The following is a 72089-nucleotide window of genomic DNA, read 5'->3' as shown; positions in this document are numbered from 1 at the left end:
TTAGATCTACTCACAAGTATGTTGTTTAACACCCTAAATATGAACTTTCTAAAACGATAAAATAAACACATATAAAGTTAAGAAAACCTTACATTGATGCAGCGGAATTAATGTCTCCTTCCACTCAGATCTCTAACCCTTGTATCCTTTCTATCGCAGAGTATAATCAAGATCTGAGCCCGAATGTCCTTCTTCTTTGAGTTTGATCCTTCACAGTCTTCCAATCTATGACTGAGTGACTGCTTGCTGTGTGTGGGCACTTACTCTTTCACTAAGGTCGAAATTTTAGGAAGAGAAAAGAGAAGAGGGGTTTCGGCCAATAGAAGAAAATAGGGAAGGCTCAGTTTTTCTGAAGAGAGAAATTTCTGTCAGATACCTAATGAATGTTATGAAAACTTCTGATTTGACTGAGCCATCACTTTTTATTTATAGGAAACTACTAGGTTTAGGTTAGGAATTATTTGGCATTAAAATAATGAAAATATCAATTTGAATTTCCACAATTAGTGGCCGGCCATGGTGTGATAATGGGCCCCACTTGATTTTGCAGTTTTAACAAATTTTATTTCTATTTTCTCAAAAACGCCAATTTTCCAATTCTAACCATTTAAATGCCAAAACTAATTATTTAATAACTAAAATAGACTATTAAATAATATTGTCATTTAATATAATTATTAACTAGACATATAAAGTCCATTAATAAATAAATAAACCTAGAATCTCTTTTTTTTACAATTTCACCCCTACTTAGTGAAAATTCACAAATTAGACATAGTCTAACTTTAGAATTATAATTGACCAATCACGAATCAATTATTGAGTCTTACAAGCAGAATGTTCTCAACTAGAATGGGGACCATGGATCTATATGCTGAGCTTCCAATAAGTGAACCAAATTTACCAAGTAAATTTCTACTTATTAATTCTTCGTTGAATTCACTCTTAGAACTTAGAATTGCACTCTCAAACTTATATAGAGCATATTATATGTTCCACGATATCAATATGCTATCTCATTTAACCATTGTTATAATCTTATTGTGATTTAAAGATCCTCTATATAGATGATCTACATCGAGATGGGATAATTTACCGTTCTCACCCCTCAATGTATTTTGCCCCTTAAAACACTTAGCTACCTGTAAATGGTGTTTAGTGATCTAATAATTAGTCAGTTAAACAAGAGCTCATCCATTTACTTCTATTTGCTAAGCTCGAGGGGAATCATCACTTGACTTCTATACACCAGTAGAAGCTATAGATTCCATATTTTTGTTCAGCACTCCCACTCAATCATACTATCATGTTCCCAAAATATACATATCACCCTGACCCAAAAGTAGGCTTAACTAATAAATCAAAGAACATGAATAGCACTCCTGAGTTGAGCCTAAGCATATCAGGATTTAGATTCTTTTAATCTTAAGATCAACTACTGATATTGACTTGGAAAGATATATATAACGGTAAGTTTATAATATCTTAGCTTAGTTGCAATATCGGTCCAGTCCAATGTATACTCCATACATTCGAAACTAGTATACTTTACTAATGTCCTGGAAAGAACATAACACTTACTCCAAGTGTAAGTACACATCATCGTTGATTATCACATTAGTGTAAATCCAAAACACTGATGAAACAGGGACTTATTCTTTTGATTCATATGATCACAATCACATTCCACTGTGTTGACGATACTGTAATTGTGAATAAACATATGATCTGGATTTAACTGATTTTGTGTGTGTGAATGTAATAAACATATTAAACCATTTAGCATGTAAAATTCATGCAAACATAAATAACTTCAAATTTCTTATATTGATAACTAATCAGACTGTAAAGAGTTTTATTTAGGGCATAAAACCCAACAGTGTGTGCTTTTATTAATTAATTTATAATAATAAACTAACGGTTTAAGAAAATATGGTTTAATTAAAACTTTTAATAAAATAACTTAATTCATAACTAAAACTTTTTTTACAAAATACCACTAATTTCGAGGATTCCCTTCATTACAAACTTTTACAAAGTTCTACAAATTTAGTTTGTTATAAAATGTTGTTATATGTTTAAAACATCACAAAAGAAGATTCTACCCACTAAAAACCAAAGCATGGCGGGTTGGTATGTATATTGTAAGGAGACTTCTACTAGATTACTATTGTATCGAGTTCGAGGTTTTACTGTTACATATACACAAAGGTGTATATAGTAGTTATTCAGTTGATATTTAACGGTAATATTTAACTGAAGTATCAAATTTGTAAAGAAAAATAAACTGAAGAGAATTTTGCCACAAAAAAAAATAATAAAGTTAAATATATAAAAATTAAAACATAAAAAAATTTCGCCTGCAAATTATATCATATCATTATCATTAAAGAAAAATAAATTTAAGAGAATTTTGCAACAAAAAAATAATAAAATTAAATATATAAAAATTGAAACATAAAAAAATTTCGACAGCAAATTATATCATATCATTATCATTTTAGGAGATGTACTAAGAATTAACCTTTCTCATATAGATAATAAATCCAAGAGAGAGAATCAGAGTATACTTTGTTTTTTTAACTTTCTGGATAGTTCTCGTCCTCTCTGAAAAAATCTTCTCTAGGGCTTCAATGTTGCGTCGATTGCAGTCGTCGTCGCCGATCCTCAGCGTTTATGTCCGTCCATGGTCAACTTACCCTTGTGGCAGTGGGAAGGAGTCTGGCTCTTCAACATTAATGGTGGATTTGGCTCTTCACGATCTGGCGGAGCATCCACTGCAGCCATCTTCCCTAATACAGGTAACCTTCACTTCAGCCTTAACTCTTTACTTTTTGTCCCATCCGATTTCTCTTCTCTTGCATTATCATCTCTCTTGCATTTCTCTTACCTCATTAATCACCCCCATTTACTTCTCCCTTTAGCCTTAGATAATACCAAATTAGGAAATTTGATACCCTCTGCACCTCCTTGGACAATCATTTGTCCTACCAAATTAGGCGTCCCCTACTTCATAGTCAGAACCCCTAGATTTGATTTAGGAGCCACTGCCATTTCTATTTGCATCATTGCCTATCCTGACATGAAGCATTTAATTCTTCATTTCGATTTTCGCTGGGAGAATTTGATCCCTGTTCGTGCTTTCTATAAAAGGCCTATTGTACATATACACAAGGTACAGGTCAAACAGTTATCTTTCCCTTTTTTTTCCTTCCTTTGTCCCAATTTGCAACCTGCATATTCCCCTGACTTCTGAACATTCCCCTAACCCTACATCCGATCAACCCCTTTTAACAATGGAAGAACTCACCAACAACTTATCTGCCAATCTGAACTTGACTGAGATTGAGACAAAAATACACTCTTTTGCTGACCATCTGAACTGCCTGAAGATGAAAACAGGGAAGAGCCTTCTGCCTTCCTTGCTGTCAAACTGCTAACTACACGCCATTTCAACCCTGAGGCTTTCAAAAAGCAACTAAAAGAAATGTGGCCAGAGCGCTTCTCAATCAATGTGCTGGAAAAAGAGCCCAATTTCTTTACTGTGGAATTTGGATGTTTTGGGGATCACAGAAGGGTACTCATTGGACAGCCATGGCATTTTGATTTTAAACTTATCGTGATGTCTCCTCTTGAAGTTGGATCGGTTGTCACAGCGAAGATGCTCACTTCAACTCTGTTTTGGATCCAAGTTTCGGGTATTCCCTTCCTCAAACGTTCTTGGGCTCTTGCTATAAAACTGGGGGAAGTTCTAGGCCGGTTCATAAAGGTTGACACTGCCTCTCTCAAAGAAACCTGGGGTCCCTATCTTCGGGTCAGAATTGAGATCGATGTTGCTCAACCGCTGCCCCGTGGTACAGGCTTCCATTTTCAAGGTATGGCATCCCCGGTCTGGTTAGAATTTCGCTTCGAAAATCTACTTGACTTTTGCCATTTCTGTGGTCGCCTTAACCATATCGTAAATCACTGTCCTGAGTTTCTAGCAAAGTGTGACTCCTCTTCTGCCCCACCACCACTTCAGTATGATCACACCTTAGGAGCAAAAATCCGCATAACTTCCAATCCTTTTTACATCGCTAGCACTAGGACCCGTCTTTGCCCTCATGTCACTCACCCTGTTTCTCTAGCCCCTCCAAGCCCGCGGCCTCCCACTAACCATATTATCTCTGAACCATCCTTTAATGACCCATCTTCTGAGTATGGGGTTCAATATCTTCATCAACCCCGAACTACTCCAGTGGGCTGCTACATGACTCAAGTTCCCCAACAAAATACATTCATTCGTGATATTAACGGTTCAAATGTTGCTCCTTCCTTCTCGGCTTGGCCAACCTCTAGCAATGTTGTGGACCTTGATAGCCCTTCCCAATCACGTAGATCCGTTCCCCCCTCGGCCTACCCCATTCTCCATGACCAAAACATAAACATCAACAATAGTATGTCTGTACCTGAACAAGTTGCACCATCTAATCCGATTGTGGCTGCCCCTGCTATCACTAATGCCAACATTTCTGATGCTACTGGTTATACTGTACCGGTCTCACAAGCCTTTGCCACAATAATGGCGGATCTCAATGCTAACCAGCCACTTCACTTTGCCGTGGGGTCTTCATCCTCTCCAGCCACAGCTTCCACTTCTGGCCGCCGCTATAAGCCAAAGCGTCCCCCTAGCATTAACGAGATTGAATTTCGTAAAATGCTCAAGCGTACTCGTGATCTAGCTCGTTCTCTGGATGAAGGATACATTGACGAGGCGGGTGCTGCTCAGCGCACCCGCCAAGAGCCATGATCGTCATCAGTTGGAATGCTCGCGGATTAGGGAGTAAACGAGCATTCCGTTCCCTCTCCCTATTAACTAAGAAATATAAGCCCACACTTTTGTATGTAATGGAGTCTAAACTCCCTGCTGGTGCTTTAAGTAGGTTTAAATCTCAACTTAATTTTCCTAATGGTTTAGAAGTCCCTAGGATTGGTCTTAGTAGTGGCCTTTTGTTGTTATGGACTCATGAAGTTGATGTAACTCTTTTGTCTTATAATATAAGTCATTTTCATTGCTACCTTAAGCCTCACCAATTTTCTGCTTTTACTTCACTGGCTTTTATGGGGCACCGAATTGTCAAAATAAAATCCATTCCTGGAAAGTTCTCCACAGACTTGGATCCACTATCCATAACTCTCCTTGGTTGATAATGGGAGACTTCAATGATTATTTAAATTCGAATGACAAAATTGGGGGGGACACTTCTCGTGCTCCTTCTACCCAATTTCGAAACTTCATTGATTCGTTCACTCTTCACGATCTCCAATTTCATGGTTACCCCTTTACCTGGACAAATAAGCAAGGCCAACAATCCCATACCCAAGAGCACATTGATTGCGCGATATCTAATGCTGAATGGGATTCTCTGTTTCCAAAACATTTTCTTCTTCACGAAGACTATTTTGGATCTGACCATCGTCCTTTAATCTTGAATCTCCATCAATTACAATCAACCCAAAGACACAGCAATCGGTTTTTCTTTGATAAATTATGGCTGGCCGAACCGAACTTTGAAGATTGTCTTACACATGCTTGGAGCTCCAATCATCAAAGCAATACAAATAACACCATAGTCAACTTAGCTGAGAAACTTAAGCACTGTTCAAAGCACTTTACTGAATGGAAAAAGTCTCTTGGACCTTCCATTTCCTCCAAAATTAAAGAAATTCAACACACTCTTAAGCAGGTGCACAATTGTGCTACTCCTACGGATTCTCAGCTTCAACGTGGACGTCAGCTGGAACTCGAGCTTGATAATCTCTTATATAAGGAGGAGGAATATTGGAAGCAACGATCTCGTATACAGTGGCTCAAACTGGGAGATAAAAACACGAGATATTTTCACCACTTTGCTTCCTCAAGACGAGCAAAAAACAAAATCACATCTCTTACATGTCCTGACGGATCTATAGTCACTGACTCTGAAGCCCTCGTGCGGGTGATTGAGCACCATTTTGAACAACTCTTCACCAGCCAAAACCCTGAGCAAGAAATCATTAATAGTGTCCTTTCTGGCCTCACCAATTGCCTCTCTAAAGCCGAATTTAATTCTCTCAGTCTTCCTTATACTGATTCTGAAATTAAGAGAGCAGCTTTCCAACTTGCCAGTGACAAAGCCCCTGGGTCTGATGGCTACAATGGCTCTTTCTTTCAAAAAAACTGGCATATTGTGGGAACTGATGTCCTTGAAGCTGCCAAAGGGTTTTTAAATGGTGATGCTAACATTGAGGCCATTAACCACACGGTCATAGTGCTCATTCCCAAACTCTCCCACCCTCAATTGGTGACTGATTATCGACCCATCAGCCTCTGTTCGACTCTCTACAAAATTATCTCTAGAGTCCTTGTCAACCGTCTTAAACCTATCCTTAGCCGCATTATTTCCCCCGCCCAAAGTGCTTTCCTCCCTCACCGCTTAATCTCAGATAACATTATCATCGGGCAGGAAATCTTCCATGCTTTATCTCATCGGACATCTGGGCGACATGGTTGGATGGCCATCAAGTTGGATATGGTTAAAGCCTTCGATCGCGTTGAATGGAATTTCATCAAGCAGATCATGACCAAGTTAAACTTTCCTCATCGCTTCATCAATTTGGTAATGGCTTGCATTTCAACAGTTTCTTTCTCATTTTCTATTAATCAGCAGGTCCTAGGCAGAGTAACTCCTTCTAGAGGCATCCGTCAAGGCGACCCTCTTTCACCCTATCTCTTCCTTCTCTGGTCAGAAGGTCTTTCGTCTCTCATCTCCCAGAAGACTTTAGCCACTAACTCTCGTAACAATGGTCTAGGTCTCAAGATTGCTCGCAATGCACCAATTATTTCCCACCTTTTCTTCGCAGACGACAGTCTCCTCTTCAGTCCAGCCTCATCCAGATCCGCTAACACTATCAAGGAAGTTTTGCATACTTATTGTTTGGCATCGGGGCAAATGGTTAATTACAATAAATCATCTCTCTTCTTCTCTCCCAACACTGATGAGGACACTAAATGTCACATCACCTCAGCCTTGGCCATTCCTGTTCGAAACTCCTTTGAGAAATACCTGAGGCTTCCCCAAACTTTTGGGAGAACTAAGAAAGAGATATTCAACTACCTTTCAGATCGTGCCTGGTCTCACCTGAACAAATGGAATTCTAAGCATTTTTCTAAAGGTGGAAAAGAAATTCTCTTGAAATCAGTTGTGCAGGCAATCCCATCTTATGCCATGGCCTGTTTCAAACTGCCTGCTTCCTTCCATTCAAAGATCGAATCCATGATGGCGCGGTTTTGGTGGGGAGGATCTGAAAGCAGCAGGAAGATTCACTGGAAAAAATGGTCCTCTCTCAGTCGATCCAAATTCCATGGGAGGCTTGGCTTTCGATCAATGAAGGCCTTCAATCAAGCGATATTGGCAAAGCAAGCTTGGCGTATTCTTCAGGCACCCAACTCTCTTGTTGCCACTTTACTCAAAGCCCGTTATTTTCCAAGAAACACCTTTCTTGAGGCTGCAAAAGGACGCCGACCTTCTTTTGTTTGGACTAGCATCTCCTGGGGAAAAGAACTTCTAGTTTCAGGGCTTAGAAACTCTATAGGCAATGGTGCAAATACTTCAATATACAATGATGCTTGGATCCCTGGTTTCAGCAAAGTCAATTACCTCAAACATCTCTCTGATGGTTGCTCAAAAGTATCTGATTTAATCACCCTTGATAACCAATGGGATACCAATCGCATTAAAGCCATTTTCCCTGCTGATATTAGTAAAGCCATTGAAACTATCCCATTATTACCCCCCCTAGTACCCTGATACCTACTATTGGCCTTATACAACACATGGAAACTACACAGTCAACTCAGGTTACCATAGAGCCCATGCCTTATTGTGTAAGAATGATCCCTCCCCTTCGGATACCTTGGTGCAACAAACTTGGTGGAAAAAGATGTGGACTCAGGCCATACCGCCAAAAGTTAAACACTTTATTTGGAGAGCCTACCATGATATTCTTCCTACTAGTCACAATATGCACACAAGGAAAATCATTCCAACACCTAGTTGCTGTCGTCGTCATCACCACATTGAGACCCTAGAGCATGCTATTTTCAGGTGCCCAACTATCCAGAAGGTATGGAAATTAACTCAATTCTCCTCTTTCATTTTCAAATATATGGAACTAACTTGCAGGGAAATTTTACATGTTGCGGCTTCCTCATTTCCGGATACAGATTTTCAATTTTTCCTTTGTTTGGTTTGGAAGAGTTGGCATTGCAGGAACGAATTTCTCCACCATCAGAAAAGAATCATCCCTGCTCTTATGATACAAACTACTTCGGACTACTTGAATCTATACCAGCAAAACAACATGAATTCAGCTACACCGGGGGCTCATCATTCTTTATTAGCGGCTGCTCCTCATGGAAAGTTGCAAAATTTCAACTTAAAATTGACTGTTGATGCAGCCCAGGATATAAATTCCAATATGACAGGATTTGGCTTGGCTCTTTTCAACAGCGAAGGTAATATGTTGCTGACAGTTTCTAAACCATGGACAGGCACTCACTCGGCTCTTCTAATGGAAGCTCATGCTCTTGTTGGGTTTTATGCCCTAAATAAAACTCATTTCAATATAATCAGATTTACTTATTAATATAGATCAGAAATAACATTTAATGTTGCATGGTTCACATGATTTATTTCATGATTATATGTACATAATGTATAAATTCATCTGAAACCCTTTTCACATACTTGATCCTGTTTATTGTGTCGTCAACACATTGGAAAGTAAACATGACTATGTGAATAAAGTTTCCTAGATTTATCAGACACAGGGTTTTACTGATATGATAATCTACAACAAGAGTTTACTTGTATTTGGAGAAATACTATGTTCTTTCCAGAGCATTGGTTAAAGTAAAGCTCAGGTTGGATGCATGGAGTATGCATCGGAAGGGACCGATATTGAACTTTGACTTAGATTTATTAAACTTACCGTAATATCTATTCAAGTCAATATCGCCTAGTTGATCCTAGATCAAATGATCTTAATCCTGATATGATTAGGCTCAATCTCGAGAGGCTATTCGTGTTCTTTGATTTGTTAGTTAAGCCTACTTTTAGGTCAGGGTGATACGTACATTTTGGGAACACGGTAGTGCAATTGAGTGGGAGCGCTATCATAAACATGGAATCTATAGCTTCTATCTGGCGAATAGTAAGCAAAGGATGATCTCCTTCGAGCTTGACCAAACGAACATAAATGGTGGAGTACTCATTTCACATAAGCTGAAATATCATTTATACGGGGTCAAGTGTTTTAAGGAATAAATACATTGTAGGGTGTAACGGTAATTTAATCCCTTTACAGTGTAGATCATTCATATAGAGGATCATTGATCACATTAGGATTATAACAATGGATAACTAATGATGTGTCTATATGGTGGAACATATAGAGCATTCTATATACTGAGAGTGCAATTCTAAGTTCTATGCGTGGATTCAACGAAGAATTAATAAGTTAGTGAATTTTAGTGCTAAATTCTTGATCTACTTATTGGAAGCTCGGTTATATAGATCCATGGTCCCCCCACTAGTTGAGATAATATTGCTTGTAAGACTCATGAAATTGGTTTTGATTAATCAATTATAATTCACGAATTAGACTATGTCTATTTGTGAAATTTTCACTAAGTAAGGGCGAAATTGTAAAGAAAGAGTTTATAGGGGCATATTTGTTAATTATGATACTTTGTATGGTTCAATTAATAAATATGATAAATGACAATATTATTTAATAATTATTTATAGTTATTAAATAGTTAGAATTGGCATTTAAATGGTTGAATTAGGAAATTGGCATTTTTGAGAAAATCAGATACAAAAGGTGTTAAAATTGCAAAATTGCAAAACCCAAGGCCCAATCCACTAATGCTTGGCCGGCCACCTATTGTAGCTTTTTTAAGTTGATTTTTTCATTATTTTAATGCCATATAATTCAAATCTAACCCTAGTGGAATGCTATAAATAGATAGTGAAGGCTTCAGGAAAATAAGACTTTTCTTCTAACTTCTTCTGATTCAGAAAACTGAGCCTTCTCTCTCCCTATCTTTAGCTGCCACTTCTTCTTTCTTCTTCCTTTGAATTTCAAAATCCTTAGTGATTAGAGTAGTGCCCACACACATCAAGTGATACCTCAATCATAGTGAGGAAGATCGTGAAGAAAGATCATCAGCAAAGGAGATTCAGCATCAAGGATTCAGAGAAAGAGATCCAGGTTCAGATATTGATAATGCTCTGCTACAGAAAGGAATCAAGGGTTAGATATCTGAACGGAAGGAGTCATATTATTCCGCTGCACCCAGTGTAAGGTTTCTTAAACTTTATATGTGTTTAATTTATCGTTTTAGAAAGTTCATATTTAGGATGTTAATAAACATACTTGTGAGTAGATCTAAGATCCTGGTAAAATAATTTCCAACAGCTCTCACCTATGCTATGTCATGGTGCCACCAGCGATGCATACAACCGGACCTTATCGTATCAGATTGCAAAGTGCTTGTGGATTACATCTGTAGTGAAGCATCGCACCACCTACTGCTAAACAGATTCGCCAAAGAAATTACAAACTTCCTTTCTTGTATTCCTAATGCTAAACTTATGCACATATCCAGGGAGCAAAATGAAATGGCTCACACTCTTGCCAAGTTTGCATTAGGCCTAGTTCAGGAAGTTTATTGGAAAGATCATACATTTATTTGTAACTTGTGATTTGTAACCTGTGATTTGTACCTCCAATTTCCTATTTTGAATGAAGTCCAGGTTTCTTCAAAAAAAAAAATAAATAAATCCAAGAGAGAGAGATAAAATTTGACCGTACCAAAGTAGAATTGAATTATGTAACCCAAATCTAGGGAAGCTCACCTCACCCTCCTCAACTCAAACTCGAGGGTTCCCTTTTCTTCCTATATTTGTTTGTTTTGACATGATCTCCTCTACTAACTTTACCTCAATTCTTTTCTTTTTATTTATTAAACAAATGCAAGATCTTCTCCTCAGATTTGGGTCCCACTTCACACTCCAACTCATCCTCTTATTTTTTTCCCACCACTAGTTATCCACTAATTATTATAATTCTTTAAATCTCTATATAAATCATGAAAATATATCCTTACTTTATATATATATAATATAATAACAAATTTATAAATTTATGTACTTTATATTAAATATAGGGTAAATACCATTTTGGACCCTGTGTTTTACAAAAGTTACAGATTGGACCCTGTGTTTTGTTAAATGACAAAATGGACCCTGTATTTTCTAAAATAGTAAAAATAGGACCCTGAGCTTAATTTTTAACAATTTTTTTTTTAATACAACCAACTTGAAGACAATGCTTGATACGAACAGATACAAAAAATGTAAACAGTTTTGTCATAATACTTTTAGATTGGATTATAATTAAACTTTATTTTGACAAAAAAATCAATTCAGGGTCCTATTTGTACTATTTTAGAAAAGACAGAGTCTATTTTGTCATTTAACAAAACACAGGGTCCAATTGGTAACTTTTGTAAAACAAAGGGTCTAAAATGGTATTTACCCTTAAATATATTCTTAATTTTATATATAAATTATATATTAAAAAATAAATAATCAACATATATACATCAAACATATATATAAATAATAAATATTTATGTTTTATTTATAAAATTATATAATAAATTTTAATAAACACATTATATCAATAATTTTATCACCAAAAAAAATTATAATAATTATATTAAATTAATGATTAATAAACATTATCAATAATAATATAAACATAATGTCTATACACAATGTCATATTTAATTATAGTTTTATTTATTTTTTTAAACACAATTTTAAATAACTATTAAACATGAGTGTTTATTTAAAAAAAAAAAATAAGTATTTTATTTTTAAAATTTTTTATGAACTTCTAATAAAATGTTGAATATATTGGACTATTATCATAATAAACATTCAATAGCATTATAAATATTAATCAAATATTTAATAAATTTATATATATAAAAATTATTTATAAAATATAAACAAAATTTATAAATATAATTTTATATATTTTAAATTTCATATTAAATTTTAGTAAACATATTATTTTAGTAATATATTAATATATAAATATTTACTTATGTATTTATATATTTAACTTTATGCATTTATTTTTTTTCAAAAAAAAGTAAATAAATTAAAATTGTATAGAACTATGTCATTATATTTTTTTTCACATTTTTTGTAATATAGTAAATTTACTTGTATTATAATATTTGGTAAATATAAATATGTATTCTAATTTTTTAAATATGAAAATTGTATATGATTCCTATTTTTCATATTGGTAGATTTTCTATTGGTGGGACGACAGAAAATGTAAAGGTACGAGTTTTTTTTTTTCTGATATTAAAATTTTATTATTTAATTTTTTTGAAATTTTTGCATGCCTTTAAGTTAGAAAATAAACTTTTCTGAATAGATAAAATCCTTCCCCTATAATATAATTACTTATGTTATCTTAATTTTTATTACTTACCCTCACAAATATTCGAAATATTTTTTAATGGGAAAAAAACAAAAAAATACAAAAAAGGAAAAAAAATTACAAAAATATTTTGGGCCGGCCCATTAAACATTTATACAGTCCACATACAAATATTTACAAAAATACCACATGCACTAAGCCTTCAGCTGTACAGAGCGAACCATGAAGATGAAAATACGCGCTCGTTTCAAAACCGCAAAACAACCAAAATGAAACCAAAACGAGAAAAATACAACTATTAATTCTGGCAAAATCAACTGGAAAAGAATACTTGCAATGATCTAAACTGAAAATGACGAAAAAAAATCAGAAAAACTGTGAAGAAACTGAAATTACACATTTGTTTTCTATTTTATTCGATCAAAATAACTCCCCCTAATATCGAAATCTATATTCATGAAATGTAGATCTGTAACAAACAGATCTGGAGCTCCCACTAAATCCAAAACAATGTATGATGTGAAAAATTTAAAAAAAAAAAACCTCATGAATAATACATCTACGTTATATACAGTTGCATTTTGATTTATTTTTTGTTTTGGTTGTCTTATAGTTGCATTATCGTTTTATGATAGTTTATATATTATGCAAGAATTTAATTTGATGGGGACTAAGAAATAGTAGTTATACATAGTAAGTTTTGTGCAAATAGTTGCATATTAATTTTATAGTGAAATAACATATGCAAGTAGCAAAACTATAATAAAACTACAAAACAACTGTATGCAAGTGCAAATAGTTGCATTATCGTTTTATGATAGTTTATATATTATGCAAGAATTTAATTTGATGGGGACTAAGAAATAGTAGTTATACATAGTAAGTTTTGTGCAAATAGTTGCATATTAATTTTATAGTGAAATAACATATGCAAGTAGCAAAACTATAATAAAACTACAAAACAACTGTATACAAACTAAAATACAGGAAAAACTCTTTGAACATCAACATCCATGATAAATCTCATTGTTACCCATTGATGATATAAAAATGGGACTGACCAGGTTAATCTAATCTATTAGCTTTGCCACCTTTACTCATAAATCTTAATCATGTTTGTCCTAATACTTTTCTAATATTAATTTTATAACTCTACTCACGTCAATACTACTATAAGCATGAATTAGATCGTTTTCTTTTCAAGTATAGAATATCATCGATAATTGTTTCTTATTATTTTATTTTGTTATCTAATTATTTCGACGTGGCTTTGAGCTAGTCCAGCGAGAATGAAAATGACATTAAAATTGTACGAATTTATTTGTACATGCTTATATCAGTTGAATGGCCTAGTCAAAGTCTTCTCTTTTGTCATGAAAGTATTTCAGAAGTTGTAAAGTTAAACTAATAAGTTAAAAAGATTTAATTAAAAACTGAAATAAAATTAAAAATAAAAAGAAAAGAAGAAAAAAAGAGAGTGAAATGATGGATTGATTGATAGAAGTCAATCCTAGACCTAAGCAACAATATATAAGAAACTAGCTTTACAATTAAAAATTAAAAATAAAAAGAAAAGAAGAATTGTTATGGAAAAAAAATTAAAAATTAAAAACTGAAAAATAAAAATAAAAATAAAAAATTAAAAACTGAAATAAAATTAAAAATAAAAAGAAAAGAAGAAAAAAAGAGAGTGAAATGATGGATTGATTGATAGAAAATGAAAAAAGAGAGGGAAGAGAGTAGGATTTGATAGATGATGGATGGAATGATGACTAAGTGGTATTTGTGTAATAAAACCAACTTTGTAAGTAAAAATGTAGACATAGGCGTGTAGAGGTATTTAGGTAATAAATTGTGCAAAATGGATTTTTCATGTAAAAATTTCTTTTTTAATAGGTAATACCAATTAATAGTTACTAAAATAAGATAATATCAATTTTAAAAATATTAAACAATTAGATTTTTATTCAATGGTCAATAATAAAAGGAAAATTTGAATTTAATTTAGCTACTTAATTAAAAAAATCTCTATTTACAATATATCAAAAATATGTTTATATAAAAAATATCTAACTCAAACTCAGCTTTTTTTATTATTATTTCTCTCAAACGATGGAACAGTCTCTGCCCATATAATGTAAAAATGAGAGATTTTTTTAATTAGATTGTAAAATTAAATATAGAAACTTAAATTTTTCTAATAATACGCGTTCATTGTTAATATCCATTAATATATATAAATTTTAATTCTAATCTATATATATGATAGAGATATAAGACGATGATATAACACTCTATAATCACTCATAATAACCCTATTTATTCTCTTTTTAATTATCTTATTTCTTTTTAATTTTTTAATAAATTCATAAATAGTTATTTACTTTCTCATATTTTTTTTCTAATTTTTTAAAATTTATTAATAGATAATAATTTTTTTAAAAAAAAATCTACATAAAAGTGGCTCACATATCATGTTTATGTGGCTATTTTTTCAAAAAAAAAAAAAGAATCATTATTGTTGATTGAGATTTTTGGCAACTATTAATTAAAGTTGCGTGAAGTAATTAATGAATGCTAGGAGAGAAGAATTTTACGTAGTTGGAGCATTAATGAGCATTAGTTCACGAGTCACGAGTCACTGTATTAATGAGAGTGTTTATTACAGAGAATTTTTTTGATCCCCATTGCCCCAACCAGTTGACTAGTTCAGTATGGACTTGTAGGAACCGAAATTTTGGTTCATCCCCTGTCAACCCACAGAACCAGTTTTCCGGTTGGGCATTTTAGAGCACCTAGATTTTCTCGTTTTTACGATATTTAGGGTATTATCATGTTATCTATCGATAGGGAAACTTTTAGCTTTGATTTTAAGTTCCCGAAAAGTAATTTAGCGTGTCACTCACTAGTTTTATGAATATTGTGACTTAGGGGCGTGTAAATCGTCGAGCATCAGTTTCACTCAGGTTGACCGGCACACCTAAATTCAAAAATGAGGTAAGACTAGCATATAACATGTTATATATGTGAATATGTGCATTATATGCATGTTATTACTCGATTCATAAGCTACCAACACTAGTATGATAATGGTACTGAGTACATGTAGTACAGTCTGAGAGTACAATCCAGTATTACCAATACTCGTACAGTTAGGTACGAAGTGCATGTAGTACAATACTTAGCGGTACTCGGGGTACGATTCATACCCTACCAACACTAGGCGGTACTGAGTGTATGTGGTACAGTGACCGTACCTTAGTAAAGAACGTTCTTACTTATATGATAAGCCTTGTGGATAGGTGTATGGGCACCTAGATGCAAATCGGTAATATATTTTATGTTATGTGCTTTTCTTACGGAGTCTGTCGACTCACAGTTAATGCTTGCATGTGTAGGTTGTTGGGATTTTATGCCCTAAATAAAACCCATTACAATCTAATCTGATTTGTTATCAATAAAAGATTAGAAGTCATTTAAGTTTACATGTTGTTTTCATGTTTATGGTTTAATATATATATATACAAAATATGTTAAGTCCTGAACATATAGTCATTCACAATTACAGTGATGTCAACACAGTGGAATGTGATTGTGATTATATGCTTTGAAAGAAATAGTCCATGTTTCATCAGTGCATTAGATTTACATTGATGTGATAATCAACGAAGAAGTGTACTTACACTTTGCATAAGTGTTATGTTCTTTCAAGAACATTGTCAAAGTATACTAGTTTCGAATGTATGGAGTATACATTGGACTGGACCGATATTGATCTTGGTTAAGATATTATAATACTTACCGTTGTATCTTTCCAAGTCAATATCACTAGTTGATCTTAGATCAAAAGATCTTAATCCTGATATGCTTAGGTTCAATCTCAGGAGTGATATTCATGTTCTTTAATTTGTTAGTTAAGCCTACATTCTGGTCAGGGTGATACGTACATTTTGGGAACATGGTAGTATGATTGAGTGGGAGCGCTAAACATAGATATGGAATCTATAGCTTCTATAGGTATTTAGAAGTGAAACGATGATTTCCTTCGAGCTTGGCTTAATAGATGTAAATGGAAGAGCTCTTATTTTAGTGATTATATTTCACTGAAATATCATTTACAGGAAGTTAAGTATTGTAAGGATAAAATACATTGAGGAGTGAAACGGTAAATTTATTCCTACTCGGTGTAAATCATTTATAGAGGATCTTTGATTATTGAGATTATAACGATGGTTAAATGTGATAGTGTATCTATATAGTGGAACATATAGAGCGTTCTATATGACTGAGAGTGCAATTCCAAGTTCTATGAGTGGATGCAACAAGGAATTAATAAGTTAGGGAATTTACTCGGTAAATTCTAGTTCAGCTTATTGGAAGCTCAGTTATATAGGCCCATGGTCCCCATTCTAGTTGAGACTATACTGCTTGTAAGACACAAATAATTGATTTTAATTAATCAATTATAATTCTAGAATTAGACTATGTCTAGTTTATGAATTTTCACTAAGCAAGGGCTAAATTGTGAAGAAAAAAGATTCTAGGTTTTATTTATTAATTGGAAGACTTTATTATGTCTAATTAATAAATATATTAAATGAGAATATTATTTAATAATTTATTTTAGTTATTAAATAATTAGTTTTGGCATTTAAATGGTTAAAATTGGAAAATTAGCGTTTTCGAGAAAATAGAAATGAAAATTATCAAAATTGCAAAATACCCAAGTGGGGCCCATTAACCCATGGCCGGCCACTTAATGAGGTTTCTCCAATTAATAATTTCATTATTTTAATGCCTAGTAATTCCTAACCTAAACCTAGTGGTTACCTATAAATAAATAGTGATGGCTCAGACTTAATAGAGAGATGAATTTTTGCCTTCAGAAAAATTGAGCCATCTTCTATATCCTTCTATAGCCGAACCTCTCTCTCCCTCTTTTCTTCTTCAATTTTTCAAAACCTTGAGTGATAGAGTGAGTGCCCACACACATGAAGTGGTATCTCAATCATGGTCTGGAAGATTGTGAAGAATCCAAACTGAAGAGAAGGACATTCGGGCTTAGATCTTGGTGATACTCTGCGACAGACAGGATACAAGGGTTAGGGATCTGAGTGGAAGGAGACATATTATTCCGCTGCACCCAATGTAAGGTTTTCTGAAACTTTATATGTGTTTAATTTCATTGTTTTAGAAATTCATATTAGGATGTTAATGAAACATACTTGTTAGTAAATCTAGATCCTTGTAAAACAAAATCCAACATAGGTAAGGGCAAAGCTAAGGCTGAACAGTAGTGAGCTCGAGCGGATAAAGATTGTACATGTCGAGATAGTTTAGCCTGGAGCATACGATCTTTGGGACAGCAGGCTGTATTTTGAATGGTCGCTAGGCGACAACTTTTGTATAAAATATTTTGTACTATGATTATATATTTTTTAAATACGAGATCCCGGTTATGTAAAAGATATTTATTTTCAATTAAAGAGTAATTAAATAAAAAATTTAATAAATCACGATTTTTAATAAACTCGTTAATTAGCAACGGATTGTATAATTAACATAAAATCACAATAACACGCCTAAGCTAATAGAGTGTTACATCAGGGTCCCAATCGATCGATGGGGAGGCTATTTTGTAGGAAAACCAGGCCATTATGAAGGAAAATCAGCCTCTTAAGCAAAATCAAGTCAATCAAGACCTAATGATGCAGGCATTGGTGTAAAAATTGAGTGCGAGTATTTTAGGATTTCAGTTAGACCTCCCGCCACTACAATTTGATGATGTTGGATCTAGTCGGGCAGAGGTGGGAGATAATGATGGCCAAGGCAATGATGATATTGATGATGATGCAACCGATATGTAGTAGTAGTATTTAGTTTATTTTAGTGACAAAATTATGCTTATGTTACTATTTTAAAGATATGTTTGTTTATTAACTTTTAGACAATTATAACTATAAATATATATAATCAGAACAATTTAAAATTATATTTTATTTTTGTTGATTTATTTTCATAAATAATTGATAAAAATTTTAAATTAAATAATATTAATTAAAAAGTAATTTAAATTACAAAGTTTTACACGCACATTAATGTGTTGGTAAAAGTAAGATTTTTTTCAGCGCATATTTTTATTGGCGAAAGTTAGACTTTTTCCACCGCGTTCATGCACTGGTAAAAGTAAGACTTTTCCCAGTGCACATTTTTGCTAGTAAAAGTGAGACTTTTCCCAGCGCGTTAATGCGCTGGAAAAAGTCTTACTTTTACCAGCGCATTTACACGTTGGGAAAAGTTATTTTTGCCAGTGCTTTTCGTTTTGCACTGACACAAATTGCAATACCAACATGAATTTGCCAACCTCTTTTGTCAGCGCAAAAATATGCTGACGAAAGTAAATTTTATTTTGCCAACACAATACCTAACTTTTGCCAGCATAAAAATGCACTGGCAAAAGTCTCATTTCTTGTAGTGAGAATAAATAAAGAAATAGGAGAAAAGAAAAAACAAAGAGAAGAACAGAATGAGAGAGTGAATGCGATTTTTGTCATTAGTTTATTTTAATGAGGTGAAATCCTATTTATATAAAAATATGACTAAAAGAATGAGAAACTAAATCAATGTAATAAAAAAAAATAGAATCAAACATTAATGTTGATAATTAATTTAATAATTTGAACATCCATATATAATTTTTTTATAAATTTGATTTTCAAGAAGGAACATACTATAGTAGTAATTTTATTTTAAAGTGTAGAACCATCTATTTGAATGATAATTAGATAGATTTCCAATTATCCTAATCAATGCCCCTTATTTGTAATCTCAAGAACTGAAAGGTAATGCAATTATTTCTCGCATAAACTCATTTAGTCTCAATTAGTCAATACGTTATCTTTATTCACGGTTAATCGATCAATAAATTATGGGTGAGTATTCAATAGTTACAATAAAAATTTATAACCTGTTATAACAGGTCATTGATAGGTAAATTTTTATTTTTACACTTAAATAAATTATTTTTTAATTAAAGTATTTAATAAAACCTTTTTAGAAATTAATATTTATAATTTTTTTTTATTTTAAAGAAATAAATTAAATTAGGTTAGTATCAAGTTGCAGGTAATTTATTAATTATTTTTAGTATTTTTTTAAATTAATTATAACCGTCTAATAATAATCCAACGACTAAAAATAAATATAACCATCATGGTTACATATATCATGGTTACATATTTAATGTAACCATTGAAACCTTCTCCATAAATTATTAATCATTTTAAAAATTAATTAAAAGATCACTCAAAGGATTTAAGAAATCTCTCGATCTCACAAACCATCTTATATCATGTATTTCAAAGTCTACTATAAAGTTATCATTCTTAACCATAAACTTTAGATTTCAATTCATATCATGGTGATCAAACACTAATATGATAAAAGTAATAATAGGAATACTTGAACAAATGAGAAGAATATCATCGGAATGATTAATTAAATTTTAGGGTGTCTACATATTTGGTATCCTGTGTTTTATCTAAATACAAGTTTGGTACCATGTATTTTTGATAATGCTTATTTGGTACCCTGTATTTTAAAATTATACTTATTTGGTACCCTAAATTCAAATTTTTTTGATAAAATTTAATCAATACTATCAATAGTCCCAAATTTTATGAATTCTAAATTCTAATTTATTTATTTGATTACATATAACTGAGAATTGTTTGGTTAAATTAATAAAATTGTATTGATTAAATTTTATTTAAGGTACTAAATATGTACAATTTAAAAAATTTGAGGTACCAATTAAGTATTATTGAACATAGGGTACCAAATATGTTTTTCATAAAAACACAAGGTACTAGATGAATTGTATTATATGCAATATTTTTATGTAAAACTATACGTGGTATTAATTTTTATAGACACCTAAATACAGGGCCGGCTCGGAAATTTAGTGGGCCATAGGAAAAAAAAATATTTTTAGGCCCTCATTTAAAAAAATGTAGTATTTTTTAAAATTGATAAAAAAAAAATATGTAATTTTAAAAGGGGATAAATTTTTTTTGGGCCCCTGAGCTAGGTGGGCCCTAGGCACAGGCCTAGCCCGCCTATGCTCAGAGCCGGCCTGCCTAAATATATAATATTTTATTATAAATTAAACTTTTACATAGTATTATATAAAAATATGATAGATAATCCAATTCAATATAATACAATACAATACGACCTTCCGAACGAGCCCATGAGGATTTAATAAACCATTACAAACATAACTATAACACTTATATTGTTCATAATTAAAAAAATAAAATAAAATAAAAGAGGAGAGAATAAAACTAGATTAAGAAATGGCATTCGTTCTCCTCCAAGAAGTCTCTATTCTGATCTCTACCCTTCCTAATCGTGATTTAGAAGTTTGAGTAGGGTTTTCTCTAATTCCATCGTGAAAAGACCTATTTTGCTCTTGTAAAAATTATCATTTAAGCTTAGAGGAGTGCTAATTACATTTTTTTAAGTTAATTTTCATGTTTGAAATCACATGTCGAATTTTTTTTTATAGCGTTATTCGTTATAGTTACTGTAAAGCCCGCTTAGTTAATTTGGAAATTATCGGTTAATTATGATTAATTATGAAATTATTTATAGCTATTTAAATAATTTATTGCTGTTATTTATGGAATTCAGAAATGCATGGTTATGTTATTCAGTAGTTTTCATATTTTGCATTTCCGGTGCCCGGTATTTTGGAACTCGGCGTTTGGCTCAGTAGAAATCACAATTTAGTATGTTAGTAGTTTGGGGACGGGTTTTAGACATTGGGAATGTCGGGATTGGCCGGGAATTTAGAATTTCCCAAAAATACCCCTTTAGTATGATTTATGTGATTTTATGGTGGAGGGGCAAAATGGTCTTTTTGCCCCATTAGTGTTTTGTCTTTTAGTGGTTTTTTATTTAAAAATTAAATGTTTATTTTTAATGTTTACTTGGCTGAAATGGAATATGATAAGTGGCATTATGTGTTTTTCTTTCATTTTTACAAAACACTTAGAAAAAATTTAGAAAAACTCTCTCAAAGCTCTCTCTCTTTTCGGCTGAAGCATTGGGGTGCATGAAGCTGATTTTCTCTTTGATTTTCAAGCAAACTCTCATCCATTCTAAGCATCCTTCAAGCTAGGTTAGCTTCTGTTGTTTTCTTCTTTAAAATTATGAAAAAAATGGTGAAATATTGGGTAAATGCATGCTTTTTGTGGTTGTTATTATTGCTGTGTTTTGTTGTTGATTTCTGAGGTGTAAAGCATGTTTAATTGAAGTTATTTGAGCTGTTTTGAAGCATGTTAGGTAGGTTGTGTAAAGCTTTGAGTTTTCTATGCAAAAAGTTATGATTTTTGAAGAAATGTTGTGTAATCTGTTACTATGTTGTTGCTGTTGTTCTTGTTTGTTTTCAGAAGCTTATTCATGCATATTTAGGTAGAATTAACCAGGTTTGATTGCATGTTTGTGAGATTTGCTCAAGTTTGAGTTTAGAACTCAAAGCTTGAGCTTTAATGGCAATTTGTGTATCTGTGATTTCTGGGTTAGTTTGATGCCTTGGATTTGTTCTTTGGGGTATTTAGAGCAGGTCTGGAAGGTTTGGAATAAATTGGGTTTGATTTGGTTGAGTTAGGAATTTTTGAAAAATTCCTGCGAGGAACCTAATTCGGTTGTGCAACCGGAATTCGGATGAGGGTCCAAGCATTCCCTAACCGGAATTCCGGTTGGGCAACCGGTCTGCCGGTTGGGGAATTTTCAGAACCCGTGTTTTTCCTCGTTTTTATGTTTTAAGGGGTATAGCCATGTTTTTTATCGATAGGGAAACTTTTAGTTCCTAGTTTAAGTCCCCGGGAAGTGATTTAGCGTGTCACTTATAGCGTTGTGATTTTTATGGTTTAGGAGCCAGTAATCCGCCACTCAGCTAAAGTTCCAGTCAGGTTGACCGGCACACCTGAATTCGGAATCCAGGTAAGAGTAGTATAACAGTATGCATATGTAGATTACATGTTTAGCGTGCATGTAGGAAGCCTATTAGATTACATTAGTTGTATGTTGGCTTCGAACCATTCAACCCTGTCACGCTCTGTGACAGTGCCGGAGTATGATCAAAATGAGTATGACCGGCTTGACCGATCGACCGACATTTGGTTGGTGGTTCCGTGCTATGGACCTATCCCGTCGGTACAGCCGGAGTATGACCAAGAATGAGTATGACCGGTTCGACCGATCAGGAGGATACTTGTCAATAGTACCGTCCCTGTGAACGTTCAAAACTCAGTACCATGTTGGACATGGCAGTAGTGGCTCAGTACCATGTTGGACATGGCAGTAGCGGGACTCAGTATCGTGTTGGACACGGCCGTTAGAATTATGTATGAGTATTATTATGCTTTTCTTACTGAGTCTGTCGACTCACAGTTTACGTTTATGTGTAGGTAAAGGCAAGGCTAAAGCTGATGGGCCGTGAGCGAGCTTGTGAAGATTGTACATGTCGGGGCGGTTAGGCCTGGAGCGTACGATCCTCGGGACAGCAAGGCTGATTTTTGTAACTGGTTGTTAGACGACCTTTATTTTATGTAACAGTTAAACAGTTAAAACCTTTTTGTAAATAATTTTATAATCGGGATCCCGAGTCTTTTGTAATATTGTTTTATAAGTTTAATTAAAAAGCAAAATTTTAATTAATCACGTTTTTCCATAAACCTCGTTGATTAGCAACGAGCTGCACAGTACGTTTAAAAAAATCACGTAATACGCCTATGGTAGTTAGGGTGTTACAATTTGGTATTAGAGCCGCCAGGTTGTCTTCCGAAGATCGTCACGACATGTACAATCATCATCAGCAGTTAGCTCGGTTCACGGTTCAGTAAGCCTTTATTGCTTTAGTAGTTTATTTTATTCAGTTATGAAAAAGAAAAGCCTGTTAGGAAGCATGTTAGTAGCCTGATAGTAGAATAGGCGCATGTTTCGTTTTTAATTTCCAAATTAAGCGGCATTAGTAAGCTCTCCTTGAATACGACCTGATATGTCAACTCTTGGTTTCGCAGGCGGTTCTAATCAGATGGACGCCAGGCGGACTACCAGGAGTCAGGGCAACTCCATAGGGTCGAACCAAGGACAGGGAGCTCAGTTTCCCCCACCTGCTAGGGGCCGAGGTAGAGGTCCCCGAGGCAGGGCTCGTGGTCGGGGTGATGAGAACCCGCCACAGGCTGCCCAGGCTCCCCCAGCCGATCGGGGAGCCCGGGCCGAGAGTTGCGGTTTACGGAAATGCAAGCCGGATCGAAGAACAAGACCTCGAGATTCGCAGGTTGAGACGCCAGGGTGCTCCCGCAGCCCAAAGTGCTCGTAGTTCCGGTGGCACCGCCCCCTCGCCGCTCAGGCCGAGATAGTGGTGGCGGCCCATAGATTGGAACCTCTGTATGAGCGGTTCCGGAAGCAAGCACCTCCGGTTTTCCTGGGAGGTCCGGACGTAATGAAAGTCGAGCAATGGCTGACGGTGATCACCAAGATTCTGAATTTCATGGGTGTCACCGGTAACGACAGAGTGGTGTGCGCCACATTCCAGTTCCAGGAGGACGCTTTGGTCTGGTGGGACATGGTGTCTCAGATCCATGACGTCACCACCATGACCTGGGAAAGGTTCCAGGAACTCTTCAACGCAAAGTATTACAATGAGGCGGTCAGAAGCGCCAAGAGGAAAGAGTTCGCTCACCTGACCCAGCGTGAGAACATGAGCGTCACTGAGTATACTACTCAGTTTGATCGGTTGGCGAGGTTAGCCTCGGGAATTGTGCCGACCGACTTCAGCAAGAAGGAGAAGTATCTGGACGGGTTGAATGCCAGGATTAGGCATGATTTGATGATCACCACAGACGACAGCACCACCTATGCTCAGATGGTGGAGAAGGCACTGCGAGCTGAGGGCGCAGTGGGGTGTATGTCAGAATCAGCCAGTACTCCGGTTAGTGGCGGGGCTCCTACCCCTCCTGCATCAGGCTATAGCAGGGGGAGTAGTGGTTCGGCCATTGATCGTAGGAAGAGAGCACCCACCGCTTCGGTGGCTCGAGTCAGAACAAGAGGTTCCGGGGGAACCAGAACAGAGGGAGTCGTCCTGGTGGTACTGAGACCCGATTCTCCTATCCCGAGTGCCCTAGCTGCAAGAGGCACCATCGGGGTGAGTGTAAAGGTCAGGGATGCTTTCATTGTGGCATGCCCGGACACTTCAAGATGGACTGTCCCCAGCTCCGACCAGAGGCACCGCGAGCTCCAGCGATACCCACTCCAGCCAGGGTGTTCGCTATCACGCAGCCGATGCGGATGCCGGCCCATCGGTTGTCACAGGTCGATTTTTATTAACAACTCGCTATATTCGCGTCGTTTGATTACGGGGCTACACATTCTTATGTGGCGGCCGCAGTCTTTAGTAAATTGGGTAGACAAGATGATAGATATGAATCGGGGTTTGGAACCCCGTTACTCCGCGGAGAATTGGTTATCTCCAATAGGTGGATTAGGTCTATGCCGATCAGGATAGATGGTAGAGAGTTAAGTGCTGATCTGATAGAGATGAGTTTAGTCGAATTCGATATTATTTTAGGAATGGATTTCCTATCTAAATATTCGGCGAGCATTGATTGTAAAAGGAAGATGGTGATCTTCCAACCGGAAAGTGAAGAACCGTTTGTATTTGTTGGTTCAGTTCAGGGATCTCGGATCCCGGTGATCTCGGCTATGTCAGCTAGAGAACTGTTGCACGGCGGTTGCTTAGGGTTTCTGGCCGTGGTGGTGGACACCACTCGGCCAGATACCATTCGGCCAGAAGACATCAGAGTGGTTCGGGAATTTTTGGATGTTTTTCCCGAAGAACTTCCAGGGTTACCACCTCAGCGGGAGATTGATTTCGTGATTGACTTGGCACCAGGGGTGGAACCGGTTTCCAAAGCCCCGTATAGAATGGCTCCAGCTGAACTTAAGGAATTAAAGATTCAGCTCCAAGGGTTGCTTGACGTAGGGTTCATTCGGCCCAGTGTGTCACCCTGGGGAGCCCCGGTTTTATTCGTCAAGAAGAAGGATGGATCTATGAGGATGTGCATCGACTACAAGGAGTTGAACAAGCTGACGGTGAAGAATAAATATCCATTACCTAGGATCGATGACTTGTTCGATCAGCTTCAGGGGAAGACGGTCTTTTCTAAGATTGATCTCCGTTCGGGCTATCATCAGTTGAGAATCCGAGAGGAGGACATTCCAAAGACGGCTTTCCGCACTAGGTATGGACATTACGAGTTTCTGGTTATGTCATTCGGACTAACCAATGCTCCTGCAGCATTCATGGACCTGATGAATAGAGTATTCAAGGATTTCCTCGATATCTGTGTGATTGTGTTTATCGACGACATCCTCGTGTACTCTCAATCAGAAGAGGAGCATGAGTTACATCTTCAGATGGTACTGCAACGGCTTCGAGAACATAAGCTTTATGCCAAGTTCAAGAAATGTGAGTTTTGGCTATCTCAGGTGTCCTTCCTAGGGCACATTGTGAGCAAGGACGGGATCAAGGTGGATCCCGGGAAGATCGAATCCGTCAGGGATTGGCCAAGACCGAAGACAGTGACAGAGATCAGAAGCTTCTTGGGTTTAGCTGGGTACTACCGTAGGTTCGTGGAAGGGTTCTCCAAAATTTCAATGCCCCTAACCGAGCTTACAAAGAAGAATCAGCGGTTTATCTGGTCAAAAAATGCGAAGCTAGTTTTCAGGAGCTGAAACAGAGGTTGATTACCGCTCCAGTGCTAGCTTTGCCTTCGGACAAGGAAAAGTTCGTAGTATATTGCGACGCATCCAAACAGGGTTTGGGGTGTGTGTTGATGCAAGCCGATCGGGTTATCGCTTATGCCTCCCGTCAGTTAAAGGATTATGAACAGCGATACCTGACTCATGATCTAGAAATGGCCGCAGTGGTTTTTGCACTGAAGATTTGGTGGCATTACCTTTACGGGGAGAAATGTGAGATCTATACCGACCATAAAAGTCTCAAGTATTTCTTTACTCAGAAGGATTTGAATATGAGACAAAGGCGTTGGTTGGAATTAGTGAAGGATTACGATTGTGAGATCCTCTATCATCCCGGAAAAGCCAATGTAGTGGTCGATGCCCTGAGCAGAAAGGGTCCCGGGCAAGTAGCTAGTATGGTTCAGATCTCACCTCAGCTAGCAGAGGATATGGTTAGATCCAGCATTGAGTTTGTGGTAGGTCAGCTTCACAACTTAACGCTGCAATCTGATCTGTTGGAAAGAATAAAAGTCGCTCAGATGACAGATCCGGAGTTAGTGAAAATCCGAGATGAGGTGTTGACTGGTCAAGCCAAGGACTTTTCAGTGTCAGATAGTGGGATGCTTTTAAATAAAGCCAGGGTTTGTGTTCCGAACAGTGTGGAACTTAGAAATGAGATCTTTGAGGAGGCTCATTCTACCCCGTATTCTCTGCATCCCGGCACCACCAAGATGTACCAAGATTTGAAACCGTACTTCTGGTGGAACGGTATGAAGAAGAATTTGGTAGAATTCGTATCGAGATGCCTCACTTGTCAGCAGATTAAGGCTGAACATCAGAGACCAGCAGGGTTGTTGCAGCCTCTAACCCTACCAGAATGGAAATGGGAGGATATTACGATGGATTTTGTGGTCGGATTACCTAGGACCACGGGTTTATTTGATTCCATCTGGGTAGTGGTGGATCGATTTACGAAATCTGCTCATTTTCTGCCGATTAGAACAACATTTTCAGTGGATCAGTTGGCAGAACTGTATGTCAGAGAGAAAGTGAGACTTCACGGAGTACCGAAGTCTATAGTTTCGGACAGGGATCCGAAGTTTACCTCCAAATTTTGGCAAAGTTTGCAACGGGCAATAGGTACAAAGCTAAAATTCAGTACAGCATTCCATCCTCAGACAGATGGTCAGTCCGAAAGGACAATTCAGATATTGGAGGACATGTTGAGAGCCTGTGTTATGGACTTTGAAGGCTCATGGAATAAGTATCTACCGTTGATAGAATTTTCTTACAACAACAGTTATCAGAGTACGATAGGGATGGCTCCCTATGAACTGTTGTACGGTAGGAAATGTAGATCCCCTATCCACTGGGATGAGACAGGGGAGAGGAAATACCTAGGTCCTGAGTCAGTACAGCGGACCAATGAGGCGATAGAGAAGATAAAAGCTAGAATGCTTGCCTCACAGAGCAGACAGAAAAGTTACGTAGATCCGAAACGCAGAGATGTTGAGTTCCAAGTAGGGGAACATGTGTTTTTACGGGTATCTCCGATGAAGGGGATTAAACGTTTCGGAAAAAGAGGCAAGTTATGCCCTAGATTTACAGGACCTTTCGAGATTCTCGAGAAGATAGGTCAAGTGGCATATCGGTTAGCATTGCCTCCAGCCTTATCAGCAGTTCACAACGTATTCCATGTCTCGATGTTGAGAAAATACGTTTCAGACCCCTCTCATATACTCAGTTATGAGAGCCTTCAGCTACAGCCAGACATGACTTATGAGAAACAGCCAGTGCAGATCCTGGATAGAAAGGATAAAGTCCTTCGGAATAAGACCATAGCTTTGGTCAAAGTTCTCTGGAGAAACAGCAAGGTGGAAGAAGCCATCTGGGAGCTAGAGTCAGATATGAGAGCTCAATATCCAGAGTTATTCAGGTTAGATTTCGGGGACGAAATCCTTTTAAGGGGGGGGTAGTTGTAAAGCCCGCTTAGTTAATTTGAAAATTATCGGTTAATTATGATTAATTATGAAATTATTTATAGCTATTTAAATAATTTATTGTTGTTATTTATGGAATTCAGAAATGCATGGTTATGTTATTCAGTAGTTTTCATATTTTGCATTTCCGGTGCCCGGTATTTTGGAACTCGGCGTTTGGCTCAGTAGAAATCACAATTTAGTATGTTAGTAGTTTGGGGACGGGTTTTAGACATTGGGAATGTCGGGATTGGCCGGGAATTTAGAATTTCCCAAAAATACCCCTTTAGTATGATTTATGTGATTTTATGGTGGAGGGGCAAAATGGTCTTTTTGCCCCATTAGTGTTTTGTCTTTTAGTGGTTTTTTATTTGAAAATTAAATGTTTATTTTTAATGTTTACTTGGCTGAAATGGAATATGATAAGTGGCATTATGTGTTTTTCTTTCATTTTTACAAAACACTTAGAAAAAATTTAGAAAAACTCTCTCAAAGCTCTCTCTCTTTTCGGCTGAAGCATTGGGGTGCATGAAGCTGATTTTCTCTTTGATTTTCAAGCAAACTCTCATCCATTCTAAGCATCCTTCAAGCTAGGTTAGCTTCTGTTGTTTTCTTCTTTAAAATTATGAAAAAAAATGGTGAAATATTGGGTAAATGCATGCTTTTTGTGGCTGTTATTATTGCTGTGTTTTGTTGTTGATTTCTGAGGTGTAAAGCATGTTTAATTGAAGTTATTTGAGCTGTTTTGAAGCATGTTAGGTAGGTTGTGTAAAGCTTTGAGTTTTCTATGCAAAAAGTTATGATTTTTGAAGAAATGTTGTGTAATCTGTTACTATGTTGTTGCTGTTGTTCTTGTTTGTTTTCAGAAGCTTATTCATGCATATTTAGGTAGAATTAACCAGGTTTGATTGCATGTTTGTGAGATTTGCTCAAGTTTGAGTTTAGAACTCAAAGCTTGAGCTTTAATGGCAATTTGTGTATCTGTGATTTCTGTGTTAGTTTGATGCCTTGGATTTGTTCTTTGGGGTATTTAGAGCAGGTCTGGAAGGTTTGGAATAAATTGGGTTTGATTTAGTTGAGTTAGGAATTTTTGAAAATTCCTGAGAACCTAATTCCGGTTGTGCAACCGGAATTCCGGATGAGGGTCCAGTAATTCCCAGAACCGGAATTCCGGTTGGGCAACCGGTCTGCCGGTTGGGGAATTTTCAGAACCCGTGTTTTTCCTCGTTTTTATGTTTTAAGGGGTATAGCCATGTTTTTTATCGATAGGGAAACTTTTAGTTCCTAGTTTAAGTCCCCGGGAAGTGATTTAGCGTGTCACTTATAGCGTTGTGATTTTTATGGTTTAGGAGCCGATGTCCGCCACTCAGCTAAAGTTCCAGTCAGGTTGACCGGCACACCTGAATTCGGAATCCAGGTAAGAGTAGTATAACAGTATGCATATGTAGATTACATGTTTAGCGAGCATGTAGGAAGCCTATTAGATTACATTAGTTATATGTTGGCTTCGAACCATTCAACCCTGTCACGTCGGTACAGGCTGGAGTATGACCAGCAGCCGGAGTATGACCGGTTTGACCGATCAGGCTGACATTTGGTTGGTGGTTCCGTGCTATTGACCTATCCCGTCGGTACAGGCTGGAGTATGACCAAGAATGAGTATGACCGGCTTCGACCGATCAAGAGGATACTTGTCAATAGTACCGTCCCTGTGAACGTTCAAAACTCAGTACCATGTTGGACATGGCAGTAGTGGCTCAGTACCATGTTGGACATGGCAGTAACGGGACTCAGTATCGTGTTGGACACGGCAGTTAGAATTATGTATGAGTATTATTATGCTTTTCTTACTGAGTCTGTCGACTCACAGTTTACGTTTATGTGTAGGTAAAGGCAAGGCTAAAGCTGATGGGTCGTGAGCGAGCTTGTGAAGATTGTACATGTCGGGGCGGTTAGGCCTGGAGCGTACGATCCTCGGGACAGCAAGGCTGATTTTTGTAACTGGTTGTTAGACGACCTTTATTTTATGTAACAGTTAAACAGTTAAAACCTTTTTGTAAATAATTTTATAATCGGGATCCCGAGTCTTTTGTAATATTATTTTATAAGTTTAATTAAAAAGCAAAATTTTAATTAATCACGTTTTTCCATAAACCTCGTTGATTAGCAACGAGATGCACAGTACGTTTAAAAAAATCACGTAATACGCCTATGGTAGTTAGGGTGTTACAGTTACAGTCAGGGTCGGTCCTAGGCATAAGCGAGCTAGGCCCATGCCTAGAGCCCACACTTTTCGGGGGCCCAAAATAAAAAAAAATAAAAGATTTTATTAGCCTTTTATTTAAATAAAATTTTAAGTGTATTATAAACAATAAATATTCATATCTTAGTTGGTTGAGGTGTATGACATATTATACAAGGTCATGGGTTCAAATCTCATAACATTTTTCTCTCATATATTCTTAGGGTCGGCCCTGGTTACAATATAATCCCTGTAAATTTTTTAAAAATTTTGAATAGTTTACAGTACCAAAAAAAGAGTTCGTGATATTAGTTTATTACCACGCGTGTTCAAAAAGTTACAAACGTATTTTTTGTACTATAACTACTCAAAAAAATTCAAAAATTTACCGAGATGATAGCGTAAGCATAACGAACACTGTCATGAAAATAAATTTGAAAAAAAAAAATATTTTGACATGTATTTTCGGGCACAAAAATTAACTAAAAAATTATAATAGGAGGTTAGACGGTAGTAGCACTCCTCTTAAATTTGTCGTAGCAGTGCTGTAACCTAGAGGTGTTCAACAAAATTTACAAACCGCCTAACCCGAATAAACCCCCCAAACCAAACTGAATAAACTGACAAAAAATATAACCTTTAATAATACAATGAAAATTCAAACCGCCCAATGAATATATTGGGTGGTTTACAAATTATTCTAAACCGCCCAATTAACCCGAATAAACCGAATTAAACCGATTTATATATTTTTATAGAAGTGTATTTATTATATCACATAAATTACATTTATTAGTTAAACTATTTTGTATTTAAAGCTTAGACATTTTAGTGTTTAACTTAAAACTTAGATTTTATAGTTAATAATTTTTATTGTATTTGGATATTGAAGTGAAAGTTTAAAATCTCTACCATATTTTATTATTTTTTTTAATTATTTTATTCAATTATTTTATGTTTACTCAATTATATTTATCTTATATTAAGGTTTTTAAAATTAATTTAAACTATAGTACTTTTTAACTTGAAATATAAATAATATATTTTTATTTGTAAAAAAATCTAATTATTTGAATAGTAGAAACTAACAATAATAATTATAAAAAAAAGTGAAAAACGGTTTGGACGGATTAACCCGACCAAACCGACGAAATCATTGGGCGAGTTGAACTTTCTCTAATTTTTGATTGGGCGGGTTACGATTAAATATTTGCAACCCGATATTTATTTTGGGTTGATAAAAATAGGGAAATTTACATGGTATACTAACTTTTGTCATTTTTTTACAAAAATACTGCCAGGCGCTATTTTTTACTTTTATACTGTATTTTTTTATAAATTTCATACTGCAGTATAATGTGTTAAGTTTTTACTGGTATTGTACTGGTGTTTTTTAGTTGTTCTACTGGTGTTTTGAGTTGTTCTGTTTTGTGTTCTACTAGTGTTTTATAAAAACACAGTATTTTTGTAAACTTTTCCGTGTGACAGTATTTTTGTAAAAGTTACACAAAATTCCAGTATTTTTGTAAGTTTCCCTAAAAATATGTTATAACCCAACTAAACCGGTCGACGTACACCCCTACTGTAACCTCTAAAGTTGGCGCAATTGACAAAAAACATATATATCTAGATTGATAGGTGTTGCCGCCCTAGTTCTTCTTCATTTGCGCTGGAGCTCTTGGGCAGCTCCTTTCCTAAACACTTGCTAGACCACCTGGCACTGCGCAACCCTAATAGGAAGGGTTGCAGCTATTAGGGCTTACAGTTCTAATTTAGCATTTGAGCAAACATCAACATTTCAGCATCATTTGGCGCCAACATTAATTTCACCACTTCAAGTCTTCAATAATAAAACACAAAAAATAAAAATAAAAAAAAAAAAAACATCTAAACACCTAACAATAAACTAAGGTGTCGTTTGATAACACTTTTATTTTCTAATTTTTTTAATCACAAAATAAAAGTAAAATTTTTGCTTTTAAAAATTTTGCTTTTGAAAAATAAAAATGCGTTCTGTAACCACTTTTGTTTTTTCAATTTTAAAAACATAAAACAAAAGTGTGTTCTGTAAAGTTCATTTTTATTTTCATTTTTTGATTTTATTTACGTCGGGTCTAGGTCCGGGGTCGGATTTGGGTTCAAGTCAGAGGTCAGGTTCAGCGCCAAGGCCGTGGGGGATTTGGGTCCGGGTCTGATCAAAATCCAAGATATTAATTAAGAAAAAAAAATGTTTAAAAAAATATTGAAAGTGATTTTTTTTTAAAAAAAAAAATTTTGATTCTCAATTAAAAAATTGAAAAGTAAAAACAGTTTTATAAAACATGTTTTTGAAAAATATTTTCACTTTTTTAATTTTAAAAACAAAAAACTGATTGAAAAAGTGTTACCAAACGGCACGTAAATTGACTCTAAAGTGAATTTAAAATTCATTTATCAATAATTGAGAGATTTTATTTCTTATATACATCAATTGAGACTTGAAACTATCTTCTCATCATATAACCATTAAATGAATATGGTTACATTAAAAATATAACTATAATAGTTATAATTTTTTATAATCTTCTATAACAGATTACTAACTGGTAAAAATTTAATTTTTACTCAAATTAATTATATACTTTAAATAAATTAATTTTTTAATTAAAATATTTAATAAGATATTTTTTAGACTAATGTTTATAAATATTTTTATTTTTTATTTATAAAGAAATAAATAAAATTATGTTAAGGAGAAAAATATTAATTATTCTTATTTTTATTTAATTTTTAAATTAAATTTAAGTTTTGTGCCTAATGTTTCTATCTGTTGACCGAGGTTTTCGGCAACCAATAAAATATTATAAGTTTATAGAGCTGTAAGAAAATTAGAGAAGGATTTTTACGTAGTTGGGGCGTTAATGAGCCTTAGTCCACGAGTCTATCTTATTTATGGATGTATTTAATACAGAGAATGTATTTGGTGAGTGTTTCACCCTTATAAAATACCGAGAATGTTCTTGGTGAGTATTTACTCTTCTTGCTCTCATGCAACCCAAGATTCTCGACCCCATTTAATGAGCTTTGAGGGGGTATTTATAGTGTTTTTGGTGGGGTGATCCCCAGAACTATTGTACAAGTGTATCTGTAACTATCCATAAAGTTGGACATTTCCAATGAATATACCATGAGTAATGCATGGTCAAATCCCTAGGTGTTGTAGGGCTTTTATGTGGAATGTCCTTATTGTCTTTTGACTGATGTGACTCTTCACAGTGTAGCTGTCGATAGACTTAAATGATCATTACTTTGTAGCTGCTGGTTGGAGGTTGTACCGTCAGACTTTATTGCGTGTAGCAGTCCCAACACGCTTCCTCCCATGCGGCATTAAATGCGACTTGATTGCTCAGGGGAAACCTGACACCTCGCGGAGATGCCTTAGCGTTACTTGGGCTTCCGGGAGCATATGGGGTTCCATATGCCTTCTCTGGGAAGCATGTCCCGGATGCTACTTTATTACATAAGGACTTAGCAAATAGTTTGGATGATAAGTTGCTTGATCCACGTGTCCTTGTCTGGTTGGTCCACATATATTGGGCAAAATCAGGGGCAACACTATCTAATTAAAAAAATAATAATTTTTTTTTATATTTTTAATTAAGTAGTTAAATTAAGCATATAAATTTAAATTTATTTTTTATTATTCACTATTAAATCAAAATTTAATAGAATCGCCTCCTCCCTCTCTCTTGTTTCATCGGCTGTCCACCATCTCTCCCATTCAAGAATTCATGTACACACAGTCTAAATTGGAGAGTTTTTCGACATGCCCGAGACAATGGTATAGACAATAAACTTGAGGACAAGATATTACCGAAGGAGAAGACTATTCTATTGATCTTCTTGATTGATGCAAAAAAATTTCTCATTCCCACATCGTCTTCTTTTGTGAGGGGTTCAAGAGCAGTCGTCTCAGAGTGGTTTGGTTCGGCTCAACGACGTCCTCCGTTTTAGATTTTTGTTTTCATTTATTAATTTACTATTATTAGTTTAATTCCAATTAATGTTTTTATAGGGTTAGAATTATAAGGAGTTCATTCCTTAATTAATTTTAATGTTGTGATCGTGTTTATGTGCTGAAACTAATTTAATTTTTCCATTAATCTTGTCTTTTGACATGGTTCTTTAGTCTTGTTTTTTGACATAGTTTTTTAGTCTTTTCCTTTTAGTTTTTTCTGGTTCGAGTCTTGTCTTTTGGCATGGGTTGTGTAGCTCATAATCATCATGGTGCTATAGTAGAAGCATTCAAGAAGGGGAAGATTGGATGTGATCAACCTGAAATTGTTGAGATAATAGGGCATTAAAGAAGCATTGAGTTGGATTGCAACTCATTCGTGGGATAAAGTCATGTTAGAAACAGATAGCTTGGTGTGTGTCCAAGCGATTCAGAACGGTATTTTATGCTTTCACAATTTGTGTTTTGTAAAACGATCTGCAAATAAGTTAGCTCATTGCTTGGCAAGAGACTTTTGTTTCTCTACAAGTCGTGTGCTTCAGTTGGAGGAATGTTCCTCTGAAGTGAGTTCTATTGTTTTAAACGAATTTATTAATTAATAGAACTTATGGTTTTTATAAAAAAAAAAAAATAATAGATTAATATTTTGAAAATTAATGTTTATAATTAACTTTATTTAGTAATAATTAATAAGTGTTATGTATATTATTTTTAATTAGTAGTTTTTAAAGAATACATATGTGCTATTTTATTATCCAAACAATCCATCGTATCTATTCCAGCGGAATGGATATTATTTTAGATCTTTTCTTTTTGTCGCAAAGAATAATTATCTATCTATGTATATTTTTATCAAGGGATGTTTGTATATGTTTTTTTTTAATATAAAAAATAAAATAAAAATTACAACCATTATTTCACAATAGCATATATATATTTTGATGAATAAGATTGAACTGTTCATTTCTAAATTTACAACCACCAATTTCAACTAATAGCATATATTTACTTACTGTTTATATTTTGCCTGGGACAATTAATTAAACCACTATGTTTAATTTTCTACTTAGTTAACTAACCAAATCATTTAAAAACTTTTTTATTTAATTTTATTTAGGGGAGCTACACACAATAAAAAGGTGGTGAAATTTGTATTCCCAAAATGGTTAATATTAGTGAGAAAGTGATATATACTTGACTCAACTACACTTTAATTTGGAATTCAAAATAAAGAACGTATGTATACTTTTCTTTTTCCTTTATTTATTTTAGAAATACTAATTAAATATAAAGTCTTTTGTAGAAGAGAAGCTCATGTGGTTCAAATTTGAAAGAAAAATCAAAATAAAAAAGAAGCTTATTATAAATGCCAACCGCCCAAAATAATCGAGGCACTCACACTTTCTAAAAGAACAACCATCCATTACCAAACTTTATTTTGTCAACTCAACCAACAGTCCTGATGACACAATCGAAACGCAAGTGCACGTGGATCAATCTCCACCGTTTAGGATCAAATTTACAGCACATAGTCAATTGAACAAGTTTTTTGGTGTCTCACTCAGAATAACAATATACATACGATTACGTTGTTCTAAGATTAAAGACTCGGACCGATCCGGTCTTTAATATCCGGTCCAACGACCCAGTCGTGTATAAATTGTAATAATAATTAATAAAAGGACAATTAAAGACAAATAATATAAAATTAAACAGTTGGCATATACCAGGACGATATGGTAATTTCAAAAATAGCTCACTGTATTCAGATTCGAAATCTTTACACTAGAAAATACAAATTAAAAAAAAATAGATATAATAAATATATTAAATTCTGTTTTCTTTTTTCGCTGTAAAATGTAATGAAAATATACAAAAGACATTTTTTTTTTCAGGGAAGAAATTATGGACCATTAAAAGAAAAAAAGGTGGTGGTAAAAATAGGAAAAATAGAGGGGCAAAACCGTACTTTCAGTAGAAACACAACGGGGTCACCACGGTGGTCACTGGTCACTGTCAAGTGTCAACGGTCGACGGAATCAACGGTTGGGATTAGCTCGACCGAAATCAACGAGCTTTCTCGACCTATTCTTACAAAACGATGCCGCAGTTGATAAATGAGGTTTTCCGGCCACCCTACCTTCGCCGGATTTCCCAATCTCCGGTGGCAAACTTTTCTGGTTCCAGTGCCGGTTAGGGCTAGCTCTGACCAAGGGGCTCAGACAGAAAGCCAAACCCGAAACATTTCGACCGGGACCGGACTTCGTTCGCCTTGCCGATAGGGGCGCCACTACCGGAGTTCTTTTCCATCTCGGCGAAGATTCCGATGAGTGTCCGCTGCCAGAGGGAGATTGATCACCTTCATCACCGTAATCGTAGTCAAAATCAGGAACATCTGCCGGTGACATTCCCCGATCCGTACGTCCTCGCGGACGGCGAGTGCCGAGGGTCTCTTCGGGGAAGAATTGAGCCGGCGAAGGCTTGGTGCTACTTTTACGGCTGGAGAAGATAGCCGAAAACCAGGAAGGAGAAGCCGTCGTCGAAGATGATGAGACCGGGTACGAATCCCGATACGGAACCCTAGGATCCGATTCGAATTTCTCGGATCTGGAACGGAAGAGGTTAGTGAATAGGGAGAACTTGCTCCGTTTCTTCTTGTACGGTATTGAATCCGCCAAAGGGTTACTAGAACTGAAGGTCGGTCCAACCTGAGGAGTACTGTAGAATCGGAGGTGGTGGTGGCGAGGGTGGCGATGATGATGGTGATCTTCTAGCGGACCGTTGAGATGATTCCACGTGGCAGCTCCGTCTGATTTACGTCGAGATACGTAAGGAGATACCGAGCGTGGAAAAGCTAAAGCCGGAGCCGTATTAGTAGACGGGTGAGGAAGAGTATTGGAGTCGGATTTTCTGGGGTCTTGATCGCCGCGGGAGAGAGCTCGAGGCAACTGGGCCTGCTGTTGGGCCTGAGCATGGGCTTGAGCTTGGGCCTGGGCGGCGATTAACGCGAATAATCGTTCCCGGAGACAAGTGGAGCAGACCCCAACGCTACTGCTGAGGTCGGAGATATGTTTCTTACACCTCATTTAACTCAACTACGAGCAGGGGTATTTCAGTAATTTTATATTAATCGGACCGTATCGAATTATTTGGCGCCGTACACGACGGTGTTGGTGGTGGTCGAGCAATTAGTCCAAGGCATTTTCCCTCTTTTTGACCTTGTTTGTAAATAACAAAGAGATCTAACTCTCTCCCCGACGAGTTGCAAAACCAAAGGAAGAAGCTTTGTCTTGTTGTGAGCTTATTTGAGAGAGAGAGTGGGTGAGAGTTTTTATGTGGGAGGGAGTGTGGGTTTGAGCATGCGTGAGTTGGGTTGGGACTAATATTGTGTTATATGCTCATTTTATATCTAATGTTCTTATTAAATTAAGAGAGAGAGAGAGAGAGAGAGAGAGAGAGTCAAAGAATATAAGAAATGGGTGTGGTGTGGTGTGGTGTGGTGTGTTATACTGTTATGTTGTGTATTTAACTTGTTTCGGTCATTTTACTTGGCTTGAAGAGAAAATGATTCATTACAATTTATAGTTTACCAAATCTCATTTTAGAAGCAATTAATAATTTTTTTTTTTTATATTGTTAATGTTAAAATGAATTTTTATTCTATCTATTTGGGTCTTTTTTTTTATTTATTTATTTTTATTGTTAGTTTGGGTTTCACAAATGTTCTTAAGAAAAAGATTATATTTTTGAGTGTTGACTTTAAAGATGTGAGTTGGGTTTTAATCATTAGGTTGATAAATAAGTTTTACAATTATATTTTAATTTTATTCTCACCACTAATCTTCCCACCTTCTATATATATAATATCAATGTTGTTAATAGAGAGAAATTCTGATATTAATCCAAAAGTTCAAAGCTGCTATATTATAATGTCTATTGACAATTCCACATTGTTTTTAAAATTATCATCTTTCTTTCTACTTTTTATTGTTATTTTTTTAGTCCATTTAGTTGTTCTCAAAAAAAAAAAAAAATTGTTTTCAATTAAAGACTTAATATTATTTTGGATATTGTTAATCTGATAACAAAAAATCAGACACTTGTACGGTGTAACTGTAAACCTATTAAAGTAAGACAAAATCTTTTTTTTTGTCAAGTAGTCAGCAATGGTTTTTTTTTTTACATAATAAAACTTAATGATGGTATTGACTTTTGTAATTTGAGTTGGATTATGAAACTAATGACATGATTAGATGACAGAAAAGTTTCCATTAAAGATGTAATCTAATCTCCCTACACAAACCTTTCTTTACATAATTAATTGCCTATTTATTTTCGTTTCTTCAATAATGAAATATATATCTTGTATTAGTTCAGAGATTCTACAAGTTTCAATTGATAGCAGTTACGAATAAATATTTTTCTTAGATATTTTAACATTACATTTATATGTACATTTTAACTAGATAAATTTTGTTAAAGAAGGGGAATCCCATTCTTTTTTTTTACTTGGTTAGGTTAATGAGGGTGTTGTTGGGCTTTGGGTTGGGCTGAGTGGACTTTTAAGGGAAGATGGTGATGATGGATGGAGTCCACCCATTGACCCAAATAGTTGATTGGTTTAGTCGGTATTGTAATGTTATGGAAAGACAACTTGTGTGTAATAATAATAATAATAAATGCTAACAACTTCTCCAACTCCCTCCTTTCCCATTTAATTTTCTAAATGCCTTAACTCATACGATCTTTAACAAAAGCTTCACTATGTATATGTGTGTATACTTTCTCAATCTTTTTCTTTAAATTTATAACGAAAGTTACAGACACAAACAAAAAAAAAAAAGTTGAATAGAGAATCCCAACGATCATATTTTAGAATTCTATTTGAATGTAAACCGAAAGTAAATTTTCATGATGATTTTCTTGTATATTTGTTTATTTAATTTTATTTCTATAGTATAGATACATAAATGATAATACCAATCATTTTTGAATGTGCCAAAATATTTGGAGTTTTTTTGTAGGTAGGAAAAGGACAACCCAAAGAATTGATTATTGAACAATTTACAGCAAAGACTTGGAGTGAGGAAACCATGAATTGTTTAATATCATAAAACAATGAATTATAATATAATGAATCATACTTTAAATAAAAAGTATAATTGGTTGAATTTTTTTTCACTACAGTCAAGGATTTTAGTCCTTGCTACGGATAGGGATTTCGTACTAGTGATTATTGATTTTCGATATTGGAATGAAAGAATTATTTAGAAATTTTAAAATAACACATATCTTTTCTGTTGCCATGGCCAGAAGGGATTGAATCCTACGCCTTACATTATATATAATGTGTTTTTTTTTAATTATTATTATTTAATATTTGATATGTCGTTTTCTGTTGCTATGATACAATGTTTGGGTTAATGCTCTGGACTTTATAAGTATCGCTAAATGTTTTGACAATATACATGTAGCTAAAGACAATCAAAACAAGCTATATAAGGGAATTCCAACTTGTAAATGATGTCAAAATTCAAGCAAAATTAGTTATCATAACTAACTGAGTCAAATTTAACCAAAACATGTGCAAAAACAATGTATAACAATTCACGTGTCATGTGGATGATACTCACTGAAGAAGTAAGCAGTAATCCTTCAAAGACTCCCAGGACTTGTCAATGTCATCAACCGTCTTCTCCGCTTCCTCTTTTTTGATCCATAATGGGTTCACATCCAGTTCAGCATTGATCAATGCTTGTCTTGATGCAGTTGCTTTTCCAGCCAAATCTTCAAGAGTGATATGAAGTTGTGCCTTCTCTTCCTTCCTTTCGGCTAGTTGTCTCTCCATATCTGCTATTTCCCGATCGACTTCCTCAACTCGATTCCTAGTAGGTATGAACTTGGAAGACAACTGTTTCAGAGTGGTTTTCAGCTCCATTATTGAGCTCACTTTCTGTTCAGCTACTCTTGTGTCCTGCTCTGCTCCCACATATCGTTCACAAGTTTGGTTGAATTCATCTAGAAACTTTGTTATCTCATCCACTTTGTTATCAGGAAAAGAATTGACAGTAAGCATAATAGAAACTGAATTCTTAAATTCGCGAGTTCTTCCTGACGAGATGAAGCTTCCAAGCTTCATATCGAGGCATTGTTTGACGATTTTATTTGCATTTGAGATCTCATCAATGCTAAGCATAGAGCGCTGTAGGCGGCTTGAACTACCGGCCTCAACAGCCTTTACTTCTAAAAGGCTTTGAATGTCAGCAAACAAGGCATCAAATGAAGCAAGAGAAGAAGAGTAACTAGCTGCTTCAACCACATTTCGCTCCTGAAACAAAATTTGCAAAAAGAAATGAGAGCTCTGCCAACAAGCATAAAACAAGCACCAAGTTAAGTCAAGTCTGTCAACCTGATGAGGATGGACTTGTTGTGGATCAACTATAACGGGGGTAGATGGGATTGACGTCATTTTAACTTCTACTGCATTCTGTTCATTCAGTTGTGAGGATTTAGTCAATAAAGTAACATGAGTGACTGCCTGAGTACAAATGTCTACTTGAGTTGATTCCTCTTGAGTGATGATACTTTGTGATGGAGAGAGCTCAGTTACAAGAGCATCTGTATTGATAGTATGCGAACTAGGCTTAACATAGCCTCCCTGCACAAGTTAGGACAATAGTTGGTAAATTATACCAGGACTAACATAAATGTTCAGCTGAGAGTAACATTTAAAATATGTTTCTTTAAAAGCATTTGTGATAAACCATATATTGTTGTAAGTTTCTTTGAATTTTGATCACTTATCTCAAGAAAAATATAGACTTAAGTAAAGCATTTCTTCCATTTTGTCCTCACATAGTTTGCAAGTAAATCTTGGCCTTGGTAGGGCAATCATAATTTGAAAGATGAAATTAAAGTAAATCTTTAATATAACAAAAGACTAAACACAAAAATTCAGGCCAATTACTTTGAAACCTCCCATTATCATTGAATCGGAGGAAAAGTGAAATGTGAATTTGCCAAACTGCTGTTACACAACCTAATTCTATCCCAATGCAACATGAGTAGACGACTTTTAAATTCCTATCATTTGTCTCCAACCAAACCACCCACATTTACATGACAGCCAACACTCTACAATTCCTCTGTATCTTTTACATGCTCCAATAAATACTTGAAAATATAATCATAGATTCATAACATCACTTTCGAGAAATCCACTCCAGACTAAATTCCTCTCAATTGGCCAAATCATAATAAAGGACACAGAGATCTTACATGTCCAGATGTTTTGACAAATAATGAACCGAACAAGGCAATTAACAACATTGTTTTAGCACAAAAGTATTAGCTATGAACAAATACCTTGTGTTCGAGGAGATACTCAAAGAATGATGGAACATCTGGACAGTGGCATTGCTCAATTCCTTGCAATTTCTGAAAGCAGATGATGTCCCCATCTTTAAGCTGTAGAAAAGGTTAAAAAGTGCACGGGAGGAAGATCAAGAGAAAAATAAAATTATACATTCTATAAACAATCTGCAGTAGGAATTAGCTTCTAATAATATATGCATAATCAATGTGTAAATGGAAAATAAATACCATACCTATGCAACCCCTAAGTACCCAAATGAAAAAATGTTAGCAAAAAGTAGTTTATGGTAGGAAATTAGCCTCAAAAAAATATACCTCACTGCAAAGGAATGTGACCTGGATGTCGATGGGAATACACATGATGCAAGGTTCAAACTTTATCTCCTGCACATTTAAAGAAGCTACACTCAAGGTTGCTATTGATAAAACTAGGAAAATTTATTCAGAGTGAAATCCCAAGTTACCTCAAAAAGTTTAATTTCCTCATTAGAATTGAAACCAGCCATTTTTCTTAATTTTCTCAATATTCCATCAGGACTCCTTCCTAGTTTTACAAAAAGCCTTCCTACATACCTGAATTCCCAAAAAATAAAATTAAAGATAAGACTAGTACAGAGGAAGAGAAAGAGAAGGAGGAGGAGAGCGAGAGTACCGCAGCTCTTCTTTCCACGGGTCATATAGTTTAAAGAATAAAAGGATATCCTCTTCAGTCTTTTGTGGAGGAGCAATAGGCCGCAAATCCTGAGTGATTGTGAAAACAGAAAAAGGAAAATGTAGGAGTAGGATTCATGTTTTCAGTTATAAAAAAAAAATCATATATGATTTAACTAAAAAATTAGCTGGTAAAGTTTGATTGAGTGGTTAAGAAAACACTACCAAATCAAGTTCTACTTCCAGAAAAAGCCTTAGCACTAGTCTATTGCTCGTCCTGTCTGAATGCTCTCTCAATTTTACAACCTGCAATAGTCAGTCTTGTAACAAACACAAAAGAGTGCATGCTTCTCCACCAGTTAAGACAACTATAAAGTAACTCATGAATTTGTATCTTAATTATAAGAATGAATGATCAGATTAATTAGTAATTCTCTTTAAAAGTTAAAAGATGCTCGAGGAACGAATAACTAGTTGAGGTAGTATGATGAGTACAAGTGGTAAATTCTATTTAAACATTAATAATGCTTGAGAAAACATCTAATAGATAGATCAAATGAATTTAGTGCCATCAATGTTTAATGTCACTTAAAAAAGAAGACAAATAATATCAGTTTCAGCAAGCAATAAAGATGTCATTGCAGGAGTTGAATGTATTTTTAACAAGAAAACAAATATTTAATAGCAGCAACAAGAAACCATCCGCCACAAATAATTGTGAAAGGCAAGTATCATGCAAATTTGTTAGCTTTTAGTGTGTCAACACACTTTCGAAGAACAAGTACATTTATATTTAATCCTGTTACTACAAAACGTGGGTAGTATAAGTTTATGTGATTTGCTGGAAGATTGTAGAGGGTTTGGAAGGGAGTTAGTTCAAAGATGTTTTAATGTAATCAGAAATTAATACTCTCAGAAATGTTTGTGGGGTTGGAACACTTCAGTAGGCTTCTTCTCTATGGATAATCATAGAACTTCCTAAAGTCAAATGTTTCAATATGGCAGGCCATGTGGGATAAGGTGAATGTTCGTGAGGTAATGCAGAGAAATATTGTTTTCATTTCAATGCAGATATGGTTCAGGATTTTGAAGGATTTTTTGGTGCATTCCAGCTCACTATTTCAAATTAAAGGAAGACGAGAAAAACAAGCTTTGGGGAGCTGCAGTAGCTGCTGTCTTTTGGATTTTATGGTTGGAAAGAAATAATAGAACTTTTGAAGACGAGGAAAGTGAGGTGGAGAGACTGTGGGATAATATAAGGCTAAAAGTTGCTCTGTGGCTGCATAATGATAGAAATTTTAAAGATGTTCATTTCTCGTTTTGGTTGTGAGATTGGAGTTTGTCATTGTAACTTCTTTGTTCTTGATCAGAGCTTTAATAGACAGGTTTCTAAGACGAGGTTTAAGCACCAAATCGATAATTACCACAATAGCCACAATGAAACTTGTAATCTAAACATATATATCATATAAACAATACAATGGGTAGCATTTTTAAATGATCTTACAGGTGTACTTTCTTCCAACAATGTCAAATGCCTAGCAGGTCTGTAGGTTTGATTTATGCGGTTTTCCCACAACCAGAATCGTTGAAATTGCACTGGTATGCTTAACTCTTTGGCTACCCTTTCCTGAGTAAAGGCTCAATTGTTATAATGCTGATAGTAGTGATCAAAACATTTAAATTTTATAGAAAATAAAGAAAAAAGATTACTTGAAGTTTCATGACAAACAAGTATAAATTTTATCTTAGGTAAGCAATGGGTAATCTACATTAGTGTATGCAGAGCTCACATAAAAGGATGTGTATACAAATACCTAAATTAACAAATGCTTGTGTGTGTTGGTTTGTATGCATATCAACACTCTGCTCGTGTATGTATGAGATTTGTGTGTACATGTACACACATGCTTGTGTTATAAACATAATACCTGTTTTGTATAAAAGGAAATATATAGGTGTATATATTCTATGCCATTAGAATTCAGAATACACAGACAGCAATACCAGAAGTCAAATTACATGTTTTTTTCTTTCTTCAGTCTTCTAGACCTCATGTGTTGCTGCTAGATCATGTGGCATACATCAATAAAGAAATGACACTAGCAGAAAAATCCTCAAATAGTAATCCTATTTTGTCCACCCCACCCTTGTCTATAGTTTACACTTTACAGTAACTGGTTGGACAAATCAGCAGAACAATTTGGACAGTAAATTGATTTTTGTAACTTCTTCCAACTCATTTAAAACTTAAAAATAGGAATCTCGATAAACTACGTAGATAAGTAAAAGTACAGGCAATTTCCATGAAAACAGTTAACATTGAGACAAAATAGTAATTACATACTGAATGAGCAACAAAATTCAAAATGGAAGGAATGTGAATTGCTTAAACAAAGATCAGTACCTTAAATTGGTAGAAGAGCATTTGTTTTGGAACATGAAAATTAAGAACTTTGTCAAAATTCACAAGATCAAAATATATATCCCTTCCTATCTGTTCAATCATATCGTTGTGCCAAGCAAGCTAGAAACCCAAAAGATACATCTGGGTTAAACAGAGATGGTGTACAACAAACATAGCATAACATGAATAATTTATTTTGGCAAAGAAAACCATTGCTTTAGGAGATTTATGACTCCTTAACTCATTATCCAAGGACCTTAAACAAGCCATTTGCTTACATCTTGGTCAAACTTGGGAATATTGTCTTGAGATGAATTTGGAAAATACCCCTTAAGCAATTATGAAGCAACAAATGGAGCAAAGAAATAGCAATTCTATTCAAAGGCCTTAAATCTATGAATCAGCACAAGTTGAACCAAGTCCATATTTTCAAAGGCCTTAGTAATAGTTTCATGAACACTTCAATCAGTGAAACTCTACCCTTTGAGAAAACCAACCCCATAAAATTAGTCAATTTTTACTATCTTCAAAAAAAAAAAATCTATTGAATCTAGCCTTTCACCATGTGTGTCTGTAGTGTATGTTAATTGGAAAACTGTGCCCATTAAATTTCAAGTATCAAGAAGAGTAATATAATAGTGTTTTACCTTGATGTCCATGTCCGTGGTACTTTCCTTTCTTCCTTTCTTCGTAGATCCTGTTTGTCTTTATGTCCTTTTTCGTGATCGATCAACTTCAGTGTTTACTATAAAAAATCTCAACCCAAACCCAGAACATGATTTTATCATTTCAAATAATTAGTTAAAGGGTGTCATCACAAGAACAACCACTATATTTGCTTTCATTTTGAACACATTTTCTCAAAGAACAAACAGTTTAAAGACGCCACATGCCAATCATTTCTGGCTGTATTAGTGATCAACATATAAAATTTGGGTAATTAGAAGAAGAAAAGCAACAGAGTAGTCAGTTACCTTACCTGGAGTAGAGTGAAGTTGAAGAACAGTAATGGTAGTGTTGAAGAGTCATCAATGGATGGCGCTCCTAGCTCAAGCAGGAAAAGCAAAAGCCTTTTCTCTTTTCTTCTTGAGAAACTTTTTATATGAAAATCCTCAAACTTGGTCAAGAAGAAAATTCATTAAGACATAACTTTTTTTTAGGACATTTGAAAGCCAACCATAGGGAATTTGTAAAGGCTAATTATGATTTTTGTCCTCTAAATTTTAACATGTACTAAATCATGCTCCTTGAACTTTTATAGTCGTTAAAAAATTTTCTTAAACTATTGAGATTGTTAGATTTAAAGACTTTTATCTAATTTCATTTTATTTTACTGATTGTTTATGCACTAAACTATACTCCCCAAACTTTGATATCTACCAAATCATACCCCTCGAACTTTTATATGTACTAAAACATGTTCCTTGAACTTTCATCTATGTTAGACCTTTTTTACTAAAATTGAACAAAAGTAGGGGTGAGCAACGGTCGGTTTGGTCGGTTTTTTACACAAAAAAATCCAAAATTCGGTTTTCAGTTTTTATGGTTCTAATCCGAAAATCGACCGACCATTATAAAAATATAAAAAAAACCGACCGTTTTAATCCACGATTTGGTCGGTTTAAATCGACCAAACCGAACTTCATTTTTTAAAAAAAAAAATAAGTTTTTAAATTTTTTATTATTATTTGAAAACTAAAAAATTAAAGTATTGTATCAAATATCATATAATTTAAAAATAAAACTTTCTTAGTTAAATAAATAATGTAAAATAAACTTTTTTAAATTTGTTCAAATTATTTATGCTACTAATATGGTAATGAGTTATATTAAAAAACTAGTATTATTTTATGAATGTGTGTATATAATACGTAAATGCATCAAATTATAATAAAATAAAATAATAAATAATTGAGACTTTAAATAAAAAAGATATAAGTAAACTTAGATTAATAAAATTGTATATTAAATATGTACAAAAATAATGTATATTATATATAATATATATGTTCGGTCGGTTCTCGGTTTAATCGGTCGGTTTGCGATTGACACTAAAACCGACCATGTTAAGGCAGTTTTAACCGAAGGCGATTTTTTCAGTTTTCAGTTTTTTCGGTGTCGGTTTTTTCGGTGTTTGTTCGGTCGGTTTACTCGGTTTAATCGGTCGGTTTGCGATTGACACTAAAACCGACCATGTTAAGGCAGTTTTAACCGAAGGCGATTTTTTCAGTTTTCAGTTTTTTCGGTGTCGATTTTTTCGGTGTTTAAACGGTCGGTTTACTCGGTTTGATCGATTTCTTGGATTTTTTGCTCACCCCTAAACAAAAGTCCTTAAATCTAACAATCGCAGTAGTTCAGAGAGTATGATTTGGTACATGTAAAAGTTCGAGAGATAAAAATCTTAATTAGCCATTTGTAAATAACCATCCTACATATATATTCTTTTTTGTTTGAAATCATCCAACATATTAAAATTAGCAAAATAACCTTTCTTTTTATTTTCATTTTTTATACATTTAGGTAGCGTTTGGTTGGAAAGAATGAAAGTATAAGAATAAGCATAAAAATGGTAATAAAATAAAAAATGAGTGGAATGAATTTTATTTTAGAGTGATATGAATCATACTATGATAATCATCGACGCAAAAAAATTTCTAGTCAATAAACTAATTTTCTAATCGAAGATATAAAAGTCTGAATATAAGTCACTACAAACAAAGTGACTTATATAGGACCAAGTTATTTAGGAAATTTAGACAAAACAATTTGAGACCACCTTCAAAAGGCATCCGATCTAAATGTATATATCAGCTGCCTTGTTTTGGCTTTCAGTGGATAGGATCCATCTTTTGTTGTATTTTGAAAATGGGACAGCATTTTGTAATAAACTGCTTTGTAGTATTTTGTAAAAAGTTTATAATTAAGGGGATCCCTGAATCCAGTAGTATTTTGAATGAAAAGTTAGGTTATGATTAAAATAATTTTACTAAAAGTTTTAATTAAACCACACATTTCTTAAATATTTAGTTTATTATTATAAACTAATTAATAAGAGCACACATGTGGCGCCCTTACGGTTCAGGGTGTTACACTTGCAGAGTACCTATTCCCTAAGGAGGGTTTACGATTCTGGGTTACCTAGGAATAAAAAACTGTCCATGTGCTACTCCTTTTCTGGGATAGATAATAGGTATCCTCACCCAATTGGATATATGGTCATCCCGAACTAATCCTTTGATTTCATCCTTCAAGTAAACACATTCATTTGCTGTGTGCCCAATATCACCGTGGTATTCACACCTTTTGCTCGGGTCCATTTTGTGTCTTCCACCCTTGTACATGGGTGGAGGCTTTTTGTAAAGGACCATATTACAAGTAGCTTTATACACACTCTCATGAGTATCGACCTTGCTGGTATACTCAGAGTATTTGGACTCTTGAGTTTTCTCTTTCTTCGAGGATTCATTTTGACTTAAAGCTTTGGATCCTCTCTTGTTTCAAGAATGACTCATGTTTGATTTGGAACTTTCACTTGTTAGTTTTTCTATCCGGGAGTAGCACTGTATCTAATTTGTGCCACTTCGAAGTTAAAGAAACTAGCTTGTGCAGCTGGTTGTCCAGAAGCACCTGGTCCGTATACTGTTGGAGTTGTGAACATGCCTGTATGAGGATGTATAACTGGTGTAGACAACTGCAGATTTTGAGTTGTTATAATATTGGTGGTTGTGTTGTCGAGTGAATTTCGCAACACCAAATTATATTGTATTGTTAATAACAAGAAGAATTTAATGTGTAAGAACAAGTGCGAGTATTCAACCTAGAATGGCGAGTACTCGACTGGGAATGAGAAACAATCAACGAAGGCTGGAAAATAACAATAAGACAGAGAATTATAGTGGTTCAGTCAGATTATGATATGCTTAGTCCACTGTAGCAAGGGATTCCTAGGTGTCATTTCATGGTGGATCACCCCTTTATATACAAAGCAGGTGTCCAATCGGTTACACAAGGATCACATTCATTGTTAATCCATTATTTACATATTGAATAGCAATAATTAAACCCAAGCAACGTTAACATTAATAAATGAACGACAGTTACTAAGTCCATCAACGTATGCGTCTTCCGCATCTGCGAGTTGACTGTTCATGTTCCGTTGTTGAGCTCGCAGGGTCATCAGTACGATTGGAACGTCTGCGCCCTTAGGTAATCGCCTCTTGTTGACATCGCATGTCGAGCTGATAGAACCTAGACATGCGAGTCTATATCGGTTTATCAAGGCTATTGGGTCGTTGGGACCAAATCACATCATAGAGAGTTGATCTCTATGCTTTCGCAGAAGTATAGAGAGGATACTCGCATACATCCTGACACATGCGAGTTGGATCCATCCTGTATAATGCGAGTTAAAGTTATGCGATCCGACTTAGGTCGTGCTCGCAGTACCTTGCTGGTTTTATCCTGGGCGAGGTCTAAACTTCGAGAAGTCTCTCATGGACATTTCAGCTTTCATTGGAAATCTGAATATTCGTGTTCTTTAAATAGGAGTCTGGTCTCGAGTTTCTAGGTGAGAGAAATCTCACTATAACACATGCCCCTAGTTTCGCGATGTGATAGGTGCGGTCACAGAGGGAAACTATTGCTTGAGAGACAGGTGAAGAGTTGTCACGAGGAGGTGACCTTTTGGTTGTCCCATCGAGGGTTTCGAAAAATGACGGCTGTAATTATTACTTTTTATTGCATTTATGGTGCCACGTCACAAAAACTCCTCGGTTTTCGTGTAGGCATGGCCATCGTTGGCCGTTGGATTGGGCGACCTTAGGCATTCTGGCTGCCACGTGTCGTGATCCCAATTAATGAGGGATATGGGTATTTAAACCCTTTGATACGAATCAAATCCTCCATTTTTCCCTCTTATTTCTTAACTTCCTTCTTCCCTCCCTTACAGAGACTTCAAAACCGTTTTCATCTTTTGCCCAGATTTCTACCGTTCTTTCCAAAATATCCTCAATCTTAGAAGTGATCGAGAGCAATCGCAGGGACAACTTGCTAAAACTAAAGGTTAGTTTCGAGTCTCACTGTATTTTTTTTTCTGTGTTTGAGAAAGAATGTTTTTCTGGGTTTTGGTATTTTGAGGCTCTTTAGGCATGTATGTTTGTAAGGGATATGTATGAGGTTACGTTTTTTGGGTAAAAAACTGGGTAATCTTATGAAAAATGACCTGTAAATTGGAATAAACGCATACTGTGTAAGAAATATTTAAATAGGCGTTGTTTCATACTTTGAATACTCGCGGGTATTCGGATGAACAGTTTGAATACTCGCACACTGACAGAACTTATTTACTTCTGATTATTGGCTAGATCTTTTAGGACTTTATATGTTGTGAGTTGAATTGCGAGAGTATTAATCGCTTTTCCAAATGGTGGGTGTGTCACAGTATTCTAATGGTCATATATGCGGTTATATGCCCCTTGAGATACTGTGATACACCCAGCCATTTGCGACATGCGTTAATATTCAAATGAGCGTACTCCTTGGCTGATAGGTAGTCTCGGAACGGTGGGAGTAACTCAGTAATTTCAGGGTCATGCTTGAGAACGCATGCCCCTTGAGTAACTGAGTTTCTCCCAGCCGTTTCTGGAGGTATACCGCTTGGCCCAGGATGCGTGGCTTATTCGCATCTCTACTCGCATATGGATGGGGTGGTCAGCATTCGTAAGGATGCTGACCATTCTATCAAGTGCGACTTTATAGTTTTAATGCGGGTGAGATCACTTATTTTTGTTTTCACACATTCATCACGCTGAAAAGATCTTCTATCTTTCAGATGAGCGACCTGTCGGATAGCCAACTGCTCGGCTCGGGAGGCCATGGATTCGATGGCGACGATGACCAGGAGGAAAACAGTTTTCTCCCAGCTTCAATTTCAGAAGTGGAGGTCGGGCCAATAGAGCTAGGCCCGATGTCATCTGCAGACATCGAAAGAATGGTGCAGGAACTCGCCGAACCTGGGACCGTCGATATTCGAGACAGCGAGTCTACGGTGTCGGCTCGCGACTACCTTATTCACTCGAGGCATGCTCCTGACGTCGAGGTCGAGTTGATGGACGATGACTGGACGGCCCCAGCTCGCGAATCAGGCGAGGATGAAGAAGAGGCGGAAGGGAGTGGGACAGACTCGGTCGATGACGCCCAGCTAAACGAGCCTTTCGCGTGCGAAGATCTGATTTCGAGTGTTACCAACTCAGACTTCACTACCTTTACGAGGTTAAATCTGTTGCGACTTGCGTTTCAGCGACCTAAACCGACCCAGAGGGCGCACCTTCCTTTCACCAACCCTGCGATTATTCCCACAGAGGATGTGGTAATCTCAATACCCATTCTCCGATGTGGGGTATCAGTCCCTTTCCATCCCTTTATCGCAGCCATCCTTAAACGGTATGACGTATCGCCTTTTCAACTAACTCCAAATAGTTATCGCACTGCCCTGGCCTTTTACGCGATGTATATGGAGTACGTTCATAGGGCTCCATCGGTAGAAGAGTTCAGCTACTTTTACGATATAAAAAGCGTAGGCCTTCATAACGGTTTCTACTGCTTTAGCAAATGGGCGACTTCTGAAATCAATGGAGTAGAAGGAATGGTGTCGAACATGGGGGACTGGAAATCAAAATGGTTCTACATCTTCAAAGTCCCTGGGATTAGAACTGATTTTAATCGCAAACCTAGTACGTCGCGTGTTTTCTAACTTAGGCATTTTCTGAATTACTTTGAGATCTCATGCTAACTCGCTCTTTTTTGTTCTCGCAGATAGACCAGCTCGACTTGCACTTGACGCAACTCGCAGGGAAACAACTGAAATTCTCGGGAGCCTTCCGGTACAAGATCGCGACTGGCGATTACTGTGTACAACTGCCAAGCTGCGAGAACACCAGCTGATTCGAGAGAACGCAAGTCTTCAAAGAGAGCCAGTGTACAAAGAGCCATCTGAGAGACAACAAGAGCGGATAGACAAACGCCTCTCCAAGCAAACTTCTCGACCAATCCCAGGTAACATATCTTATGTTTATAAACTAGTGCCTTGAAATTTATCCATACTTATCCTTATTTATCCTCGCAGAGATGACATTTTTGAAGTCCGCGCCCGTCCTTAAAATCAAGCCAAAGGGTGGAACAGCGACGACATCGCCCGTTATCGCCCAGAAGAGGAAGAGCGATGTTGTAACTACTCTTGCCGCAGATTCTTCCAAGAAGCTGGCTAAAACCACGCAGGACAAGGGGAAGAAAGTCATGATCGAGCCAACTGTCCCAGCCCGCGATTTTCTGGCTATGCAGGAGAAGTTTGTGGGTGAGGAGTTCATATCCAAGGCGGAGAAGATCCCTTCTGAGGAGCTTGTTCCGCGTTCTATGGAGTTGGCTTCGCAGTCGATGACCCTGTTCCTGAAGGTTGTTGCCGCTGGTTCTAAGGAAGCTGACTCGCTGAAGAGGCACAATGCCCAGCTTCAGGAGAACATGAAGAGGCTGAAACAAGAGGCGGCTAGAAAGGACAAAGATCTTGAAGAACTTCGCAAGGCTAAGGAGCAGGCTGAGCTCGAGGCCAAGAACTCTCAGGCGAAGATCGAGGAGATGGCTCGCGACTTAGAGGTCGAGAAGGAGAATGGGAAGAAACAGTATGATCAGGCAGTTTCTGATTATATTTACACCACTCTTTCTAAAATCCCAAACTTTGACTTCTATATCCTCGGAGCAGAGGCCGCTGAGATGGCCGAGGCTTTTCGCGTCATGTCGCCTACTCAAACTCAAGGTGGTGGAGGGAATCTTCCTGAGGAGGCCGAGGGTGCGGATGCTGAGGAAGTCGAGAACGAGGCCGTTAGCAAAGTCGCGGATGAAACTGCTCCTGCTGCTACAGATGCTTGACTTTTTCTCCTATGTTTAAACTGTTATGCTTTTTGAATTTGCTCGTTTAGTTTTTATGCGGTACAGGGGTACTCGCACTCTGTACTTAGACAAATTTGCATTTTACTTTGGACAAGTTTATATCCTCGCGGGGATAATTATCCTTTAACATTTTCGCAGTACACGGTACTCGCGTTTTTAATATATATATATATATGCGACTTTAATTACAGTTTGGTGTAATAAGTAGAAATATTTACAAGTCCTGACAAAATTTGAAAATTTAACAAACATGAGGCATTTCTTTTATATAATCAATAGTACATTATGGCATATATACCCCCCTATACTTAGGATTTTTTTTTATAAAAAATGTCTAAGTATAAGTACAAGAGCGAACATGGTTTAATAATGCGAGTACTTTGATAATATAATTTTAAACTCTCGCCATTCCAAGCTCGTGGAATCGCAGTACCATCGAGTGCTGGGAGTCGGTATGTGGCGTCACCAATTTTTTCCGCGATGAGATATGGTCCTTCCCAATTATCTCCGAAGACCCCATGTGTTGGGTTCTTGGTATTTGGCATTACCCTTCTAAGGACCAAGTCTCCTGCTCGCAGGACCTTTACTTTCACCTTGGAGTTAAAGTATCTTGCAGTTCGCTGCTGGTAAGCCGCGTTTTTTAAGTGCGCTTGATCACGTTTTTCCTCCAGAAGATCAAGGCAGAGTAATTGCTTTTCGTCGTTCTGCGAGATATTGAAAACATCTCTTCGTAGGGAACCTGCCTCGATTTCAACTGGCAACATGGCCTCGCACCCGTAAGAAAGTGAGAAGGGTGTTTCGCCAGTTGTAGATCGAGGAGTTGTATTATAAGACCATAGTACTTGCGGTAACTCGTCTGGCCAAGCCCCTTTGCGATCTTCTAGTTTCCCTTTAATGGTGTGTTTTATTATTTTGTTAACAACTTCAGTCTATCCATTGCTTTGCGGGTAAGCAATCGCGGAGAATGCCTTTTTGATTCCCAAATAGTCGCATAGTTGTCGCATCTCCTTACAATCAAACTGTCTTCCATTGTCTGAGATGAGCTTGTATGGAATGCCAAAGCGACAAATTATGGAGGTATAGACAAACTCGCGCAATTTTTTTGCTGTGATGGTTGCGAGTGCTTTGGCTTCGGCCCATTTCGTGAAGTAATCTACTGCGACCACCGCGTATTTGACTCCACCTTTCCCTTTAGGTAGCTCGCCGATTAAGTCAATCCCCCATACTGCAAAGGGCCATGGACTGGTGATAGAATGGAGGTTACTTGGAGGTTGGTGGGTATATGTGGCTCTTCGCTGGCACCTGTCACACTTCTTCGCAAATGCGAGAGCATCATGTCGCAATGTTGGCCAGTAATACCCTTGTCGCATGATTTTTAATGCATGGGAGTTACCTCCGGTATGATTGCCACAAATCCCCCCGTGTACCTCGCGAAGTATATATCCACAATCTTCCCCGTTGATGCATTTGAGTAGGGGTTGACTAAAACTTCTGCGATACAACCTTTGGTCATATATTACATAACGGGCGGCTCGCTGTCGCAGCTTTCTTGCTTCTATTTTATCATCAGGCAAGAGCCCCTTTTCCAGATATGCGACGATAGGAGTCATCCAGGTGATCTCCTGAACGGTATCTATTTCCATGATCTCTTCTTGATTTATAGTTGGGTGAGCCAATACATCTACCAGAATTACATCGAGCAATTCGGCTTCTCTAGTTGAGGCCAAACGGGCCAGTGCGTCTGCATGTGAATTTTGAGCACGCGGTACTCGAGACACAGTTACTTTTTTGAATTTCTGCATTAGTTCGCACACAATGGTTAAATATTTAACCAATCTCCCGCCTCGTGCCAGATATTCTCCATTCACCTGGCATACCACGATTCGCGAGTCGCTAAAAACCTGAAGGTACTCGACTTTCATCTCGAGAGCAAGTTTCAATCCTGCGATTAATGCTTCATACTCGGTTTCATTGTTATATGCAGAAAATTCAAAACGTAAAGCAGCGTGTACCTTAAAATTATTGGGACTGATTAACAAGATCCCACTACCAGAACCTTCGCTATTTGAGGCTCCATCGACGTACAATGTCCACATCTCTCTGTTCGCTATAGCAATGTCGCTTCTATCTTCTATGAGTGCTACCTCGGTGTTGGGGAATTCAAGTATAAAATCTGCTAAGGCTTGCCCCTTGATCGCAGTTCTTGATTTATACTTGATGTCGAACTGACTCAACTCCATCGCCCACTTCAACAATCTCCCCGATGCTTCTGGTTTTGCCAGAACTTGCCTTAAGGGGTAGTTCGTCAAAACTTCAATACTGTGAGCCTGGAAATAAGGTCGCAATTTTCTTGACGATGTTATTAAGGCAAATGCCAACTTCTCCATTTGGGGATAACGCGTCTCGGCATCCAGTAATCGCTTACTGACATAATACACCGGGTATTGACGTCCTTGGTCCTCGCGTACTAGTACCGAACTAATCGCATATTCCGACACTGCTAAATAGATGGATAGGACTTCACCGGTCATTGGCTTTGACAAGATCGAAGGTTGCCCCAAGTGTGTTTTTAAAGTTTGAAAGGCCTGCTCGCACATTTCGGTCCAATGGAATTTTTTGTTGCCTTTCAAAATCTGAAAAAACTCCTTGCACTTATCAGTAGATCTGGATATAGAGCGGTTTAAGGCTGCGACTTTACCTGTGAGGCTTTGAACTTCCTTTGGCTTGGTTGGTGATGGCATTTCCACCAATGCCTTGATCTTCGCAGGATTGGCCTCTATTCCTCGCTGATTAACCATGAACCCAAGGAATTTCCCAGAGCTAACTCCAAAAACACATTTCAGAGGGTTTAGTCGCATCTTATACCGTCGCAATATATCAAACATGGTCTGTAAGTGGGCAATATGATCCTTCGCGTGTTGAGATTTTATGAGCATATCGTCAACATATACCTCCATGGTTTTTTCAATGAGATCTGCGAACATCATGTTCACTAGCCTTTGATAAGTCGCACCTGCGTTTATTAAACCAAAAGGCATTACTTTGTAACAGTTTTGTCCTCGATCAGTAATGAACGAGGTGTGTTCCTGGTCTGGTTCATACATCGGGATTTGATTATATCCCGAGTATGCGTCCATGAAACTCAAGAGTTCGTGACCTGCAGTGGCATCAACAAGCTGGTCAATGCTAGGAAGGGGAAAGCTGTCTTTGGGACAGGCTTTGTTTAAGTCTGTAAAGTCAACACATGTGCGCCATGAGCCATTAGGCTTAGGCACGAGTACGGGGTTCGCTAACCAGTTGGGGTTATACGACTCCTGTATAAAGCCGCAGGCAAGGAGGCGGTCGACTTCTTCTTTTAGCGCTTGGTACCTCGCGGGGTCCATTTTGCGGCGCTTTTGTCGGACACCTCGCACCTCGGGGTCAATGTTCAAGCGATGACACATGACTTGCGGAGATATCCCAACCATATCTGAGTGTTTCCAAGCAAAAACATCAAGATTTTGCTTTAAAAAGGTCGTTAATTGTTCTCGCAGCTGAAAATTTAATTTAGAACCAATTTTCAAAACTTTATTATTATCTACAGGATCTATAGGTACCTCAATAGTGTCTTCCGCGGCTTGGGCTGCGGCGGTGTGATCGAGGATTCTTGGATCCAAGTCTGGTTCATCTATGTGTGGCACCTCCTCGATTCTGAGGATCTCCTGGCGAGGAGGTGGTCCCTCCAAAAAGTAGATAACATTTACCGTCCTTTTCTCTGCGAGTTTAACTGCTGTGTTGTAGCATTCCCGGGAATCTGCTTGGACTCCCCGCACAGAACCTACTCCAGCGGGAGTAGGGAACTTCATTGTCAGATGATAGATCGAGGTTATGATCTTCATCTCCTTCAGGATCGGTCGACCAATTACGGCGTTATACACTGAGTACTGGTCGATTACTGCAAAGTCCGCCATTGACTTGGCTGTCACTGGGGCAGTTTCCAAAGTGATTGGGAGCTTGATCATTCCTTTTATTGTTATGACGTCGCCTGTAAAACCATAGATGCTCGACGTCATAGGTCGCAGATCCTTCTCCTACAACCCCATTTGTTTAAATGCTTGGAAATTCAGCAGATTCACTGAACTCCCATTGTCGACAAGTATGCGATGGACATTATCCCCGCCAATATTGGCGATTATAACTAGTGCATCGGAATGCGGGTGATGGACCCATCTCGCATCACTCTCCATAAAGGTGATGTCATCGCATTCCTTCTTGAAAAGTTTCTCGGGCCGCTCACTAAGATTGTTGACATTGGTGAACGGCTTTTCTTTAGCTTCTCTAGCATATCGCTCTTGTGACTTGCGAGAGTTCCCTGCGATATGAGGTCCTCCAATAATAGTTAGGATGTTGCGAGGTGTTCTGGAGCCACTCGCATTCTGGTTTTCTCCTTTGTCATCCGCTTGGGGATGACTTTCCTCGCTCTTCTTATACTTGTCGAACTTCCCTCTCCGAATTAGCTCCTCGATTTCATCCTGCAAGACCCAACATTCTAAGGTAGTATGACCAATGTCCTTGTGGTACTTACAGAATTTTTTGGGGTCTCTCCTGTCGCGATTTCCCCTGATGGGGGGGCGGCTTCTTGAAGACTCCGTTTCTTTCTTCGATTGCGTAGATATGATCTCGAGAGACTGCGAGTTCAGTATAGTTGACGAAACGAGGTCCACCTTTCCTTTTAGGCGAGGATTCCTTCTTTGGAGGAGACTTGGCCAACTTCAGACTTCGCTGTCTCCGCGGGCTGTGTCTCCTTGGGCTTCGAGCCCTGGAATTCTTCCCTCGGGGACTGCGAGATCGTGAACGCGGTATTGGTGACCGGCGTTTGTCTTTTCCCTTCTCTAACTCCGCCAGAGAATTCTCGATTCTCTTCTGGGGTTCGGCCATGGCGAAGAATTCAACTAAGGATTCGGGCCTTCGGGCTTGTAACTCTTTCCAAAAGTCGGTCCTCGGCAAGATACCTGTTATCAACATGCAAACAAGCGAAGACTCGGGAGGCTTCTCGACTTTTGTTACTTCTGCATTAAAGCGTTTAAAATAGTCTTGTAAAGACTCACCAGGTTCTTGTTTGATGTTGGCCAAAGTCGTATAAGGTGGCCTATACGTCATTGTGGCCTGGAAATGTGTGAGGAATAAGTCGACGAAGGTCTCCCACGTCGATATCGACGCCTCAGGTAATTGGGTAAACCAATCGTGGGCATTTTCCTCGAGTGTTGCCGCAAGAATGCGGCACTTTGCGAGCTGCGGTACCTGATCCACCTCCATTATAGTATTAAATTTTTCAAGGTAATCTATTGGGTTAGAAGTATCTTTATATTTGAGGGTTTCGGATAGACGAAACCCCTTTGGAAGCTGAGCTTGTCGCACTTTTGTAGTGAAGGGCGAGGTACCATGCAACTTGTATATGGGCTTCCGTTGCTGCTCGAGCATTTTCAAAGCCTGCAGAAGCATGCTCTGGTCAATCCCTCCAGTCGCAGGAGCTGGGGCTGCTACGACTGCGGGAGTCGCAACTACTGCGGCGAGATTTGCTGGGACATTGATCCCGGTGGTCGCGATCGGCGCGGTAGGCGGGTTATTATAAGTGTTGGCACCCTGATCGTCCGCATGGGGATCACGGAGTGTCTCAGTATTATGTGGGACGCGAGAGCGTGCCCTAAAAACTGCGTTGAGGTGATCACGCAGATCACCTCGATGTACCTGGTAATGTCCTCCCTGTTGCGTCTGTACAGAGTCGGACCTTGTATACCTGCTTGGAGTGCGACCATGCGATGACGAAGAGGCCGATTCTGCGTCGTTGTCTCTTGATGGTCGACTGCGAGGATTACGCCGTTCAGGGTCTTCATCAACTTGTGTGCTTTGGTTTGGATACCTTGCGGATTGATCCCTCGACGTTGGATGGTTCAGGTCCAAACCTTCAGGGTTGGTTCTCCGTTCCCTGCGTACACGGTTAGTATGACGTCTAGAAGTCGTTACCTGAGGGTTATCGGTGCGAATAGCAGGAACTCGAGGAGGGCGTCGGGCTCGGTTTTGTCCATCTACTTCGGCCTGTAGCGCGCGCAGTTGATCCTGAATCGCGGTATATTGATCAGTGGTGAGTTGGATGATTCCCTCGGATACCACTGCCGGAGTGACAAGGGGAAAATGCATGGTTGCTGGTGGTGTGGATGTGTCCCCGACTTGAGGGTCAGTCGTTTCTGGGAATAGGTTGAGAGGTCTGATATTGCTTCTCCCTACTCCGCCGTTAATGACGTCCACAGGTGGCATTCCAGTTCCAGATAATGGTACGTTCATCATCTCAATGTTGATGGACCCGTTGTTAGCTCCTCTGTTGGTGTGATTCCTAGCCATGATGATATTTTTCTTCGAAATGAATAAAATCTTAGTCGATTCCCACAGACGGCGCCAAATGTTGTCGAGTGAATTTCACAACACCAAATTATATTGTATTGTTAATAACAAGAAGAATTTAATGTGTAAGAACAAGTGCGAGTATTCAACCTAGAATGGCGAGTACTCGACTGGGAATGAGAAACAATCAACGAAGGCTGGAAAATAACAATAAGACAGAGAATTATAGTGGTTCAGTCAGATTATGATCTGCTTAGTCCACTGTAGCAAGGGATTCCTAGGTGCCATTTCATGGTGGATCACCCCTTTATATACAAAGCAAGTGTCCAATCGGTTACACAAGGATCACATTCATTGTTAATCCATTATTTACATATTGAATAGCAATAATTAAACCCAAGCAACGTTAACATTAATAAATGAACGACAGTTACTAAGTCCATCAACGTATGCGTCTTCCGCATCTGCGAGTTGACTGTTCATGTTCCGTTGTTGAGCTCGCAGGGTCATCAGTACGTTTGGAACGTCTGCGCCCTTAGGTAATCGCCTCTTGTTGACATCGCATGTCGAGCTGATAGAACCTAGACATGCGAGTCTATATCGGTTTATCAAGGCTATTGGGTCGTTGGGACCAAATCACATCATAGAGAGTTGATCTCTATGCTTTCGCAGAAGTATAGAGAGGATACTCGCATACGTCCTGACACATGCGAGTTGGATCCATCCTGTATAATGCGAGTTAAAGTTATGCGATCCGACTTAGGTCGTGCTCGCAGTACCTCGCTGGTTTTATCCTGGGCGAGGTCTAAACTTCGAGAAGTCTCTCATGAACATTTCAGCTTTCATTGGAAATCTGAATATTTGTGTCCTTTAAATAGGAGTCTGGTCTCGAGTTTCTAGGTGAGAGAAATCTCACTATCACAGGTTGGTTAAAGAAGTACACCATAAGCTTGAGCGTAAGCATCTTCCAGGTTAATGAATCCTTGGACTCTAGATAAAAAATCAGATGGGGATTCTGCTCTTTTTCATTGAGGTTCTACCCATAGTAAAGATTCAGTTATTATTCCTAATGTTAGAGCCACCATCTTTATATCATCAGTAACCTTTGTTTTTACAGTATCATCCATCAAACGCTGAATGTATTTCTTAAGGCTTTCTCCTAGTTGTTGCTTGATATTTGTCAAAGAAATAACTTCCAGGTCAAAATTCTTTGCTGCTATAAATTGTTTCTTAAACATTATCTACAGATCCTTCCAGTAACGAACAAATCCATGAGATAATTTTTTCCACCAATCTTCTGCAGACTTGGACAGAGTTAAATAGAAACAAAAGAATTTCGCATCATCACTTGCCTTAGCCACTTGCATCATTCTAGTATATTTGGATAGATGGTCATTGGAGTTCGTTCTAACTTCATACAACACCATTTATGGCATTCTAAAGTGTTCCGACAACTGTGCTTCAATGATTCTTATCATACATGGTTTCGTGGCCTCATCTTCCAACTCAAACACAGTTCCATTTTGCTTATGGGAGATGCTCTCCGTGAGTTTTGTCAGCTCTTCAATCTTATGCTCCAGACACTGAGTAGTTGTGTCGTGATATTCTATTTCACGAATTCAGTCATTGATGTGATTTCTCAAGTCATATCCACGAGGTCGGGCTTTCTCGTTTCTAGCTTTCTCCCTCTTGGCATTCAATCATGCCCGGAGATCATTTGTTGAGAGACTTCAACTTCTATCATCTGATATTGGATGAACTTCATCCACATCATCACTCCGGCTAGTAGAATTCTAGGGATAATTTTTTATCTTTTTTGGCGGAGGAATTTCATGCTTGGGCATGTGTTGTGGATTTTCAACACGCAAGTATACGTATCGTTCACAAGTAATGGACTCACAAGAGTGAGGTCGATCCCACAAGGACTATAGTTAATTACCAAACAATTAAATTCCTAATTCTATTTACTGATCGAATAAATGGATTTTAAAATTAATTAATCTAAGAAAACATTAAATAACAAAATATGCAAATAAAAAGAGATTTAACAATGGATGTGAAATTAGGGATATGATTTCAATTGCTTTGATTATCCAATTGTTAATACTAATTAACTATTCTTCTTCCTCCTATAGGATGACAGATTATAAATTAACCTAAATTCTTTTCAGATCATAAAGGTCCTAAATTGCATGTCAATTACTGCATCTCTTAGATAGTACAACAAATAATTCACATTAAGCAATAATCTAAGGGTCACACAAGCTATGTGAATACTCTCGTTTCACATCAAAACTTATGTTTATTCATTTAGAGAATTCTCAATATTCACTTTTCAAATTTTGTATTGAGATCATAGATCATGCATAAGGTGGCTAATCAAACACATGTAATAAGCACAAAGATGAATAAATCACTCAATTAAGGAAGAAAGAACAATCAAATAGTATTAATCCATGGAATAATCTCAGTCAATATCCATCAAACCCCTAAATTGGGAGTTTAACTCATAATCAAATACATACTTAAACTAGACACAAATAAAAATATAAGAAATTAAGAGAAGAGAAAGAAACTAGATGGAGGATTTTCATGGATCGCCCACGCTCACTCCAAGAGCATTCTTCTTGTGTTTTTAGGGTTTCATTCTATCTATCTCCACTAAAATTCGTGACCCACTTTCATTAAAATAGAATTTTTTAGCCCAAAATTGAGAAAAGGCAAAGTTGCTCATGTCTCGTATGGAGTCGTGGTCGCGACCACAGATAGTCTAGTTGCGAATACTGTAGAAAAGTTAAAAAATAAAAAAAAAAAAAAAAAACCATTCTGCCCACTTTTGGTCGCGACCACAAAATTCATTTTCCTACTTCAATCTCTCTCAATAAAATATATATAACTTTCACATACAAAATCCAAATGAGCTGATTTAAGATGCATTGGAAAGATAAAAAAGAGGTCTAAAATTTTTATGTTATGACTTTTTTTAAATTCTAATAAGAACATAGTCTAATTTAGGCTTTAAGTTTCACATTTATTTTTTGTAAAATTTTCTCTATTTTATAAATCACTATTTTCTGAAATTTGATCAATTTATACATTCTAAGTATCAAAACCTGAAACAAAACAAAAAAAAACAAGCATAATTTTATTCCAAAAAATGATAATAAAGAAGAAAATTAACTCTAAAATTGACTTGAACAATAAGCTAAAAATAGCCTAACAGCATAAGACTTTTCCTTATGTACAATTTTGCCTCTAGAATTAGTCCGGTGACCTTGCCCTGAAGCATTGGTTAATTTCTTTTTATAGGAGGTTGACTAGCAGGATTCATTCTCTTTTGTTGATCATTGGGAGCAGTTTTTTGGAGGTTTCTCCTATTTTTCATATCCCTTTATCCTTAGGAGGATTACGAGTGTTAGGATCTTTAAGGTTTGTTTTCCTAGCATTATTACTCTGAGAATTAGTATCATTAGGTATATTTCTGTTAAGATTTTGTTTTCCTCCTCCAAATGTTGCTTCCAACATCACAAATTTCTCCAGCATTAATCGAGAAAACACTTCTTGTGTTGCCAATGTTTGTTCAGTTGCTTCTAGTTTTTAGGCCATTTCAACGATCCTAGGATTTGGCTCATGGTGCTCATCCTCTTATTGACGATATTGTCTTCTAGATCCATAAAATCTAAATCCTCAAACTCGTCTTCTTCTTCTCCTTTATCGAGGAGATCATCATGAAAGTTTGTCTCATCGTGCTAATCTTTCCCTTTTTGGTGACTGGTCACCTCGATGGGATCTTCATCAAATCTCATTTTGGAATTAGGATCAACATCGTCCTTCGAGGTGTCGTGGTAGTGAAGACCACACTTTGTTCAAGTGAGTACCATAATTACTGAACGTAATCTTTGATGGTATCACTGCTTTCTTCAACTCTCAATAAAAGTACCAAAATATTTACCAAGTTTTTTTGGAAAACTACTTATTAAATATAAGAGCTAAAGAAAATATAATTCAAGAAGAAATATATGAAGAAGACAACCAGAGTTTTTACGTGATTAGGGCGTTAACAAGTCTTTGTCCACGAGTCAATATTATTATGAGGTTGGCTAAAAAAGTCTTTGAGATTATAATAAGTATGAGCACTCTATACTTTGCTTGAGCAAATAAGTCAAGAATTTTCAACCCTTTACATGAAAGATTTAGTGAGTATTTATAGTGTTATAGATGTCATACTAGTTACATTTTTCCTTTTAATGGGAAGTTTACAAATAATACACTGACTTTGAGCTTATTTGGTTAAGCCTGACCCTTGAGGCACCTTGTGTATACTGATGTGGAGGCCTTATCACGAAGCTAGCTATAATCTATTCATACTGTGTCTTATATTCATGAGTATAATGACATTAATTACCTAATTTCCAGCTATTTAGTTTCCCTTTTTAGTAAGATATTATTCTCTATCTGAGATTTTGGGGAAGTAATTTTTAATCTTCTGCGATTTGGCAAAAAAATGGAAAACTATAATAATGTTCTGGATACACGCTGAGGACCTCTTCTAGATACACGGAGATAGGCTTTTTGAATGCTGACTAAGCTTAGCAAAACCTCACCTAGGCAAATTACCTTGTTGTTCTCCCTAAAGGCAGAATGAATTCTGGGCTCGACCCAATTTATATTATTGGAGCCCACTGATGAGCCTTAAACTTTTATTTAAAATCCATGTATCGCTTACTAAAAATGCGAATAATAAAACCCCATGCACTTTAACTAAGAAATTCCAAATTCTAACATAATTATACGAAAAAATATGTTATAAAATTACGTTGCAAATGATTATAATTTGTACGTGTCATGTATTAATGTAGCTTTTTTAAGATAATTTACCAAAAAAAAAAGTATTAGCATTTTAAGTATAAAAATTAATTTTAAAGAAAATAATTTGATTTTTATGAAAGAGAAATTGGAGTTTTTTTCAAAAAAAAAAAAAATGGGTGCATTAATATTTGTACATCATAATTAACTTTATTTTTTAAAACAAAAAGTGTATTAAGTACATTTATTACATGTGTCAAATTATAATTAGATACACACCTTACAGCATCTCTAATGGTAAAAAATTAAGGGATGCTTCCTTAAGTGGATAGATGAAGTGGCAAAATGTTGAGATGCTATACCATTGGAGAAAAGAATGATATTATAAGAATATGTGTGAATGCTATACAGTAGCATTGATGCTATCAATATTTTTTTAATAAAAAATTAAAACTAAAATATTATTGTTACTAATTAAAACTAAAAAATTAAATAATAATGTGTGAGATCATAATTATAGTATTTTTAAAGAGTGTTATACCATTGGAGTGATTTTAGAAGTAAGAGTGCCAAAAATAATGTGGAAGAGAGATAAAATAAAATATTATATTTTTGAATGATGTGGAGATTTTTAGCATACTTAAAGGATGCTACAATTAGAGATGCTCTTAAAACATTATTTTGAATAACAAATTTATTTTTTTTTTTAAAGAATAAGGTAAAGTACATTAGTTGGGATATACAATAAAATATTATAAAATAGTGCATGACCAAGAGAATTTAGCCATATTATTTTTCAACATGACTATACAATCCAATGGCTATAAATAACATGAGTAATGACAAACCTCAAAAGTAAGTGAGGGATTAAATAATTTGCCTTAAAAGATTTACGGTGCTTGTATAATGCACCCCACTAAAATAGGTTGTATCTGTTTCGAAATCTATAAGAATTTTTTCATAGTCGTGTACGTTATAGTTAAGACATCTTGTAAAATTTTGAAAAATTCGAAATAATTTACAATATAAAAATCAATGTTCAAACCGTTTATTGCACATATGTATCAAATAAAAATATCACGCGTGCAACAAACTCTTTAAACCCTATTTTCAACGTATTAAATTTTTTCGAATTTCTCAAAATTTTAACAGATGTCTTAAATAACTACAACGTATACGACCATAAAAAAATTTTGGACTAAATATTTTTTATATACCGAAAGATATTGTTAGAGATTTTATAACAATGGAAGAAAATCAAGATTTATTACAACTCTATTGTAAAATAATACAAGGACTAAAATAAGAGATTGATTAAATATATGTTACAATACATATATACAATATATATATATATACACTACATATATTATATATAAGAAATGTAGAAGAAGATATATAGATTACACAATATTATATAACATATATATAATATGAAGAAGAAAAGATCACTCACTCACAACCTTGAGTGTAGAATAGTGGGGATCACCATGACTTGAACAAGGTATTACACCTTTGTCCAAAAGCTTATTTCCCCCTATCTCTAAGCACTAAGGGAACTCTCTAGGAAATAGCTTTGGGAATTATCAAGCCTTAGGGTTTTCTAGCAAAGTGCTTTCTTGATAGAAAACTTCATCTCTTACAAATGAGCACATTAGACTCCTTTATATAGTGTTTAGGTGATCACACTTAGAATTCAAACTCACCATCTCATTTCTCTCATATAATGAGCATTAATATAGTTTGTAACAACTATATTTCATACCATTTGAATCCTATCATCAAATTGTGTAACAACCCTTTTATTACACTAATAATGTGTGATCAACACATGAGTTACAAGTGACAACAAATTGTAACTCCTCTCTAAGTTACAACATGTAGGTTACAAAAGTGTAGGTTATAAAATCATAGGTTACACATTTATTTACCATACACTTAATGTATATTATTCACATATATTTATCACATTTTAATCTACTTTATTATTATATTATAAAATAATATAACAGATATAAGAGTGTATTGATGCACCCATTTCAAGGGAGTGTATTGTAAAATTTTCGAAAGATACCATGTTTAACATTATTTTCAGTTTTTTGTTTTAGAAAATGAGAACAAAAAATAATTTTTGAAGTTTTCAAAACACAAATCGTGTTTGACTAATGTTTTCAAAAAACAATTTAATAACATAAAATAATATTTTGTTGTTATCAAAATTATTATTTTTTGTAACTTTATTTTTTGAAAAGTGTTTTAAAAAAATTAGGCCAAACACGCTTAATTATTTTCAAAAATAATTTTTTATTTTTTAAAAATAAAATGCAGTTTTTTAGTTACGATGTCTTATGGGTTACTTGGCTTCATAACTTAAAAACTATTTTTAATTTTAAAAAATTGAAAATAATTTTTAAAAACTATTAGGAGTCGTTTAGCCAAATTTTTTATAAATTGAGTCTTAAAAAACTCAAAAACAGAAAACATCAAAATGTTGTTTTCAATTTCCAAAAATATTTTTTTCTCTAACATATTATATTTTATATTTTTGTTCACATACTTGAACCTTAGACCCGAAACCAGACCCGGACCGGACCCAGACCCAAACCTTGAACCCCGAACCCCAAACCCAAACCTGAACCCGAATCCCGAACTCGAACCGGACCTGGACCCAGACCCGGACTCAGACACCAGACTCGGACCCGGACCCGGACCCAAAACTAGACCCTGGACCCCAGACCCGGACCCCCGACCCTGAACCCCGACCCGGACCCTGGACCCTAACTCGGAACCAAAGCCCAGACCCTGAACCCTGACTCGGACCCAGACCTGAGACCCGAGACCCTGACTCAAACCCAGACCCGAGACCCCCGAGGGATCCCGGACCCGACCCAAGCCGGACCCCGAACCCGACCCAATTCTCGAATCCAGACATGGCCAAGGACCTTGGACCTAGCCCTAGGTTTTGGATTTGAGTTTGGGTCTAGGTTCGGGGTTAAGGTCCGGGGTCTGGGTCCAGGGTCCTGGTCCGAGTTTGGAGTCTGGGGTCGGGGTCCGAGTCCGGAGTCTAGTGTCTTGGTCGGGTCTGGGTCGGGTTTGGGTCTCGGGTCCGAGGTCTAGGTCTGGATACGGGTCCAGATTCAGGTCTAGGGTTGGGTTTGGGTTCGGGCTGGGGTCCAGGTTCGGGTCGGATTCGGGGTAGGATGGTTGGTGTAGAATATTGAATTTTTTTTCGTAAGAAAAAATCTAAAATTAATTTTAAAAAAATATATGCCAAACATTATTAAATTTTTAAAATGACAAAATATTATTTTCTATTCTCATCTATAAAAACACAATTTTAAAAATTAAAAACTAAAAACACAACCAAATTATATATTGCTAAGATTTTTTTTTAAAAAATTTTGTGAAAGCATTATAAAACAGTTAATTGGTACTTCAACATTCTTCCATTTCAGCCTCAATATTGCGAAGAAGAGACGGTGAGAGCAAATCTCAGAAAAGCAGCTGGCTTAGAAAGAGGGAGATCTGCTCAAAAAAATTCAACTTTGCATTGGCAGTTTGGATCTGAATCACCAATACCAACAACAACCAAACCATGGATGACCTGAGATCCGCTATGGAGGACCACATGGATCAAATGGCCGATCTTGTTCAAAAACTGTCCGCCGAACTCCGTACCGGTCTTCGACCTGCTTACGATAATTTCATCGGTTTCTTCCACGCCATCGATTGGAAGGTCCATTCTCACTCTCTTTCTCTTTACTCGTTTGGAATCCATGAACATGAACGAGAAGATCTAACAAAACTGTTTGATAACTTTTCCCTTCTACTTCAGGAACCTTGGCTTATGGGCTTACTCGGATTCCATTTTTTGCTGCTGCTCACTACTATTACTTCAAGGAAAAATCTCAATTTTCAAATGATTCTCTTTCTTCTGTCATGTAAGCTTATTTCTTTCCTCATTTATCTTCAAAATTAGCCAAGCTCATCTCCCTACTTCTATATAGTTATTTGTCCTTGACATGAAAATGCATAAACTTTTTCAGATTTAGGGTTCATCTCATGACTCTATTAGTATGTGTATTTTGTTCATTACTCATTGTAGAGCTATGGTGCACTTCTTTCTATTGAAAAGAGGTTAAAGCTAATTCTTAAACCGTTTTAGGTGTCAGCAATTTGGTAATAAAGTAGTTCGAAAATTAGCTTGAGTTTGAGGTATCAAACCAATAATTAATAATGATATAATCCTTATTGGTGGGTGCCTTGCCCAACCCTTCAGTAGCTGAGGAATTTTATTTCTCAGCAAGTTTTTATCCTATTTTCTTTTACAAGACATATCTGTCATCTTGTATTTGCTTTACTCGGATTTGAATCCTGTTGAGGACACAATGCCACCGAGGTCTCTCTCTCTTAAGGGACTTCCCTTTCCCTGTTTGGCTGCCCGTGAGCACTTCCAAAAGTCTTTTGCCACCTAGTTTCAATTATCCATGGTGCCTTGCAATCTTCAGTTTTGCTAGATGGTATGCCTGTTTATTAATGTGTGCTAAGAACTGCTTCCATCTGATTTTATTCTAGTTTTTTTTTTTTTTGTAATGTTGGACTGGGACTACTACCTTTAAATTTTGTCTTCTGAACTTAAATTGCTGATTTTTGGTGGAACCTGGAATGTTTCAACCATAATAACATTTTTCTTAAGAGCAAAGGTTTATGGTTATTGATGCATGTAAAAAACCAGGAGCTTTGAGAATTTATAAACCGGGAAGAGTGAATCAATTGAAAGAAAGCAATGTGGATCATGCGCTCATTCATTAGTAAATGAGCATTACTTAAGCTTATTTATATGAAAGTTCTTACAAGAATAAAAAGTTGCTCTAACTGTCTTAGCATATAACACCTAATTACTAACAGTTTGGTTAGTTACAAAATCAGTTAGAACATCGGTTACTCTAGCTGAACTTTCATATTGTGCTAGAGTAGCCTCTTTTGTCCTCTATATTGTGTATCATAGTTTAAAATATTTCTAAAACTGAAAATCTGGCATTGAAGGGGTTGGGATTTACATTGGCTCTTCTGTGGCATAGCAGCAAAGTTCATCTTTTTCAGTGCTTCTCATCCCAACCCACTGTACCCTACAATCTTTAGGTGGTAGGTAGGAGTAGCAATAAAAGCTTGATTAGAACACAAACTTTAACATTATTAGACTTTGGACATTAAAACATTCGTTAGTCTTTTTTCCGAATACAAGTCTTTTCATTCCATCAACTACTTTATTATATGCTATGGAAAATCGCTTCTTACTTGGGCAGCAATACTGTGCAGTGGGTGGTGTATTTCTTGCTGAGAGGCTCAATAGTTTCCTTGGAAAGAACTGGAAGAGCTTCGCTGGCCAAAACTATTTTGATCCAAATGGTGTTTTCCTCTCTGTGCTTTGGTCCGGGCCTCTTCTCATTATTGCAATCATAATTTTGGTGGGTGTTTGTTACTGTTAGCAATTGCTTTAATTATAATCTTTCACTGCTGCTTTCTTTTCCTGGCTGTTGGACAAAGAAACTAAAAGAAGAAAAAATAACTGTTCTTTTGCAGATCAATACACTCTTTTCCTTGTGTCATCTCATTGTTCGGTGGAAGAGAGCAGAACTCAGACATCGAGCAACACTTGCCCGTAATAAGCAAGAATAAGCTTCATCTCAGTTGAACCATTTTTCCTTTGGATTTTATATATAGTGAGCTTTTTAAATCTAGGGTGATGTTCAATATTACATTGCTGATGCAGAGCAGGATACAAAATTTTGAATCTTGTAGATGATAAAGCCAAAGTTGATGGATGTTTCTCTGATGACATTCTAATTATTTGAGCACAAAATCATTTTTGTATAATTATTGACCTTGATTATTCAATTCCTTACTTGTACCACAATGGTTGATCAACTAAAATATACCATAAGAACTATTCGAATCCCTATCTAAATCATAGGCATTTATCTTTATTCGTCTTATCTTATCACCCATAAGATCTCGTCATAGATGGCCATAAATTGCTGCTTTCTAAAGATAATGACAGGTCAAAGGCTTTGAAGGCCTGTAGGTATATTTTGGTGCTATGCTGAAGTATAAATTTGAGCTAAAGCAAGCAATAATAGGTACATCCATGTATGTAGAGCTCGAATAAAAGAACAAAAATACAAGAACAAGATAGGCAAGACTCCATAGGATTCAAAGGACACAAAATCAAAACTACAAGACATATTGCCATTCTCTTCTCTACAAAAGGTCTGAGAATGGAACTTTGTTGAACTCTTTAAAAATGAAAAGCAAAAGGGTATAATATGTTTATATATGTTAGATATTAGATGTATATTAGCTGTAAAAGAATTAGATATTTAGTAGATATTTAGTAAATATTTAGTCTCCTAGCTTTGTATATAAATATGTATTATTCTATGAAATCTATACACAATTCGAATCACTATTTTCTACATGGTATCAGAGCATTGTGATTCAAAATTCGAAATTCGAAATTAGGGTTCTTAATAAAAAAAAACAAAAAAAAACAAAAATTAGGGTTTGAGTTTAGGGTTGTTTTTCGGAAACCCGATTTGGAGTGCGAATTTATTCTCACCGCCCACTCAGCCGTGTTGCCCAGCCGCCGATCTACAAAATCCCGAAGTCCGGTCGCCGGATTCCTCGCGTGTGGGGCTCACGCGCCGCCTGAAGTTTTTGCGCGTGGGGCTCACGCGCCGCCTGAAGTTTCTGCGCGTGGGGCTCACGCGCCGGCGCGTGGAGGCGCGTGTGACGGCGCCTTCGACGGCGTTCTTTTGCCGATTCTTTACTGGGTTCTTCTAAGCCCACTCGCATCTGTTCTAGGTTGTAATTCGGTATTTGTTTGTCTTCTTCGTGTTTGGGTGTTCATTCTTTGGTGTTCTTTTGTTCTTTTTCTCTGTCCTTTGTGTTTGCTTTTGAGATTATGGCAGAGATAAGATCAGATTCAAAATCAATTGTTGTTTCTGATGTTGTTCCCGTGATGTCTAAAATCACGGACCATAAGTTGATTGGTTCGAATTATTTGGAATGGAGTAAGACGATTCGACTGTATTTGAGGAGTATTGACAAAGATGATCACTTGACTGACGATCCTCCTGAAGAAACAAACGATTCAAGGAAAATATGGCTCCGTGAGGATGCTCGTTTGTTCCTTCAAATTCGAAATTCTATCGATAATGAGGTAATTAGTTTGATTAATCATTGTGAATTGGTTAAAGAACTAATGGGTTACTTGGAGTTTTTGTATTCTGGCAAAGACAACATATCTCGCATATATGATGTTTGCAAAGCTTTTTATCGCGCGGAGAAACAAGATAAGTCTCTTATGAATTATTTTATGGCTTTCAAGAAAACGTATAAAGAACTTAATGTGCTATTACCCTTTAGTCCTGATGTAAAAGTTCAACAGCGCCAATGAGAACAGATGGCTATTATGAGTTTTCTTGCAGGACTCTGATCTGAATTTGACTCTGCAAAGTCACAAGTTCTCTCTGGTTCTGATATCTCCTCTTTACAAGATGTGTTTACTCGTGTTCTTCGCACAGAGACTACCTCTTCAACTCCTCTTAATAGCGCCTTGGTGAGTCGTAATAATTCTGCACCGGAAAGAAACTCTACTCCAAGTGGATTTAAAGGAGGTAATTCACAAGGACCTGATAACCGCACACCAAATTCTGGAAGCATCATGTGCAATTATTGTAAGAAACCAGGCCACACCAAGTTTGAGTGTAGGAAGTTACAGTTTAAGAATCGACAACAACACTCTGCCAATATTGCCAGCACTAGTGATGCATCTGACAAATCGGTCCTTATTTCTGCTGATGAATTTGCCAAGTTCTCAAGGTATCAGGAAACACTTAAGTCTTCATCTTCTTCTGTCACTACGATTGCTGATTCAGGTAACTCTAATGCATGCCT

The 72089-nt window shown here is 36.4% G+C and overlaps 3 protein-coding genes across 15 annotated transcripts; 1 reads left to right on the top strand and 2 right to left on the bottom strand.

Moving 5' to 3' along the window:
• Window positions 1-36316: 36316 nt before the first annotated feature.
• On the bottom strand, window positions 36317-38233 carry LOC115710782 (uncharacterized). The gene has a single exon (XM_030639133.2). The coding sequence runs from the start codon at window positions 37657-37659 to the stop codon at window positions 36613-36615; it is 1047 nt and encodes a 348-aa protein (XP_030494993.1). The 5' UTR covers window positions 37660-38233; the 3' UTR covers window positions 36317-36612.
• Window positions 38234-40048: 1815 nt separating this feature from the next.
• On the bottom strand, window positions 40049-46163 carry LOC115710792 (uncharacterized). 13 transcript variants are annotated; one of them, XM_030639146.2, is made up of 11 exons: window positions 45980-46163; window positions 45653-45750; window positions 45006-45125; window positions 44106-44228; window positions 42824-42904; window positions 42600-42688; window positions 42412-42520; window positions 42263-42331; window positions 41939-42040; window positions 40983-41231; window positions 40049-40901 (listed from the first exon to the last, which is right to left on the bottom strand). In XM_030639146.2, exons 2-11 carry the CDS (start codon window positions 45662-45664, stop codon window positions 40203-40205), a joined length of 1653 nt encoding a protein of 550 aa, XP_030495006.1. In that variant the 5' UTR covers window positions 45665-45750; window positions 45980-46163; the 3' UTR covers window positions 40049-40202. The 13 variants fall into 13 exon arrangements, with proteins under 13 accessions (XP_030495006.1, XP_030495003.1, XP_030495020.1 ...); XM_030639143.2 differs by having other exon boundaries at window positions 45985-46140; XM_030639160.2 differs by having other exon boundaries at window positions 45653-45719; window positions 45985-46130.
• Window positions 46164-67537: 21374 nt separating this feature from the next.
• LOC115710823 (uncharacterized) lies at window positions 67538-70028 on the top strand. Its single transcript, XM_030639178.2, has 4 exons — window positions 67538-67866; window positions 67966-68071; window positions 69450-69598; window positions 69714-70028. The coding sequence occupies exons 1-4, from the start codon at window positions 67726-67728 to the stop codon at window positions 69807-69809; spliced, it is 492 nt and encodes a 163-aa protein (XP_030495038.1). The 5' UTR covers window positions 67538-67725; the 3' UTR covers window positions 69810-70028.
• Window positions 70029-72089: the final 2061 nt, after the last annotated feature.

This window comes from Cannabis sativa, chromosome X (genome assembly GCF_029168945.1).
Source record: "Cannabis sativa cultivar Pink pepper isolate KNU-18-1 chromosome X, ASM2916894v1, whole genome shotgun sequence".
In the NCBI taxonomy this organism is placed as follows: domain Eukaryota; kingdom Viridiplantae; phylum Streptophyta; class Magnoliopsida; order Rosales; family Cannabaceae; genus Cannabis; species Cannabis sativa.
Note: the sequence above shows the minus strand (reverse complement) of the source record. Positions and strands in the feature narration are given on the sequence as shown.

Coding starts and splice junctions, on each gene's coding strand:
- LOC115710782 (XM_030639133.2), bottom strand. CDS start 37,659: ATGAGGTGTAAGAAACATATCTCCGACCTCAGCAGTAGCGTTGGGGTC.
- LOC115710792 (XM_061107086.1), bottom strand. Junction 44,229..45,005: donor TGCTCTTCTACCAATTTAAG/GTACTGATCTTT, acceptor GCCTTTACTCAG/GAAAGGGTAGCCAAAGAGTT. Junction 42,521..42,599: donor CCGTGGAAAGAAGAGCTGCG/GTACTCTCGCTC, acceptor TTGGGAATTCAG/GTATGTAGGAAGGCTTTTTG.
- LOC115710823 (XM_030639178.2), top strand. CDS start 67,726: ATGGATGACCTGAGATCCGCTATGGAGGACCACATGGATCAAATGGCC. Junction 67,867..67,965: donor TCCACGCCATCGATTGGAAG/GTCCATTCTCAC, acceptor CTTCTACTTCAG/GAACCTTGGCTTATGGGCTT. Junction 68,072..69,449: donor GATTCTCTTTCTTCTGTCAT/GTAAGCTTATTT, acceptor AATACTGTGCAG/TGGGTGGTGTATTTCTTGCT.